General features: G+C 40.9%; 1 protein-coding gene across 1 annotated transcript; it reads left to right on the top strand.

Annotated features, from left to right (window-relative positions):
• The first annotated feature begins 202 nt into the window (after positions 1-202).
• LOC114047086 (prostaglandin G/H synthase 1-like) lies at positions 203-48839 on the top strand. Its single transcript, XM_027867797.1, has 11 exons — positions 203-328; positions 657-728; positions 31480-31596; positions 31761-31901; positions 32691-32834; positions 34006-34187; positions 36931-37014; positions 37596-37842; positions 40756-41042; positions 45037-45184; positions 47892-48839. Exons 1-11 carry the CDS (start codon positions 322-324, stop codon positions 48245-48247), a joined length of 1785 nt encoding a protein of 594 aa, XP_027723598.1. The 5' UTR covers positions 203-321; the 3' UTR covers positions 48248-48839.
• The last annotated feature ends 13021 nt before the right edge of the window (positions 48840-61860 follow it).

Consider the following 61860-nt stretch of genomic DNA (forward strand, 5'->3'; position numbering starts at 1 on the left):
GTTTGCATTTGCGGCTTCCTTTCATTTTATGTGAGTCTACTATTCTAAAAGTCCAGGAAACCGCTCCACAGATTCCCCGATGACTGCAGGACCCCATGGGGCCCCATTCATCCCTCCCTCTACCCCCCCTTGTCCTAGAGGGCGGGGCTGGCTGGAGGTTTAGAGAGCAGGAGTGCGAGGAGAAACACTGGGAGGAGCCGAGACAGGCAGCCCAGTGCTACAAGAGGCTGGAGCCCGCACTGGTCAGGGCTCCTGGCACCGAGCGGACGGAGGCCGGCTGCCTGCCAGCGTCTAGGCTTTGTTAAACTCCCTCTGCCCACCATGAGCTGTGAGTTCGGTTAGGTCAGATTATTGCTCCCAGCCGGGGCTCCTCTGTCTCCTCACTTATCTTCCCCGCCCTCCCCTTTCCCTTACTCTTCCCTTCTTCCTCTTGCCTCTCCTTCCCCTCTTCTATTTCTCTCTCCCCTTTCCTTTTATTCCCTCCCTCCTCATGTCATCTTGGCCCCCCCATTGTTGTCTCCTTTCCCTTTTTCTTTCCTTCCATTCTTGAGTTCTCTTTTGCTGCCCCATCTCCTATTTATCTCATTTTCTTTATTTCCATTCCCCACTTGTCCTCTTCTCCCCATCCTGACCTTTCTCACCTCTTTCCTTCCCAGGGCCGCATCTCTCACTCAGTCTGTTGCTATTCCTGCAAACTGTGTCTCCTGCTGCAGGGACCCCTGCTACAGGTAGGGCTCCTTCTGGGCATTCCCCTGCCACGAACCTGGGGGTGGGGAAGTCTGCCTGTTGATGCATCTGGGAATTTGGGAAAGGGTCAGGAGGGTCTCCATTTGGGGCTCTGCAAATTCTGAGGGTCTGGGAGAAAGGAAGGGTTCTAGTGGTCCATTCTGGTGTCAGGAGTCAGGAAGAGGAAGTCTGTTGTGGATTTGCCCTATTGGAACCATTTGTGCCCATCTCCAACTCCTCCCTCCTCCTTCTTCATGGCTGGGAGAGCAATCATCAGCTGGAAAGTCACTTCTCTAGATCTCAGTTTCCTCATCTGTAAAACAGGGAGTTTCAGTATTCTATGTTCTCTGTTTCAGTGTTCTAAGGAATTTTCCAGCTCTCACATTCTGTGTTCTAATTTCCATAATGTTATATTTTAAGGCTCTTCCAGATCCAATGTTCTCCGTTCTAAGGAATTTTCCAGCTCTCACATTCTGTGTTCTAATTTCAGTAATTTTATGTTTAAGACTCTTCTAGATCTAATATTCTAGTTCTAAGGTCCCTTCCAAGTTTAACACTCTATATCCTAATGTCTAGGGGGAAGGGAGGCAGTGCCTAAGGAGGATGGGCCATGTCTGAGTTGGGCTAAACTTACCCTGTTTCCCAGGGAGGCTGGTTTGAGGGGCAGTGGCTCAGTTAGAAGAAACTTCCTCTCACTTCACTTTCCCCACCTTCTCTCTCTTCCTCTCTCCCCCTTCCCCGCTTCCTCCTCCTCACCACCCCACCAAGAAGTTGCCTCTGACCCTTCCATTTGCAGGCATTGTCCACTGGTGGGGTTGTTTCCTGCTACCAAAGAAGAGGTGGGCTCCAGAGAAATGGGATGAGGGAAGAAGATACAGACAGAGAGGGGCTAGAGAGAATGTTTCCCTTCTCTATCTCTTCCCAACTCTGCGCAGAAGGAGAGAGAGAGTGGTGTCACCTTAGTATACCCTGAGGACTCCCTCCCCATCTCCCATCATGGAAATGAAGGAAAGGAAATGAGGGAGACTACTGATCTCTTAGCCTCTGACCTGCCATTCCTTAGTCTCTACCTTTTCATTCTCATATACTCCTCTCTCCTCTTCTCTCTATCCAAAATGATTTAGTGAATTGAATGCCTTTCTGGTGTGTTATTGGTACCTGGTTATATTTGGGTTTGACTTGATGTTTTCCTCTGTGAAATCAGTAGCCCAACGAAGTTTTCCAGATGCTGGTATATATACACCTGGGGTTCCTACTCACATCTGAGGGCCTATGGGACATTTTGCTTCCTCTCATGATATAATAATATTTGTATAGCACTTTAAGGTTTGCAAAGTCCTTTACAAATATTATCTTATAACATCCTCTTAACAACCCTATAAGGTAGGTACTGTTGTTATCCTCATTTTACAGATGAGGAAACTGAGGCAAACAGAGGTTAAGTGACTTGCTCAGGTTCAGAAAGCTAGGGAGTGTCTGAGGTAGGATTTGAACTTGGGTCTTCCTGACTTCAGGTATAGCCTTCAAACCATTTTACCCAGCTGCCTGAGCATTCCTGGTTCATACCTAGGGGTTCTTTTGCTTTTGAAAAGGTAGCATGTGGTCTTTCGTGGAAAGAGACATCTAAGAGTTGGTTGACCAGGGTTTGAACCCCAGCTCTGCCACTTACAAGGTCTGTGAATTTTGGACAAATCTCATCTCTCTGGGCCTCATTTTCCCTCATCGTAATGTAATTGGTTTGGATGATCTGTAAGATCCTTTCTGGCTGTAATATTTTGTGTTCATCAGATTGTAAGAGCAAACATTTAAAACTGGGAGGAATCTTAGAATTAGAGCAGAGCTCATCTAGCCCTACTCCCTCATTTTACAGATGAGGAAACTGAGGCCTGGATCAATAAGGTGCAAAATGTGGATTGGAAACCAGATCCAAAATGCGAAGATAGGAACTCTTCAATTAAAAGGAAGGGAGCCCCTTGAAACAATCCTGTGAGGTAGTTAATATAAGTATTATTGTTCCCATTGTATAGATGAGGAAACTGAGTCTCAGAGAGTCTGCGACTTGCCAGTGGTCCTACAAGTGAGTTCTAAACCCCCATTCAGATTTAAAATACTATGAGCTTTCCCATTGACTTTATCAAAACCACTGGGCCCAGAGACTCTCCCCCCTTTCACCTCATCTCACTTTCTGATGCTTTCTTGCCTTTACTAGGGATCCTAAGTTTCATCATTCTGAGGATGATGTAGGAAGAGGCAGGCTCAGAATCTCCTTCCCTTTGGTGTTAGGTGAAGCAGCTCTGGGCCCGGGAGTCTGGGCTGTGTGCCTCATAGCCAGTCTCCCCAATTTGGGTTCCAGGAAATCCCAGGATCAGAGAACTTAGAGTTGGAAGGAATTTTAGACATCAAAGAGCAACTGTTTTTATTCTCATTTTGTACATATATGGGGAATATGGGGAATTTTATACATGTATGGGGAAACTGGGGGAAGTACTTTGGTCTCTGCTCTAAGGTTCTTATGGCTCTAACATTCCATGTTCAGCGATTCAATTTGACAATTTCCAATCCACCCCCTATTGCCTTGAGGCAGAGGGATGTTGGGCACCCCTGCAGTATGTGGAGCCCTTTCACTCCATGCCTTTAAGCCTCCTAGCTTTTGGAGGTGGTCCAGGGAGGGTAGATGACTTGCCCAGGGTCCCATAACAAGTTAGAGATTAGAACTCGGGTTTCTTTGCCTCTGTGCTCTCATGCAACACGTTTTTATTCAGGCTTCAACTTTTAAGATCCTGTACTAGGTGATGAGTCATATTCAACTCTTTACTCTCTCCCCAAATCCTATCAGCCAAGTCTTGATCAGTTCAACGACCTCCCCCTACAATCCCCAAATTCTCTTTCCTCTCTCTCCTCCTTATTGCCTATACCATAACTATCTTAATTCAGGCCCTATCCCTTCTTAGGCAGACTATCAAAACAGCCTCCTAATTGTTCTCCTTGCTTCTAGTCTCTCCCCTTGATAATCCATCCACTATATTTCCCAACTCAAAAAGCCCTGGTGACTCTCCATTGCCCTGAGAATAAAATATGAACTCTTCTGCTTAGCCTCCAAAGCCTGTCATGGTCTGGCTACATCTGATCTTTCCAGGGATATTATGTATTAATCTCCATCATGCACTGTGTTCTAGCCAAACTAGTCTACTTGTTATGTGTTGGCCATAACATGCCATCTCCCGTCTCTGGGCCTTTGTATAGGCTGGCCCTTCATGCCTGGAATTCACTACCTTTTTTCTCCAGCTCTTGGAATCCCTGCTTCCTTTCAGGGCTCAATTAAAAAATCAACTTCTTCATGATTCCTTTCCTGAGCCCCCGTCCCCAGATGCTAGGCAACACCCCCCCCTTCCACCTATCCCCCATTACTTTGTATTTATTTAGGTGAATGCATATTGTTTCTCTCTGTAGAATGTAAGGTCTTTGAGGGCAGGGACTGTTATGTTTTTGTCCTTGTATCTTCAAGTACTTAGCAAAGTGCTTGGCACATAGTAAGTACTTAATAAATGCTTGGGTTTTTTTTTTTTTTTTTTTGGCTAGGCAATGGGATTAAGTGACTTGCCTAGGGTCACACAGCTAATAAATGTCAAGTGTCTGAGGCCAGATTTGAATTCAAGTCCTCTTGACTCCAGGGCTGGTGTTCTATCTACTGCGCCACCTAACTGCCCCTTAATAAATGCTTGTTGATGGATTGATATAAGGGGTCTAAGGATATCTTTCTCCTAGGAGCTTCAATTTGGAGAGTGACTTGTATGACCTATGGCCCCTCAGTAGGACTCGATTTCTTCATCCGCAAAATTGGGAGGTTAGATGACGAGATCTCTAAGGTCTCCTCAGGGGCCAGTGTTCTAGGTTTCATTATGTAACATAGACTAGCATATGTTCTCATATTGCTTCTAGCTCTAGCATTCACTATTCTGTGAATCGGTAGATGGATTTGCATAGACAGAGGGGAGGGAGAGAACATGCTGGTTAGGGGGAACAGGGTGAGCCATAGCATGGAACCAGAAAATTCAATGGTGTGTTTGTGGAGCTGCTTAGCTCAGCTTGGCTGGGACATGGAGTATGTGGAAGGGAGGGGATGATAAGTAAGGTGGAAAGAGAAGTAGAAGCCAGATTAGGGAAGGCCTTGAAGGCCACTCTAAGCAGCTGGAAGGAGGAAGAACAAATTACTCCTGCATGAAGTGAGGAGGACCTGGGCTCTGGGTGGAGGCATTGGAGTGGAAGAGGAGGAGACGGAGTTAATTTTTCATGTGTGGGAGTCTTGTTTTCCCAAAAAGCAACTTTGGGGGCTAGGATCCTGAATGCCTCCCCCCACAGTGCTTAGCATTGAATCCCTAGGGGGTCTTAGTCTACACTAGACCCCTACTCCCATCCTCCTGAGGCAGAATGTTCTCCCTCTGCTTTTCATTGCACCCCCAGCATTTATTTAGCATAGCTCCTGGCACGTAGGTGCTTCATAAATACTTCTTGACTCAGGCCCTCTAGTCTAGCTCCTTCATATTAGAGAGGAGGAAGTTGAATCCCAAAGCAGAAAGTGCTCAAGCTAGTCAGCGTCAGAGCCAGGATTCAAACCCAGGTCCTTCTGACTCTAAAGCCAGCACTGCGCCATAATTCCTGTGCCAATATGGTCCAATCTTCACTTTGTGAAGACATATACTATAGCAGGATGAATTTGTTCACTCAGAGAAAAGCAAACCCTTCGGGCTTTTTAGTACAGTGAGATAGTATTGTATTTGCTTATGGGAGGACTGGCCCTCACATTTTAAGTGAGGTATGTAGTGCCTAGAATTGCTATATCTGCCCACAGAAGAGGTACTAAAATTCTTGGGTTGGGGTTGGGAAATCTTTTTTGGAAAATCTTCTGCTCATAGGGCAGGAGAGAAGAGTGGAACACTGGGTGAGGGTGGGATCCTGGAGCCCCCCTGGGCTCTAAACCTTTCCACCCTCATCCCAGTGGAGCCAGGAACTGGGAAAAGGCCACAGTGTGCATGCTTGTGTGTGGAGGGGTGGGGATGGGGGTGAAGCCTCTTGACCATATTATTATTCTGGGTTCCCATGGACAGAAGCTATCAGGATGGGGAGAGACCCAGGCAAAGTCCAGGTGTTTCTTGGGCTGGTGCCCATGGGGAAAGAATGTGGGATGACTGCCAGCCCTGCCCATCCCAAGGACCCCCACTTACAGACTGTATGCAGGCTGTGGCTGCATTCTATCCAGCTTTCACTGCCCCCAGCCTTTTCTCATTCCAGTTTTCATATGGAGGGAAGGAGGAAGGAGGCAAGATTAGGGTTCCTTGCGGGCCCCTCCCCCTCACCTTCCCCTCACTCCCATCCAACTGGTGCTCCAGTTATTTGGAGACAGGGTATGCTGAACAGCTGTGGATTGTTTGCTGACGATTACAGGCCTTGTCTGAATAGCCTGGCCAGTTGGAGGGATTAGGTAAGTTAGACACACCCCCTTCCACCCCACCCCCCAAGAGGAATCTAGCATCTCTTGTTTATGCTATTTCAATATCTTTGGAACGGGACTTTAGCAAACTTCTCTAAATATTATTCTTAGCAGACTATGGAAAAGCAAACCCAAGCCTCTCCCCACCTTATCCAAGACTGGGTATTACTCCTTCTTTACTCCCCACAGAGGCCTCTCCTCTCCCTGCCCTGAATTACATGCACCTAACTAGAGGAGACTTGAACCCCAGCAAGTCCATGTTCAGCTATGCAGTTTGAGCTCAGAGAGAGTTTTTTGGTGCCCCAGGGATGGGGAGGGGAGTTCAGATAGGAAAGCTTGAAGGAACAACAATAGGGTGAGCTGAAAACAGAGAAGACCATAGGCTTTTTTTTCTAGAATGATATTTGTTAGAGTAAGATGAGACACTGGATTAAAGGATGGCAGAGTTGGAAGTGAAATTCAAATGTTAGAACTTGGGAAGGACCTTAGAACACAGAATGCCAGAACTTTTGAAAATCTTGGAACAAAGAGTGTTTGTTGGCATGGAGTCTATAGGTCATTTAGTCCAATTCCTAAATGTAATAGAGGAGGAGGGCTAGCCAGACATTGAGCAAATGTTTCTGAGACCCTGGTCTGGGCTCTTACTCCAGCAGGTGTTGTCAAGTCCAAATGAAGAAAGAAAGAAATAGACTTCAGAGACAGAGTGAGGGCTTTAGGTTAGATAGGAGGAAGTCCTTCCTAAGTGAGGAATGGTATGTGGAGGAGCCCTGGGCTGATGCCCACCTATCCCCTTTCTTTAATAGCCATTTACCATGAAAAGAGCATCTCTCCCTTCCAGGCTGGTGATGAAGGGTGGCCACTGCTCAATCCCTCCCCCATCCCAAGAAGAAATCCAGAACGAAAACTTGGGAAGAACTCTGTTAGAATTGAGTTCCAGGCTTAGGTCCATGGAGCCAATCTGGGGTTCTTCTGTATTCATTTGTTCAGTATAACAGGAATGTGTGGGTTGTTCCTGAAGACAGGGAAATGAACAATATGACCGTCTAAAGTCATTTCCACCAGTCAGGGTTTTCAGAGATCCTGGAATCTCCTCATCTGTTAAGCTGGGTCCTCTGGGAAAAAGTGAGAATGAGGGGAAAGTCAAAGCCAGACCATGTGGGATAAGGAGGTCTCAAGGGAGCCCCTGACAGCTGTCCTGGCTTTATCCTCATGCTAATTCCTAGCACTGCTCTACCCCAGACACAGATCACTGCTGCCTTGTAGACAGCTTTTGGAGAGAATAGGAGGTGTGTGTGGGGCAGGGTAGAGAAAGGAATTGGGGGAAATGCCGTGCCTTGAGCCCTTCCGGGGTAAATTTCACAGCTCCTCAGCTGTGTACCTTGTGACTAAGAGACCTTTAAATGTCCTGAAGCTCCTGATGTTTATTGCAAAAAATAAAAAAAAAAAGGAAAATAAGGGGAAGGGAGAATAGGGGGGAGGAGAAGAGAGAGTGAAAAAGAGGAGAGAGGAGAGCAGGAGGGGACAACAGTGAAGAGGAAAAAATGAAGAGATGGGGACTAAGAGTAAGAGGAGAGCAGAGAAGGTAGAGTGATTGGGCCAGGATGGAGTGGGGAAGAAGCTTGTCTATTCTCCCTCAGTCTCTCAGTTGCAATCTTAGACTTTCTGGGGACGCTGGGAAGCTGGGACAATGTGGGTTTGTATCAGGGACCTGAGCCCACTGATAACCCAATGACTGGATTTCATGGAGCAGACCTCAAGGGTTGTAATAGGAGATACTTAGGCTAGAATATAATGCCAGGACTTGCCCCTCTAAGGCCTGCTGTCATGGAATTCTGAAACGTTACAGCTGAGACAAGTTTTTGAAGACTGTCCAGCATGACACCGTAACATTACAGATGGGGAAATTGAGGCTCAGAGGAAGGAAGTGACTTGCCCAAGGTTGCCTATCTAATTATTGATAGAACCGTGAGTAGAACCCTAACCTCTTGATTCCCCAGCCTAGTGCTCCTTCCAGCATTTGATCAATTCATGGAGTTGCCATGGTAAAGGAGGGTACCTTGACTTATGGTCCAAGACCTGGGTTTCTGTCCCAGCTCTGCCACTCACTGTCTGGATCACCTAGTCCCTTCATCTCTTTGAACCTTAGTCTTCTCTGTAAAATGGAAATAATGGTTGCAAGAAGTGCATTGTAGAAAACATCACATAATGTTACTGAGCTTCGCTCTCCTCCATAAAATGGGGATCAATAATCCTTGTCCTGCTTCCCTCACAAGTTATGAGGAATGTGCTTGAGAAATGAGAGTTATCATTATTATTGTTCTTTCACTTTAGGACCCTAACCCTTCACAGACCTCCTCCTATGCAGTCAGCATCCTAGCTCACACCAAACAATGCCCATTGTGCAGTTGAAGGATTAAGCAAAATTATTTGCATAATTTTCTCATGCTTTGTGTGTGTCTGGGGGTAGGGTAGGGCTTGGACCATTGACCCTTCTCTTTTCTCTCCCCTACTTTCCACAAACTGTAGGATTATAGATCAGGAAAGTTGGAAGGGATCTCAGAGGCTCTCCAGTCCAATGCTTTCATTTACTGAAGAAGGAAACTGAGGCCCAGGAGGTTAGGTAACGAACCGAAGGTTGTACAGGTAATAGTCATCAGGTCCTCTGACTCTAGAACCAGAGTTCATCCCATTGTACCTGGTTGTCTGACCTTGAATGGAGGCCCTGTCTAGGGGTGGGGATGGCTATTGTATCTGCCCCTTCTCCTCATTCTGTGTACCCAGCACTCCTCTTCAGTCCCTCTCCCCCACCCCCATAGATTTGTAGGTTATTATAGCTGAAAGAGACTTTACAGTGTCAGAGCTGGAAAAGACCTTGGGATATGGAATATAAACAAGATGTTAGAACAAAAATGTCAGGACACAGAGAATAAATTTAAAAGCTGAAAGAAACTTTAGAATGTAGAGCTAGAAGGTACTTTAGAACATAACATTTTAGAAGTGGAAAACCCTTAGAAATCACATATACCCTCTAGAATGTAGATTTTACAGATGATGATGTCATCTTAGCAAGTTATTAACACTTAAAGTTCCTAGGTGGCTGATTCACTATTTTTTTCTTTTTAATCATTTTTCTTTTTTGTTATTCTGAATTTGATATACACCAACAAACATGAACATTTCCATCTTCAGAGAAGAGCAGAAGAGGTTCACATATGAACCTGAGACTCAATTACATACAGCTTATATTTTTAACTGAATAAATGAAATAATTTCAAAGTTGTCTTTTTGTTTGCCCCTTCCTCTGAACTTCCTTTTGTTAAATACATTTAAAAACTTCCCAATGACAGTTTTATTTCTTTCCTTCTTTCCAGCCTTATTAGTGTTATTCTTTCTCCCCTGGCTCTCCTCCTGAGCTCCTATTCCTTCCCCAACAATTAAAAACAAACTCTTCCTTGTAATAAAGAAGTATGGTATCTACTGTCCACTTTGAGCAAAAATGTATGTCCCATTCAGTATCCTGAGCTGATTACCTCCCTTTAGGAGGTAGGCAGCATGGTCTTGTAAAGAAGTATTGCTCATTGCATCAATCAATTTTTAAGTCTTTCCAAGTTGTTTTTCTTTACAGTATTGTAGTCATTGTGTCCTAACTCTTCCTAATTTTCTCTGAATCCATCCCTTTCATAATTCTTTTATGATGTACTATTATTCCATTATATTCATATGCCATAATTTATTCATTGTTGTTCAGTATTTTTTAGCTGTGTTCAACTCTTCATGAACCCTTTTGGAGTTTTCCTGGCAAAAATAATGGAGTGGTTTGCCATTTCCTTCTCCAGATCATTTTAGATGAGGAAAATGAGGCAAACAGGGTTAAGTTACTTGCTTAGGATCATACAGCTAGGAGGCCAGATTTGAATTCAGGAAGATGAATCTTCCTGACTCTAGGCCCAGTGATCTATTTGCTGCTGCACTTATAATTTGTTCAGTCATTCCCAGTTGATGAGCAGTACCTCCTTCTTTTCCAGTTCTTTGCTACCACAAAAAGTGCTGCTATAAATAATTTTGCACATATCTTTTCCTACTTTCTTTTCTCTATTCACTGATTAGGCTTAATAGCTGTAGGTTAATAAAGCTGTAGATTAATAATACGCTGTTCAGTGACTTTTAGTTTCAAATTGCTTTCCAAAATGACTGAATCAGTTGACTTCACAATTTCACCAACAGTGCATTAGTATATCTGTTCTTCCACAACTTCTCCAACAATTATTTTCCTTTTCATGTCAACTTTGCTAATCTAGTGGTTGTGAAGTAGAATCTCAGAGTTGTTTTAATTTGAATTGTTCCTTATCATTATTGGTTTGGAGCATTTTTTCATATGGTTTTTGATAGCATGGGTTTCTTCTCTTGAGAACTGCCTGTTTCATATTCTTTGACCATTTAATGTCTGTTGGGGAATGACTCTTGCTTTTATATATTAGAATCAGCTCCATCTGTATCTTGGATGTCAGAGAAACTTTCTGCACAGACTTTTTCCTTTATCAAAAGCTTTTAATCCATTTATGTAATTATATGATTTTTATTGTTTTTGTTATTAATATGGCATATTATATTTATAGTTTTCCTAATATTGAATTAAGCCTCTATTGCTAGTATAAATCCAATGTGGCAATAATGTATTTATCTTCTTGTATGTTGATGTAGCCTCTCTTTTAATATTTTATTCGATATGTTTGCATCTATATTGATTAGGGATATTGGTGTATGGTTTTCATTTTTTGTTTTGTCTCTCCATGATTTCGTTATCAAGGCCATAGTTGTACAATAGAAAAAATTTGGTAGGATCTTTTCTTTTCCTATTTGCAAATAATTTATATGATGCTAGAATTTATTGTTCTTTGAAAAATGTTTGTTAGAATCCACTTGTAAATGTATTAGGTCCTGGGTTTTTTCCTTTGGGAATTCATTTATGTCTTGTTCAATTTCATTTCCTCTGATTATGTTATTTAATTTCTCCATTTCTTGTCTGTTAATTTTATCCTCTGACACCTCTGCTAGCCAAATACTCCAAAGATATAAAAGAGAAAGGAGAAAGGACTTATATCTGCAAAAATATTTAGGATGGATCTTTTCATAATGATAAAGAACTGGAAACAATCGAAGAATGGCTGAACAAATTACAATATGTGAATGTAATGGTAGATGACACAAATGTAATTTATTGTGCCATAAAACTTATGAAAGATCATTTCAAAGAAATCTGGGAAGTCTTGTGTGAACTGACGCAGAAGTGAATAGAACCAAGAGAACAACTTATATAATAACAACAATATTGTAAAGTCAAACAACTTTAAAAGATTTAAGGACTCTGATCAATTCAATGACCAACCTTAATTCCAGCATGCTGATAATGAACTAGGTTACCCATCCTGATAGAGATGTGATGGATTCAAGATGGAAAATGCAACATAGACATGGACAATGTGAGAATTTGTTTGATTATGCACATTTATTATAAGAGTTTTGTTTTTCTTTTCTTTTTTTCCTTTAAATTGGGAAGAGGATAGAAAGGAGAGAAAATAAATGTCTTTTAATTGAAAGATAAAGTAAAAAAAATTGGGAGTTTTATACTTGTGTAAATATGTTTGTTTTGTTCGTTGTAACTTTTGTTAGTATATATGGCAAACAATTCCTTTCCTTTTCCTTTTTTGGTAATTCTACTTTATCATTTTTGTTACTTGCAATTAAGTTTTGTTTCTCTGTTAAAAAAAGCAAATTGGCTAATAGTTTATCCATTTTAATTATTATTTTTTAATAGCTCCTTGTTTTACCTAACAATTCTATGGCTCTTTTGTCTTTAGTTTTATTAATCTCTTCTTTGATTTTTTATAATTTTCATTTTGGTGTTTAGTTTTCTTAAGAAAATCATTCCTTTTCTATTTTTTTGTTTAGTTGCATACTTAATTCATTGATCTATTCCTTCTCTTTCATTAGTAAAAGTTTTTAGATATATAAATTTCCCCCAAAGAACTATTGTGAATGTTTCTCAAAAATTTCGATATGTAGCCTCATTTTTGTAGTGTTATTTGAAGTTCTCAATGCTTTGCATGACTTGTTTTTGACCCACCAATTCTTCAGCATTAAATTATTCTCCATTCTAATTTAAATCCTTTTTTCAAAGGTCCACTATTTATTATGCTTTTTTTATTGTATTTTGGTCAGTAAGGGATATATGTTTATTATCTTTGCTTTTCTTTGTTTGTGAAGATTTTATACCCTACCATTTGTAAAGGTGTCATAAACATCTGAGAAATGTCTATGTTCCTTTCTATTTCTTTAGAATTGCAAGAAATCTATCATATGTAAGTGCTCGAAAGTTCTGTTTGGGTCTTTATCTTTTCAATTTTTATATTTTTGTTAATTGTCTAGACCTGAAAAAGGCATGTTAAGATCCCCAACTATTATGGTTTCACTATTTCTCTCCATAATTTGATTCATTTTTCCCTTAATATGTAGATGCTGAGCTATTTCTTTTATACATATATATGTATATACATACACATATGTTAAGTTCTGATATGATTTTATTGTTTATGGTGCCTTTAAGTGTGATATGATTTCACTGTTTTTCTCTTTTAACTATGTCTATTTTTATAGTTCCCTTGTCTGAGATTATGAATGCTCCCCCTGATTTTTTTGGTCACTTGAAGCATGATGAATTCAGTCCTTTATTTTTTATCTGTGTGAATCTTTTATGTTTCAAGTGTGTTTCTTCTATAAAGCTTCTGCTTTATAATCCGTTCTTCTACCTTCTTTGCTGTGGGTGAGTTCATGCCATTCATATTCCCAGTTATGACTGTTAATTATGTATTTCCCTGCATCATATACTCTTCTAGTTTTCCCTTTCTTTATTCTCATACCTTTTATAAAGAAAAAAAGTGGTGAAAAAGGAGTGTGAGCAACAGTTATGATCTATAATTGAAGTGATTTCCTTCAGCTCTTCTGACCATTTTCTCTTCCATTTGCCCAGACACCAATAACTAGTTCTTACTCTTTATTTTCTTCATTTTAATTCTCCCTTAATGATCTATACTTTGAAATTGAGGTTTGTTGTTTGGTGATGATTCCTTCTTCAAGATAACTTTACTTTTAGGATTTCCTTTCACCCTTCCCTATCCCTTCCTGTCTCTTTGTTGAGTTTAATGTATTGTTCCACCAAACACTGTGCCTTTTCAGCCTTCATATGTACAGTTCAGATAAGAATGGTGTTCATGTGAAGCCCCTTCCCCTTAACCTCCTTTTCCATCTTTTTGTACTTTTCTTCTCAAGCACCTTGATAATGAAAAATATTAAGTTCTATCCTCTTCTTCCACCTTTCTTCCAAACATATTCCTTTCCCCTGCCTTTTCTTTCTTCTCCCAAGATCTTTGAAACCAAATAAAATTACCCCTAGGCCCTCTGTTTTTAACTCCCTTCTGTGACCCTTGGAGACATTAGGGTTCCAAAGTGACACTTGTTTCTTCTCTCCCTATTATAATGTAAGAACTCCATCATTATTTAGCTCCTTCCAATTGCTCCAATAAATTTACTTTTCAAAGTGTCTCTTGACTTATTTGTATTTCAAAGTTTCTGCTCATATCTATCTGGTCTTTTCTTCTGGGATGTTTGAAATTGACCTGTTTTTACCAAAAGTCTATTTTTCCTCTTTTATATAGACTCTTTTTCAGGGTAAGTTATTCTTGATTGTAAGCCCTTATCTTCTGCCTTATGGAACAGTTCTAGATTTTTTCTTCTTTATAGTAGTAAGTGCCATGTATTATATGACCCTGACTCCAGTTCCTTAGTACTTGAACAACTTCTTTATAGCTTCCTGCAGTATTTTTAAATTTAACCTGGGAGCTTTCAATTTTGGCTATGACATTCCTGAGTACTATCATTTTGAGGTTTACTTCAAGAGATGTCCAGTAAATTCTTTCTATTTTCACTTTGTACTCTCATTCTAGTACGTATTATTGGTTTTCATCTATGATTTCTTGAAATAAAGTATATAGCTTTTTTTTCTTAAATCATGGTCTTCAGGGAATAAGATGATTCTTCAATCATCCTTCCTTGACCTGTTTACCAGATCTGTTATTTTTGATAGTAAATACCTTACATTTTCTTCACTTTTTAAAATATTTGTATTTTGTTCTCATACAAGGTGTCCCAAAAATCTTAGTGAAGTTTTAAGCTATAATAATGATGACAGGGTCACATATTAAGCTTTTATCACTTAAAACAATTAGCTTAACAATATTAATAATAACTAAAAAATCTGAGTACAGTTTTAAACGTTAGTAGCTGTGACATGGTCACATGTTAAACTTTAATAGCATAAAACTGCACTAAAATTTTGGGACATCCTTTATTTTATGGAGTCAGTAATTTCAGTTTGATCTACTGTAATATAAATATATATATATTTTTTTGGTGAGGCAATTGGGGTTAAGTGACTTGCCCAGAGTCACACAACAGCTAGTAAGTGTTGTGTCTAAGATCGGATTTGAACTCAGGTCCTCCTGACTCCAGGGCTGGTGCTCTATTCGCTGTGCCACCAAGCTTCCCCTGGTATACTGTAATATTTAAGGACTTTCTTATTTTGGTTTTCTACCTTCTCTTCTAAGCTTTTTATATTCTTACCCCTAGGGCTCTTATATTACTTGTATTTCATTTTCTCTCTTAATTCTTTAATTCTTCCATATATTTTTCTAGTCCTTAGGGCTAAGACATTTTTTCTCCCTCTGACTCTCTGCTTGTAATTGTTGTGGAAGTACTCTCTCCTCGTGGGTTTGTTTTTGGACCATTTTGGGATCTATACTATCTCCTCATAGCATTCAATATCTTTTTCTATTTACACATGTCTGCAGTTTCACTTCCTAATTTGAGACTGTATCAGGTTCAGGCTCTGCCCCAATCTCCACTGTTAGATGGAGTAGTGGGGTCCTGCTTGGTCCTGACCTCAGTTTCCTATACATTCAGAGCCCTCCTAGATCAACTTAGTTCAGAGCACTGAAGTCTTCAGGGCTTGACTGTGAACTTCCAGCATCGTTGGGGTGCCCTGATCTGAGAGCCGTTCACCATCAGAATGCTGAGGGCTTCCTACCACCCTGGGGCTTTCTCATCTGAACACTCTAGTCATCCTGAACCAAAGTACAGAATGCTGCAGTCTTCAGGTGCCCCCTGGAGAATCTTCAGTCTATGCTGAAGGCATTTGACTTATCTTCACTTTCACTGGCTTTTTTTTTTTTTTTTTGGTCAGGACCTCTTTCCCAATGCCCACAGGCTTCTGGCTGGATTAAAGCATTTACTATAGTTTTTCTTTGGATTTCTTGAGCATTATTTGGTCTTATACTCTTTTTACATCTTTGCTAGAGTAGGGAAGTGAGAGCTAGTCTCCTCTGCCATCATTAACCAGAAGTTAGTGGATTCACACATAACCCCCCAGTATTCCCTCCCCCAAACCACACTCCAGGCTATCTCTTCTGTCCCCTATGGGTTAGATATGATCACCTCAATGTAATATCTGCCTAACCCTGGCAAAATAGGAAGGAAGCCTGAGTCTGCTGATAATTCAAGTCCCAGGGTCTACGCCAGATCTGCTACTAAGTTGCTTTATGACCTTGGACAAATCATTTCATAGTTCTTTGGGTCTCAGTTCCCTTAAATGTAAAATGAGGAGTTTGGCTGAAATGTCCAATAAGGTTCTTTACAGCGCTACAGCAGTGATCTTAGGCTGAAATGTCCAATAAGGTTCTTTACAGCGCTACAGCAGTGATCTTAGGTAATGATCTATGATCTTAGGCAAATGTAGTCCAATCCTTTAATTTTTACAGATGAGGAAACTGAGGCCCAGAGGTGAAGTGATTTGTTCAAGATCGCTGTTTTAAGTGACAATACTGAGTAGGCTTCTAACCCAGCTTCTCTGACTACAAAGCTAGTGAATTTCCCACTTTATCACATAGGCATATATGTTGTTTGTTCCTGAATTTCTTGGGGCTCTGGGAATGGGAACCAGGGGGATGGTTAGAATGACTTTTTAAGTTCTTTCTTGGTCTGAGAGCCTATGATTTACTGCACACTTGAAAATTTCCAAGTGTTTTTGTTCTGTTTTCTTGGCCTCTTTCTTCCCTCCCCTCCTGCACCTTCCTCTCTGACCCCTCCCTTCCCCCCCATCCAGTGAGAATGTGGCGCCAGCCAGAACTGGGTGTGCCCAGCTAGGGTTTTAGGAGGTGGGAGGGGGTCAAAATAGAGTGACTTCCCAGAAGCCAGAACCCTGTCATGCATGCCTTCTCTTTCTTTTTCACTGTATTCTGGCCATATGACTGTTCTTTCTGCTTGGGGGTTGGAGGGGGACTGTCATTTCCCCAACTGCTTTCAATGAAAGAAAACTTTAATTCCAGATGTGGCAGGCTAGGGTCACAGCTGGCAGGAGGGAAGGTCTGAGAGTGGCAGTGGAGAAGGGAGGAGAAAGGGTGAGAAGTGGGTGTTATTTTGAGTGAGGTAACACTCATTTAGGAATGGGCGGGAGGAAGAAAGAGTCAGGACTGTGACTGGGGGAAGAGACAGATTAAGTTAGAGACAGGGACAGAGGAGAAGAGGAAGGACAATCTGGCCTCAGTGTTGACAGAATATGCCTTTGCACATAACTCTTTTTCCTGAGACTTGGGGGTGCTGAGGTGGGAGAGTGAGATGGTGTCAACAAAGGACACTATAAATGGCAGCTAGGTAATGCAGTGGAGAGAACACTGGACAGAAAGGCAGGAAGACCTGAGATCAAACCTAGGGCCAGTCACTTAACTTCTCTAAATCTTAGTTTCCTTATCTGTAAAATGGGGATAACAATAACACCTGCCTTCCAAGGTTGTTGTAAGGATAAAATGACATAATATTTGTAAAGGTCTATATGAATAACTTATTATAGGCATCTAGGTAGTACAGTGGTTAGAGAACTGGGCCTGAAGTCAGGAAGATCTGATTTCAAATGGGTCCTCAGACACTTACTAGCTGTGTGATCCTAGGCAAGTCACTTATCTTCTGACTCAATTTCCTCTGCTGTAAAGTAGGAATGATAATAACAAGCACCTTCCTCCCAGAGTTGTAAGGATCAAATGAGATATTTGCAAAGCCCTTAGCACAATGCCTAGCACATAGTAGTTGCTTAGTGCTTATTCCCCAATTCTTTTCCCAGTATATGGGAGGTTAGGAGACCCAGGGTTCTTTCATTGATTCACTCTGAATTTTAATTGAGCTCTTCAACTTTTTGGCACTCAGTTTCAGCATCTGTCAAATGGGATGATGACACCTTTACTTGTTTACTTAGCAGAGGTATTGTGAAGATCAGATAGATAATGGGTTTGAAATACTTTGAAAAATTAGTCTTAGAAAATGAAAGTAGGGGCAGTTAAGTGGCACAGTGGATAGAGCACCGGCCCTGAAGTTAGGAGGACCTGAGTTCAAATCCGATCTCAGATCAGATTTGACTTGACACTTACTAGTTGTATGACCCTGGGCAAGTCACTTAACTCTAATTGCCTAAAAAACAAAAACAAAAAAAAATGAAAGTAATAGAATGTGAGAGTCACAAAGGATCTCAAGACATAAAGTGTGAGAAGGCTTGAGAAAACACCTAGTTTAGATCTCTCATTTTACAGATGAATGAGACCCTGAGAAATAAGGTTATTTCCCAGCATCATTCAGTAAGTAACAGCAGAGATAGGGCTAATTTGCTGCCCAGTTCAGGATTATTTCCACTGTGTTGCTCCCAGGGCATCATAAAAATGAGGCCAGAGCCAGAGTAAATTAGGCAATGGCTTTGTAAACTCTTCAGCTGACTTGACTACAGTTTCCTGTTTCCTTGAGGCTAGATAGAGAGCCTGAACTGGCGAGATGGAGTGGGAGATGGCTTGGGGTAGCTTCCTTTCCAGGTCCTCTCAGCCTCAGGCTGCTGCCTCTGTTCCATCAGCTCTGCCCCATATCTCTTCTCTGCTGCCCCATCTCCCCAATCATTGCCTTCTCCTGCCCAGTGGGCCTGGGTCTGACTCAGCAGGAAGTGACTGCCCCCAAAGGCTGCAGGGTAGCCTCTTATCAGTTGTTTCCTGGCATTTGGTGCCATGAGCCAGCTTTGAGAGGCACTGGAGGAAGTAGTTTTCCTTGGGAGACTAGGGAGTGGGACCTGAAGGAAACCTTGGGCAGGGACCTGCAGAGGTAGACACCAGAATGCAGTGGGTTCGGAGAATGGCAGAATTGGAAAGAAACCGTCAAAACCACTATGATCAACCTGTTCCTGAAGAATAATGCCCAAATAGTTACTGGCCCCTCCCCTCTTTTCTGTCCACACCTGTGGCTACACTCCCCTGTACTACCTCAGTTCCTGGGGAAAGTGGGCTAAGGCATGACTCAGTTTCTACATAGTGTTTCCTCTGTTCATCCCCTAAGTTCACTTCCAAATGCAGCATGGCTAATGAGTAGATGAGTCTGCATTTCTACTGCTGGAGTAGCCCTTATGATTTGGGCCTTCACCATCTGACTACAGGCAAATATCTTTTTGGAGTCTAGCTCCTGACTTAGTTGAAGCTCACAATATCAACAGTCATCACTTTTCCCCTAAAATAGGAAAGAACAAACACCAAAAGGCAAAGAATGGAGGCCAGTGTTCATGGACCACAGGTCAGTCTCACGTGGGGAGGGTCTAAGCTTCTCCTCTGTCTCACTCAAACAGTAGCTAGACAGGAAAAGTCCTATCTACCTTTCTCTTGAAAACTTGGGGAGACCCAATTCATTACCTCCCAAGGCAACCCATTCTATTTTGGGCTAGCTCTCATTGTTAGGAAGCATTTCCTTATATCAAGCCCAACAGCTTCCACCTGCTGCTCTTTGGGGCCAAGAACCACATGACAGTCCTCCAAAAACTTGAAAGTAACTATGATGTGCCCCTTAAGTCTTCTTATCTTGGAGCTGAATACCCCAAATTCCTTAAATCAATTCTTATATGGTATGATCTTGAGACCCTTCATTATCACTGCGTAATTGTCTTTGGATTTCACTTTCTTGCCTTTTTTTGGGAGGGTGAGGTGGGGCATTTTGCCCTTTGGTGTTGCAATGTTTCTCCTGTTCTTCCCAGAACAAGTTTCATCTCTCCTCCTTATAACAACCCTCAAAACCTTTAAAAACTGCTATTACATTCCCTCTGAGTCTTCTTTTCCACAGGTTAAATGTCACCAGTTCCTTCACCCAATGTGCATATAACATGGACTCAAGGTCTTTCACTGTCCTGGATGCCCTCCTCTGGACACTTTCTGGCTTATCAATGGCCTTCTGAGACTGTGGTGCCCAGAACCACAATACTAAAGATGAGGTCTGATGAAGGCAGAGTACAGTGGGACTGTCGCCTCACTACTTCTGGAAGACATGCCCCCTTAGTCTAGTCCAACACCCAATTAGCATTTTAGGCTGTCCTGTCATAATGCTGATTTGTATTGAACCTGCACTAATCCTTCAGATCATTTTCAGAATAATCATTATTGTTCTGATGCCTCCCCACATCTTATAATTGTGAAGTTGATTTTTTGTACCCAGGTTCAGGACTTTATATTTATCACTGCTGAATTTTGTCTTATTGTGTGCATGCATCATCCCAATGTACTAGCCTGTTAATGTCCTTTTTGGGTCCTGATTCTGTTATTCATTGTGTTAGCTCTCCCTCCCAGTTTTGTGTCATCTGCAGACCTGATGAGCATAACATCCATGCCTTTATCAAATCATTGATAAAAATGTTAAGCATCATAGGGCCAAGCACAGATCCCTGGGACTCTCCATTGGAGACTTCCTTCCACGTTGACATTGAAATATTAGCAATTAACGTTTTGATCCTGGTCATCCAACCAGTTCTGAATCCATCTGGAAGTATCATTTTTAGTTCATGTCTCTTCATCCTGAGGCAGCTAGGTGGCACAGTGTGCTGGGTCTGGAGTCAGGAAGACCTGAGTCCAAATTTAGCCTCAGTCACTTACTAGTTGTGTGACACTGGACATATCACTTAACCTCTACATACTTCAGTTTCCTTATCTGTAAAATAGGGATCATCATACCACCTACTTCCCAGGGTTGTGGTCAGGATCAAATTAGATATTTGCAAAGCACTTAGTGCAGTAGCACTAATTAAGCACTTAATAAATGCTGATTCTTTTCCCTCCCCACCATTCCATCTTTTCTGCAAGAATAGTATGAGAACTTAATCAAAAGCTTTGCCAAAATCTTGCTAAACTATATCCAGAGTGTCTCCTTTATCTACTAGTTTTGTAATATTGTCAAAGAAGGAAAGCAATTCATGTGGCCAGCCATGCTGGCTCCCCTTTCTAGGTGTTTGCCAACCATCATTTGAATGGTCTATTCTAGAGTTTTTCCAGGAATTGAGGTCAAGCTTCCTGGGCTATAGTTTGCAGACTCTATTCTCTTTCCTAATAAAAGCTTGACTTTTTTTTTTAAATTGGGACATTTGCCATTTTCCAGTCTTATGGTACCTCTTCCATATCCCAAGACCTTTCTTTTATCATGGACAGTGTCTCTACAGTCGCATCTGCCAGCCCTTTTAGGCCCAGAGGATATTGTTCATCAGTAGTAGAATGTGAGCTCCTTGAAAGTAGACAGTGTGTCAATTGTCAGCATTTTACTTTTGGTGCCTTAGCTGGATGGGACCTTAGATACTGCCGAGGCCATTCCCCTCATTTTGCAGAGGAAGGCCTTGAGGCCCAAAGAGATTAAGTGACTGGCCTGAGCTTCCACAGGCTTCAAACCCAGGGCCTCAGACCTTAAATCCAGCTGCAGCAATTCTCTGCTCTGAGCCGATCCCACAGTGAACACAATGCTGATGGCGTCGGCTGAGCTGGGCAAGAGTTCAGGTAAAGATTTCCTCAGGGAGAGAGACCATATTTCTTTCAGCAGTAGCTGCCTTCTAATTAATGATAACTAGATTCCATTACTATTGGTGCTTTATACTTTTCTATGTACTTTTGTATCCCTTTTTTCATTAGAGCCTCACAATACTCCTATAAAGTAGATAGAAAGGTATTATAATACTCATTACAATTATAATTATTATAATAAATATATTATAGCAAATATAATTTATATAAGAAAATATAATAATATAATCAATATAGCATAATTGATTTTGTTATGATTATAATACTTATTATGTTACTCAAGAAACCAGCAAAATGACTTAACCCAAGTCTCATAGCTAGCATGTGGCAGACTTGAACCCACACTTCCTCAGAGCAGTGTAGTGGTCTTGTAGTCAGAAGATTCAAGTTCAAATTCAGTCTCCTACCTTTCCCATCTTCTTATGACATCCCGTCACCATATACCCTGTGATCCATGACATCAGCTTCCTCGCTATTACTTACACAAGACACACCATCTCCCGACTCTGGGCATTTTTATTGGCCCTTGTTCCTCATGTCTGGAATGCTCTTCCTCTTCGTGTCTGCCTCTTGATTTCCCTGTCATCCTTCAAGTCTCAGCTAATGTCCCAGCTAGGGCTCACCTTTCTGCAAGAAGCCTTTCTCAGTCCTCCTTAATCCGAGTGCCTTCCTTCTGAAGTTATCTCCAATTTATCCTGTGTCTGACTTGTTTGTACGTAGCTGTTTGCCCGTTGTCTCCTCCATTAGACTTTGGGCTCCTTGGGGGCAGGGACTGTTTTTCTCTTTGTATCTCCAGTGCTTAGCACAATGCCTGGTTATAGGATAGGCACTTAATAAATGCTTATTGACCTCACTTGACTTTCTTCACTTACTGGCTGTGTAACTGTGGACTTTATGAGCTTCATTTTCCCCATCTATAAAACAGGATTAATATTATTCCCCCAGGTTCCTTTCAGGAATGTTTTGTGAAATGCAGTTTGTAAACCTTAGAGCACCCTAAGCTCTGACAATAATGTTGATGTATGAATAGGCATTTATTAAGGACCTGTTATGTTCCACGCACTGTACTAGGCACTGGGTATATCAATTCAAAAGCAAGACAATCCCTTTGTCCCCAAGAGCACTGTCATTCTACTGGGACAGGGGTTTTTCACCTGCTGTTTGTGAACTTCTTTTTAAAATATTTTGATAACTATTTCTTTTTAAAATTTTATCTCACAAAACCTTATTTAATTTCAAGTAAGAGTGTTATACATACATTTGTGGTGGCCAAAAAAAGACATAGAGATGAGAATTTATTTTCCTATAACTTGACAGTGATTTGATAACTGTATTTCAATGTAATTGGTTTCCTTTGTAATAATTAAATATATTTTATTTTATGCATTTAAAAACATTTTGAGAAGGGGTCGATAGGTTTCACAAGACCCAAAAAGGGTCAAAGACTCCTGTATTAAGGGAATATAGCATGTTCACATATAAGAAATACAAAATATAAAGACATACACACACGCATACACAATAAGGATGATTGGGGTGGGTGGAGGAGACTAATGACCAGGAAAATTGAGAAAGGACTCTTGAGGAAAGTAGCATTGGAATTAGTCCTTGAAGGGAGCTAGGGTTCTGAAAGGTTTAGGACCTAATTCTAGTCATGGAGGTCAGTCTCATCTCACAGAGATGAGAGATGGCATATTATTACTAGGAACAACACGAAAGCTAATTTGGTTAGAATACAGAGTTTGTGAAAGAGATTACTATGTAATAACCCTGGAGCTGAATTATGAAAGGCAGCAACTGTCAGTCTAAGAAATTTGTATTTTATCTTAAAGCCGCCAGAACTTCTTGAGCTATGGAGTGATGTGGTCAGACCTGGGCTTTTGCAATATCAATTTGGCAGTTGGGAAGAAGATGGATTGGAGAGGGGCAGAGGCTAGACTTAGGGAGACCTATTAGGAGAAAGCTATTGTAATCCACATGAGTGCTGAAGAGGGCTTGAAACTAAGGTGATTGTGGTATGAGTCAAGAGAAGGGCATGTTTTGTAAGATGATCTGGAGGTAGAATAGACAGGTCTTTGTAACTGATTAGATAGGGAGGGTGAGTGAGAGTGAGGAGTGGAGGATGCCTTTTAGACTTTGACTCTGGGTGACTGGAAGGATGATATTGCCTTCAACAGAAAGTGGAAATTTAGGAGAAAGGGTGGCTTTAGGGAAAATATAATGACATTGTTGTCTTATTTTTATTTTTTTTTTAACAAAAAAAAGGACATGAGCATCTGCATATATAAAGCAGAACACAAAGAGAAGATTGTGTATGAAATTGTGAATTTCTATTTTATACTTGCTTTTTAAAAATATATAATAAATTCAACCCTTTACTTTCAAAACAGTCCTGTTTGTCCGTGCTTCCTTTGGAACTTCCTTCTGCATTCCTCTGAGTGCTTTTAAAATGTTTCAATGGATCTCCTCTTTTTCCTTTTCTTTTCCTTTTTTTTTTTGACATCACCATTGCTACCCTAATTAAAAAAGAAAAAAAAAACTTGTTACAAGTAAGTGTAATCAAGCAAAAACAAATTCATACAGGGGCATGTCCAAAAATATATGTCTTCTATTGCACCTTGAACTCATTGCTGCTCTCTTTTAGGAGGTGAGTAACATCCTTCATCATAGATCCTTTGATGATGTGGTTGGTTGTTGTTTTAATCAGAATCTTTAGGTCTTTTGACCTTTCTGGCTGCTTACAATATTTTTGTTTTTCTTTACAATGTTGTTGCTATTGTAAACATTGTAAACATTTTTCTTCAGGTTCTGCTCACTTCGCTCTGTACCAGCTCCTACTTCCTGGGATTCCCTTTTGCTATTTCTTATGACATAGTAATAGTACATTTCATTAACATACCAAAATTTGTTTTGCAATTCCTTGAATGATAGGCCCTCAGTTTCCAATTTTTTGCTTTTTTTTTTCCTTTTAATCTTTCCTTCAGGACCAGGAAGTTTGATTTGCTTATGACTATTCCCTTCTTGTTATTATCCTCCCTCTTAATTCCTCCCTTCCTTTTCTTGCCTGTCTTTCTGTTGAGTTTGTTGTATTTCTACACCTCTGTGTGTGTGTGTGTGTGTGTGTTCAACTCCTGTTTGTCTAGTTCATATAAGAGTGAAATTTATCTGACATCTATTCTCCTTACCCTCTACTCTACAGACTTTGTACATACCCTTAAGAAATGGTAAGTTCCACCCCATTCTTCCTCTTTTATATAGTCATGTGTTCCTTTTATCTTCTTTTTTGTTTCCCATCTGAAACCCTCAGAACAGGATTCTTCTTCAAAATGCTTTGAATATATTAATGTTCCAAAGAGACACTTGCTTTTTCTCTTCCTTTTAGAATGTTAACCCTCCATCATCATATAGCCCCTTCTAATTCCTCAAATATGTTTATTTTTCAAGGTTCCCCTTGAGTTTCAGTTTCCATTTCAAAGTTCCTACTCAGTTATGGACTCTTCATTGGGGATGCTTGAAAGTCCTCTTATCTTTTAAAGATCCTTTTTTTTTTTGGTGGGGCGGGTGAGAAGAAGGGTTATGTTTAGCTTCGCAGGATAAATTAATCTGGCCTGCAAGCCCTTATTTTTGCCTTTTGGAATATTGCATCCCAAGATCTCTTCTCATTTGTAGTGTAAGTTGTCAGGTCTTATATTATTCTGATTATGATTCTTTGTATTGGAACTCTATTTGGCTGCTTACAATATTTTTTCTTTGACATGGAGGCTCTGGATTTTGGCCATAATATTCCTGGGTGTTTCAATTTTGGAGATTCTTTTTAAGAGGTGATTGGTAGAGTCTTTCTTTTTTTAAAAAATTTTTATTTTTATTTTTAAAATTTTTTTATTAATAAATCTATTTGTTTTTAGTTTTCAACATTTACTTCCACAAGATTTTGAGTTCCAAATTTTCACCCCATCTTGCCCCTCCCCCCACCCCAAGATGTCATGCATTCTGAATACCCCTTCTCCTAGTCTGCCTTCCCTTCTATCTCTCCTCCCCTTCTCTTATCCCCTTCCCCTTCTATTTTCCTGTAGGGCAGGATACATTTCTGTACCCCATTTCCTGCATTTCTTATTTCCCAGTTGCATGTGAAAACATTTTTTTTAAACATGTGTTTTTAAAACTTTGGGTTCCAAATTTTCTCCCTTCCTCCCTGCCCACCCACCCTCATTGAAAAGGCAAGCAACGCAATATAGGTTTTACATGTGCAGTTATGCAAAACATTTCCATAGTAGACATGCTGTGAAAAACTAACTCTATTTCCCTTAATCCTATCCTGCCCTCCCCCGTTTATTCTATTTTTTCTTTTGACACTGTCCCTTCTCAGAAGCATTTGCTTCTGATTACCCCCTTTCCCAATCTGTCCTCCTCTTTATCATCCCCCTCCTCTCTTGTCCCCTTTCCCACCCCCTACTTTTCCTGTAGGTAAGACAGATTTCCATACCCAATTGAGTGTGCATGTTATTCCCTCCTTAAGTCAAATCCTATGAGAATAAGATTCACTCATTCCCTCTCACCTTCCCACATTTCCCCTCTGGTGGATTCCTTCTGCTTTTATTTTGCTCTCTGGTTCTAAGAGATCTGGCAATTTTTTCATTTATAATTTCCTGAAATATATTGCTCAAGGTTTGTTTGTTTGTTTTTAAATCAGGATTTTGGGGGAGTCCAGTGGTTCTTAGGTTGTCTCTGCTTGATCTTTTTCTATTTCACTTGTTTTTGATACCAAATATTTTACATTTTCTTTTATTTTTTCAATCTGTTGATTTTGATCTGACATTTCATATAACTGAATGGATTCACTGATTTCTGTTTGGTTAATTCTAATTTTTAGGGAGTACATTACTTAGTGAAAAACTAAAGTTTACCACTTTCTGTTCTAAGTTATTTAGAACTAAGCTATTTATTTATTCTAATCTATACTCTTTCAATTCTTTGCTCCAAATAGAAGCCTTTTGTTTAATTTTTTATCTCTTGCTTTATTTCTTCTAGGTATTCATGTTACCTTTGTGGAAAATCCATTTTTTTCCTTTTAGTCTCTTCTTGCAATGGCTTTGGAGCTACTTCCTCCTTCAGCTAGCTGGTACATTGGAAAAAGGGCTAGGTGTAGAGTCAGGAAGACCTGAATTCAAATACAGCTTCTGACACTTAGTATGTGTGATACCCTGGGCAAGTCACTTAACCACTGTCTGACTCAGTTTCTTCAACTGTAAAATGAGGATAATAATAGCACCTACCTCACAGGGCTATTGTGAGGATCAAATAAGATTTTATATGTAAAACATTTAGCATGGTGTCTGGCACATATTAGGTTCTTAATAAATGCTTATTGACATTCTTGCCTTTCCCTTGGTTGGATTTTTGGATATTTCTGGATCTATCATAATTCTTTATAGTAGTCTATATCTTCTTGTTTTTACTTATGTCTCTAAGCTCAATTTCTGAACTGGGGCTTTGTGCCAGGTCCAGAATCCATTTCCTGCTATTCTTTTTTTTTAAAGTTAATTAATTTATTTTTAGTTTTGAACATTCATTTCCACAAGATTTTGAGTTCCAAACCTTCTCCCCATCCCATCTTTCCTCTCCCCCTGCTCCAAGACAATGTCCATTCTGAATACCCCTTCCCTTAATCTGCCCTCCCTTCTATCATCCCTTGCCACCTTCTCTTATCCCCTTCCCTTTCTATTTTCCTGTAGGGCAGGATAGATTTCTATACCCCATTGCCTGTATATCTTATTTCCCAGTTGCATGTAAAAACAATTTTTAACATTTGTTTTTAAAACTTTGAGTTCCAAATTCTCTCCCTTCCTCCCTCCTCATCCATCCTTATTGAAAAGGCAAGCAATTCAATACAGGTTACATGTGTGTAGTCATGCAAAACACTTCCATAATAGTCATGCTGTGAAAAACTAGCTATATTTCCCTCCATCCCGTCCCGTCCCTCGTTTATTCTATTCTCTCCTTTGACCCTGTCCCTTCTCAAAAGTGTTTGCTTCTGATTACCCCCTCCCCCAATCTGCCCTTCTTTCTATCTTCCTCCCCTCTCTTATTCCCTTCCCCCCTATTTTCCTGTAGGGTAAGATAGATTTCCAAACCCAATTGAGTGTGTATGCTATTCCCTCCTTAAGCCAAATCTGATGAGAGTAAGACTCACTTATTCCCTCTCACCTCCCCCCTCTTCCCTTCCATAGTAAAACCTTTTTTTTGCCTCTTTTATGTGAGATAATTTACCCTTTCTCCTTCTCACAGCACAATCCTCTCTCACCCTTTAATTTAATTTTTTAGATATCATTCCTTCACATTCAATTAACCCTGTGCCCTCTCTCTCTCTCTGTATATATACATATATATGCATACACACACACACACACACACACACACACACACACGCACACACACACACACATACACATTCCCTCCAACTCCCCTAATACTGAGAAAATCTCATGAGTTATAAGTGTCATCTTTCCGTGTAGGAATGTAAATAATTCAACTTTAATAAGTCCTTTATGATTTCTCTTTCCTATTTACCTTTTCATGCTTCTCTTGAGTCTTGTATTTGAAAGTAAAATTTTATATTCAGTTCTTGTCTTTTCATCAAGAATTCTTAAAAGTCCTTTATTTCATTGAATGCCCATTTTCCCCTGAAGGATTATACTCAGTTTTGCTGGGTAGGTTTTAATCCTAGCTCCTTTGACCTTCAGAATATCATATTTCAAGCCCTCTGATCCCTTAATGTAGAAGCTGCTAAATCTTGTGTTATGCTGATTGTGTTTCTGCAATACTTGAATTGTTTCTTTCTGGCTGCTTGCAACCACACCTTGACCTGGGAACTCTGGAATTTGGCTATAATATTCCTAGGAGTTTTCCTTTTGAGAGCTCTTTCAGGAGGTGATTGGTGGATTCTTTTAATTTCTATTTTACCCTCTGGTTCAAGAATATCAGGATAGTTTTCTTTGATAATTTCTTGAAAGATGATGTCTAAGCACTTTTTTTTTGATCATGGCTTTCTGGTAGTCCAATAATTTTTAAATTATCTCTCCTGGATTTATTTTTCAGGTCAGTTGTGTTTCCAATGAGATATTTCACATTGTCTTCTATTTTTTCATTATTTTGATTTTGTTTTATAACTTCTTGATTTCTCATAAAGTCATTAGCTTCTAATTGCTCAATTCTAATTTTTAAGGAATTGTTTTCTTCATTGAGCTTTTAGACCTTCTTTTCCATTTAGCCAATTCTGCTTTTTAAGGCATTCTTCTCCTCATTGGATTTTTGGACCTCTTTTGCCATTTGGGTTAGGCTATTTTTTAAGGTGTATTTTCTTCAGTATTTTTTTGGGTCTCCTTTAGCAAGCTGTTGACTTGTTTTTCATGATTTTCTTGCATCACTCTCATTTGTCTTCCCAATTTTTCCTCTACTTCTCTTACTTGCTTTTCAAAATCCTTTTTGAGCTATTCCATGGCTTGGAACTGATTCATATTTTTCTTGAAGGCTTTGGATGTAGGAGCTTTGACTTTGTTTTCTTCTTCTGGTTGTGTGTTTTGATCTTCTTTGTCATCAAAGTAAGATTCTATAGTCTTAGTATTTTTCCACTATTTGCTAATGTTCCCAGCTGATTACTTGACTTTTAAACTCTTTGTTAAGGTAAGGGTCTGCTTCCAGTGTGGGGAATGTACTGTCTCAAGCTGCAGGGGTTTTGTGCAAATGTTTTCAGAGATATTTCTAGGGACCTGCAAATTTTCAGTTCTTCCATAGTGGTACCATCAAGGGCGAAGTGTTTAGTCCTTTTCTGGCCTGTGCTCTCATCTGTGAGTGACCACAAGCACTGTTTTCTGCCTTGGAACTGTGAGGAGGATTCCCTCCCACTGCTGCCATATGTTCAGCCACACCAGTGCTCCTCCTCACCCCACAACTGCCATCCAGAACTATGACCCAGAATCCAAGCACAGGCAAAGAGAATGTTGCCTCAGTGCCAGCAAAGAGATTCCTGCAATCCCCCTCTAATCAGCTGCCTGATTGCCGCACCATCTGTGGGCTGAGAGCAGCACTGCTGCCACTGCCCCAGGGCTGCACCAGGGCTGGGGCCAGGACCACAGATCCTCTCTCATCCAGGTCTGACAGACCTTTCCTACTGACCTTCTGAGTTATCTTTGGTGTTTGTGGGTTGAGAAGTCTGAAAACTGCCACATCTGCTTGTGATTCAGTCCCCTGAGGCCTGCTCCAGATTCGCTGTGACCTGTGCACCCACGCTGAACTGTGTTCCTCTCCCGGCCCAGTGTGATATACCTTTCTGACCATCCATCCAGGTTGTCTTGGGCTGGAAATTTGTTTCACTCTGTCTTTTTGTGGGTTCTGCTGCTCTAGAATTTGTTTACAGTCATTTTTTACAGGTATTTGGAGGGGGTTGAAGGAGAGCTCAACAAGTCACTGCTTTTACTCTGCCATCTTGGCTTTGCTTCTGGCTATTCTTTTGAGTACTCTTTTGAGTAGGGTGGTCAACCCTGCTTGATTTTCATCTTGACTTGAATCAACTCTGATAATAATAATAGTAATAATAATAACAATAATAGCAGCAAATGTTTATATAGCACATACCATGTACTAGGCACTGTGTTAAATGCTTTATAAATACTATCACATTTGATCCTTATAACAACCCTAGAAGGTTGGTGTTATTATTAATCTCCATTTGACAGTTAAAGAAACTGAGGCAAATAGTCACTTACCCAAGGTCACATAAGCTAGTAAGTGTTCGAGGCCAGATTTGAACTCAAGTCTTCATGACTCCTGGCCCAGCACTCTATCTACTGTGTCATCTAGTTGCCTGACCTCTGCCTCTTGGGTTTAGGTCCCCCTGGACCTTTGAGATTCAGATGACTGGATTTTCAGGGCCCTTTATGGTATCTCAGGTCAGAGTTCTGGGGACGTTGGAACTTCTGGTCTTGGGGCATTCTGGTCTGAGCCCTATTGCCATGGCTGGACTGATCACTGCCACTCCTGGTTGTCTCCAGCTACTTGTTGGTGGTTTTCCATCCCTCCACTCCACATAGGGAGTCCTTGTGGGAGTCTCTGTTTTTGTTGCCTCTGAATACAGAACCTTGCAGGGTATATACCTCTGTGGTCTGTCTGTGGCCACACTGGTGAGTCACTGTCTTGTTTGTCTGCACTGATGCTGGCTTTTCTTGCAGTCCCCTTTCTTATCACCAGTAGGCTATTTGGTTGATTCTTTATGTAGTTCTGGGGAGAAAGATGTCATTCACTGTAGTTTCTTATTGGATTTCTTCCATTTTTGTGGGAATGTTTATAAGAGAACCAGGCTGCCTCCATTCAAGTGGTCATCTTGATTGGGTCTAACACTGATCTTCAACACATTGAGTTTGAGATGCTTATGGGACATCCAGCTGGAACTATCCAACAGGAAGTGGGATATGTAAAGCTGCAACCAGATTGTCTCCCTCAAGAGAAAAAGGAGGTTTGGATGTATAGATATGAGAGTCATTTGAATAAAAATGAGTTTTTGCCATGGAAGCTGATAAGATCACCAAGAGAAGATGGCTAGAGAAAGAATAGGAGGGTCTATGACATAGTCCTTGGATAGGGGTATGGCATAGGTTAAGATCCGTAAGGGAAAATAAAGATTATTCAGGCAGATAAGAAGAGACCCACAAAATGCCAATGTCACAAAAACTCAGATGAAAGCATTAGTGGTTTTACTCAGGATTGGTTCCACCAGGTTCCTTATCAGATAGTTTGGATGCCTGAATATATGGTGGTGGGGGAGAGGTAGGTGAGAAGCAGGTGATGTCAGGATGGTTAATGAGGTGGGAAGAAGGAAGGCTGGGGCCCTGGCAGATTCCTCTCAGAGAGGACCAGCATTGAGTGGGGGGAGGGCAGGGGAAAATCTGGCATAATGGATTTGGAGTCAGAGGACTTGGGTTTGAAGCCTGACCCTGCTACTTATTATTTTTGTGATGCTAGGAAAATCATGTAACTTCTCTGGGCCTCAGTTTTCTTATTTATAAAAAGAGGCAGGTGAACTAGGTGCCATTTATATCCCCTCTCAGCTCTAATTGATGTGATCCTATGTACATGTGTAAAGGAGGGGTGAGTGCTGCTGTGGCACTTGTCAGGGGAGAGAACATGGGGGACATACTCCCTGGGCACTGAGTCTTCTGGGGGTTGGTTACTGGTAAGAGATTGGGGACTATTTTATGGAGTCCTCAGAGATGCTTTTTTTTTTTTTTAACAATTATGTATCCTATCTCCCCACAGTGAATCCCTGCTGCTATTTCCCATGTCAACATAAAGGTGTCTGTGTGCGCTTTGGCCTAAACCGCTACCAATGTGATTGCACACGAACTGGCTACCATGGCCCCAACTGCACCACCCGTGAGTACTGCTCCCTGTGCCCCCATCCTTTATCATCTTTGCCTCACCTCCCCTTCCTTCCTTGACTCCCTATCCTTCCTGCCCTCTTGCATCTCCACATCCCTCTGAGCCTGGGGAGAAGGGTGTCTGATGAGCTTTCTGCCTCCTATCCCCTCCCACGCCAGCGGAGCTATGGACTAGAATCCGGGAAGCCCTACGCCCCAGTCCTTCCTTCTACCACTTCATCCTGACCCATGGTCGGTGGATCTGGAACATTATCAACTCTACCTTCTTACGAGATTTTCTCATGAGGCTTGTGCTTACAGGTATGTCTCTGCTCCAACCCCTGTCATACCTTGGAGAGATCTCCATCCATGAGTATCTGTTGTTCATACCTAAAAGGAGCTGGAAGGGAACTTTGAAAATAAAGTGTTAAGATATAGATCATAGTTTTTAATCTGAAAGGTATCTCAGAGCAAACCATGTTAGAAATTAGAAAGTTAAAATTGGAGAAATTAGAATGATAAAACTGGAAGGGACTTTAAGACATAGACTACCAGAAAATAGAGCCAGAATGCCCCAATTGACTGTCCTCACTCCTTCTAACCCAAGGAGGTCAGTGGGTAAGTACTGGGTCTGGAGTGACTATATTGGTGCAGAGGACAGCAGCTTTAAAGGAAATTATGAATTTGGGGTGGGTCTGGGCCTTGAGTTCCAGTTAATCTGTGGAACATCAAACCAAGATGTCCTGCCTCATTAAGTTAGAGGAATTCAGAGCGTCTGATAAGGCTCAGCAGACATGAGTACTGGAGGCAGTTTGATGTCAGATAAAGCTTTTGCCAGTTAGGCTGGAACCTTGGGGTTCTCTTGACCTTATGTTCCCTATCTTCCCCTTCAGACTGGGCAGTGTTCTTCCTGGAGGGGAGGGCCTGTCTTCCTTATCAGCCTGGGCAGCTTCCTGAGGTCAAGGGTTGTCTGTCTGTCCCCCTTCCCCTTTCCACTGGGTGTGCTCTGCCCACAAGGGTCCTGTCTCCCTCTTCTATGGAGAATCCCTGAGGGCAGTGGCCTGAATGCCTGTGTGTCCAAGTGATTGTTCTGTCCCTCTCCTCCCAAAGTTCGAGCAAACCTGATTCCCAGCCCACCTACCTACACCTCGGAACATGGCTACATCAGCTGGGAGTCCTACTCCAATTTGAGCTTCTATACTCGGGTACTAGCTCCTGTACCTGAAGATTGTCCCACTCCCATGGGGGTCAAAGGTAACTCTTTGGCTTGGGTGGGGGTTTAATGATAACAACCCAGGGACCAGTGGTGAGTGATAAGGGTCTCCTCAATCTTAGGCTATATTATGGTCATAGGATTTAGAGCTGTACAGGCCCTCAGAAGTCATCTAGTTCAATTCCTATATTTGTAGATGAAGAAACTGAGCTTAAGTGACTTTCTCAAGGTCACATGGCCAAGAAGTAGCTGAGCCTGAGTTCAGACTCAGGTGCTTTGACCCCAGATCCAGAGTTCTTTCCACCAAACCACAATTTATAGAGATGTGGTGTCTGAAGGGAGGTAGATAGTTGTTTTGCTATCTTCTTCCCTGGTCAAACTCCATCTTTGTTGAGTTCTGTGTCCTGTATATTAGGGGGACATTGACAGTCTGGCAGAGTTTCCAAAGAGGACCAACAGAATGGTGACACCATGACATCTGAAGACGAGTTGAAGAAACTTGGAATATTTAGCCTGGAAAAGAGCAGATTTAGAAAGGACAGGACATAGTTCTTCAAGAATTTGAAGGGTTATCATATGAAAGGGAGATTAGATTTTTACTTGGTCACAAGGACAAAACTAATTGGAAAGAGTGAGGTGGAGGGGGGGAGGAGTAAGGTTGCCATAGCAGAAGTATATTTCAATTCAGTATAATGAAAAACTCCCTAACACTCAGAATTGGTCAAAAGTGAAATGGGTCATGCCTTGACAAGTAGTGAGTTTCCCCTTCATTATCAATCTATAAGTATAACCTGGGTCATCCCCTGGTGAGGATGCTATTGAGCATATTTAGGAGCCATTTGGACCAGAGGACATCTGAGGGGCTGTCTAACTCTCAGATTTTGTGATTTCCTCAATCGCGTCTCGGAACAGCCCTATGGAGTAGGCAAGGTAGAAATTGTTATCCTATCACAGATGAAACTGAAACTCCAAGATATTCAGTAACTTCCCCAAGCTAACATAGTTGAGACAGTGTACAGAACAGATTATAACCCACCTTTCCAGACTTTTGATCATTTGCTTTTTTTGGTACATTAACCCAATCTGACCTAATTGAGTTGGGTAGCGGGGGGAGGGCCCTAGAGGTATTGAGGGGAGAGAAACAATGTCCCTTTGGTTGGCTAGATTATATGTACCTCCTCACCTGTCCCACCCTGACTCCTTTCTTCACAGGGAAGAAGCAGCTGCCAGACCCAGAGTTGCTGGCCCGACACTTCCTAATGCGGAATGAGTTTGTGCCGGACCCTCTTGGGACCAATCTTATGTTTGCCTTCTTTGCCCAGCACTTCACCCATCAATTCTTCAAGACATCTGGCAAGATGGGCCCTGGCTTCACTAAAGCCCTGGGCCATGGGGTAAGTCCTTCCTAGGTCCTCTCCTCGTTTACCCCCATTCCAGGGCTGTCCCTAGTGGGATACTCTCCCTGCAACTTTTTTTATATTTATTAAATATAACATGAATTCATGTAAAGACCTTGACATTTGTAGTCAAAGGATCTGACTTTGTCACCTTGAGCAAGTTATTTCTCTTCTTGAGGCCTCAGTTTCCTCATCTGAAAAACAAGAAGAATGGACTTGATCATCAAAGTCCCTTTTGGAGTGGGAGAGATCTTTGGAGTTAGAAGACAGGGAGATACTGTGGTGTGGTGGGAAGTGTGGAATATGGAGGCAAAAAACCCAGGGCCGAATCCTGACTTTGCTCCTTCCTACTTATGTGACTTAAGCTCCCCTCTCAAGGCCTCAATTTCCCTGTCTACAAAATAAGGGAGTTAAGGCTAGGTGAGCTTTGAGATTCCTTTCCAGTCTAAATCTGTGACCCTGCAACCTGTATTTGAGTTGTGGCTCTAACCCATCATCATAATATTTAGGGCTGAAATAGCTCTTAGGTTTTTTTATTTTACAGATGAAGAAATTGAGTATTATACAGGGCAAGTCATTTGTCCAAGGTGACACAGGTGAGAAGTAACAGCCTCTGACTCCAGATTCAGTGATCTAAGCTATATGACCCTAGGGAAGTCACTTTATCTGTCTGAGAAGTTGCTTCATCTGCAAAATGGGCCACTAATCCTTACAAAGTGCCTATTTACCTCAGGTGGTCATAGACAGGGTTCTTTGTAGACTAAAGTTTTATAGAAATGTGACTTGGTAATGATAATGAGACTGAAGGTTCTAAATACAAAGTGACTTTACTCTCCCCAAGAGTACTTTTCTGTATGTGTGTGTGCATGTGTGTCTGTTTATATGTGTGCATGCATGTATCCATGAGTATCTATGTGCATGTGTGTAAATGTGTACAGTGTATGTAGGCATGTGTATATGTCTGTGTTCATGTGTTTATGTATGTGCCTGTGTGTGTCTGTATGTGTGTACATGCACTCTTGTGCATCCAAGAATTCCAGTCAGTCAATAAGCATTTAGCAATCATCTATCCTGTGCCAGGCACTGGAGATATAAGACCAAAGACCCAAACCAAATTATCCAGTCCCTGCTCTCAGGCAGCTTACTTTCTATCAGACTTCTCTGGTTATCATCCCATCACAGTGAACTTATATCTGTACCCTCTGTCTATGTATAAGCCTTCTAACTGCCCTAAGAGAGATATAATTCTTAAGAGTTACAAACATGATCTTCCCATATAGAGATGTAAACAGTTTAACCTTATTGCATAATTTTTTTTCCTTTCTGTTTACTTTTTTATGCTTCTCTTGAGTCTTGTATGGTCTTTTCATTTGGATACTTTGAAAGTCTCCTATTTCATTGAAAGTCCATTTTTTCCCCTGAAAGATTATGCTCAATTTGCTGAATATTTGATTCTTGGTTGTAATCCTAGATCCTTTGCCTTCTGGAATATCATATTTCAAGCCCTCCACTCCTTTAATGTGGAAGCTGCTAAGTCCTGTGTAATCCTGACTGCAACTCCTTGATATTTGAACTGTTTCTTTCTGGCTACTAGCAGTGTTTTCTCCTTGACCTGAGAGGTCTGGAATTTGGCTATAATATTCCTGGGACTTTTCATTTTGGGATCTCTTTCAATGTCATTTTACCCTCTGGTTCTAGGATATTGGAGCAGTTTTCCTTGGTAATTTCTTGAAAGATGCTGTCCAGGCTCTTTTTTTGATCATGGCTTTCAGGTAGCTCAGTATTCTTAAATTATCTCCCCTGGGTCCATTTTCCAAGTCAGTTCTTTATCCAATGAGATATTTTACATTTTCTTCTTTTTTTTTCATTCTTTTGCTTTTGTTTGATTGATTCTTGATGTCTCATAGAGTCATTAGCTTCCACTTGCCCAGTTCTAATTTTTAAGGAATTATTTTCTTCACATAGCTTTTGTACTTCCTTGTCCATTTTGCCAATTCTACTTTTAAGGAGTTCTTTTCTTCAGTGTATTTTTGTACTTGTATTTCCATTTGACCAATTCTACTCTTTAAGGAGTTGTTTTCTTTTTCCAAGTTGTTGACTCTTTTTTCACGATTTTCTTGCATCACTCTCATTTCTTTTCCCAATTTTTCTTCTACATCTCTTATTTGATTTCAAAAATCCTTTTTGAGCTCTTCTAGGTAGACTTTTTGAGCTTGAGATCAGTTCATATTCTCTTTGAGGCTTTGCATGTAGGCATTTTGACATTTTTGTTCCTCTTCTGATTTTGTGTTTTGATCTTCCTTGATGCCATAGTAGCTTTCTATGGTTAGGGCTTTTTGTTTTTGTTTTTGTTTTTTATTCTCGTCTTCCAGCCTATTTCATGACTTTTAAAGTTGAACTCTGTTCCTGGCATACAGGGGGCACTGTCCAAAGCTTCTTGTGCTGGGGCCAAGAACCTGGTCACTGGCTTTGTGCACAGGGGCCTCTGGGACTGGTGGCTGGCCTGTCATGCCATGGGTCCTGGGGATGGTGGTTTGCCCATTGAGCTGGGGTTGCCTGGCCTACTTGTACTTGTCACACCTGGAGTTCTGCTGACCTGTCTGGTTGGAAGTATCTTCATACTCTATCCCTTGCCTTGGCATTAGTGTCTATATTTTATCTTAACCTCCCTTCAAAGTCCTAATTTACTGGCAGGAAAAACTTGACCAAATTAATTGAGTCCTCTCTCTGGTTTCTTCAGGTGGACCTTAGCCACATTTATGGAAACAGCCTGGCGCGCCAGCACCAACTCCGCCTCTTTGAGGATGGGAAGCTGAAGTTTCAGGTAGTTCTGGGGTTCTCAGAAATAAAGTCTGAGCACTTGCCTGCCCTGGAGTGGCCAGAAGGAGGTGCAGAAGGTTTGGTATGGGATGGGGGTGGGATCAGTCTTCTAAGGCGCAAAGGGCTTCCTTTCCTTTGGGTGTGCCTTGGGTGAGAAGCGTTCAGCTGGGAGGTGGAGATGCCCAATGATCCTATGGTCCCCTACCCCTCTCCACACTACCCCTGAGAGTCCAGTATACAAAATGAGGAGATGGAGTGGGTTCAGGGGCAGGAACAGGGGCAGGGTTGCCTGATGGATGAAGAGGTTACATTGCAACTGACTTCAAATCTCTTCAAGGCTATCATGACAGAAATTTAAATAGTTAACAGAGACAGATTTGAGCACAGCATAAGATTTCTTAATCATCAGAACTGTCCAGCAATAGGACTGGCTGCCTTAGGAGAAACTGAATTCCCTGCCAGTGGAGAAGGTTGGAAGGCCACTTGTCAGCATTGCTCCTGAGACTCCTGTTCTAGGTAGGATGCTAGAGGAGATGAGCTCTGACCTTCCATGGGTGATCAAGTCCATGGATGATTCTGTTGTAGATGGTGGATGGGGAGATGTATCCGCCATCAGTGGCTGAGACTCACGCATACATGAAGTACCCTGCAAATGTGCCTGAAACCCAACAGATGGCTGTGGGCCAGGAGGTGTTTGGGCTGCTCCCAGGCCTCATGATGTATGCTACAATCTGGCTTCGGGAACACAACCGTGTCTGTGACCTCTTGCAAGCTGAGCACCCCACCTGGAATGATGAGCAGCTCTTTCAGACGACCCGACTCATCCTCATAGGTGAGTGGAAGATCTGTCCCTGAGTCCAGATTCCTCAAGAGAGTGCCATAGGCTCCTCTCCCCAAAGCCTGCATTTGGGAGCAGATTGGGGAGTATTGGGAAACATGATAAAACAAAAGGCACTGGACTTGAGGTTGAGTTTTGGCTATATACCAAGCACTAGCTATGTGATCTTTGGCAAACAGCTAGATGTCACTTGCCTAGATCTCTTGTGCTGACATTCTAGGTTGTTTTCTAACTTTTTATGTGTGGAGCTCCCTTCTAGGTAGATGGTGCGGTGGATATATCACTAGACCTGGGGTCAGGAAGACCAGAGCTCATAACTGATCTCAGATACTTACTGGTTGTGTGACTGTGGACAAGTCACTTAACCTCTGTCTGCCTCACTTTCCTCATCTGCAAAATGGGGATCATAATCGCATTTACCTCCCAGGGTTATTGTTATGAGAATAAAATGAGAAAATATTTGTAAAGTGCTTTGAAAAACCTTAAAATGCGGCATATATGATAACTATTATATAAAGCTCATTCCTTTCCCCCACTATCCTGTGTTAGCCAGGTCTGCTTCTAGGAGGCTAGGCCAGGGGATGTAGTGTGGAAGGGCTTAGGATCCTAGTTGTTCCTATTCCTCTAGGGAAATTCAAAGTTCTTGTTAACAAGGTTCTCTCTTGTCTACCATTGCATTCTTTCCACAGGGGAGTCCAGCTCACTATAGATAAGGAAGTGAATTAAATCCATTACTCTAGCTTTCCTTCTTCTAACTAATTAGTACATTTATTGAACTAATAATCTTCTTTAGTGATTACATTAGCTGAATACATGTAGATTCTCATAACTTTTAATTACAAGTTAGCTGGTCATAAAGATTTATCAAATGTCAACTATATGCTCAGCATTGTACCAAAGGGAGCAGAAAGACAAAAACATGTCCCTCAAGGAGCTCCTAATCTAATGGGAGAGATAACATGAAAATAACTAGATACATAGAAAATATGCACAGAGTAGTTAGAAAGTGGGCACAATCATAAATCAGAGGACAAAGGCATGAATAGGACAAGTACTTTATACATTCAGAAGCTTCCCAGTGCTGGTACTCACACTTAGTAGTTTGAATTTTATATTAATTTATTTTATGATTGAAGGATATAATCACAAGTTCACTAAAATTTGTGAAACATCAATTGCCATTGATATATAAAGGAGCATGTTGGACGTTTGAAATAAATTGTTGTAGATGAAAATGAAAAAAAAATCCTATCAGGTACAAATTAACCTTAAGCTATCTATCATAGCTGGTGAGTGTGAGGTTTTTATACTCAAATTTAATAAGCTCTTCCAAGTTCACATCACTTCTCAATCCACCACTCTGGCTGGGAGAGGCTTCTGTGTCCCCACAAACCACCCCTGCCAGGAGAGGGGAAGGCCCTGGTGAGGAATTCCTTCCTTTCTCCCAGGCTGTGTAGCAGATTGTGTGAGGCCCTCCAACGAAGAGCGCCTTACCTGAGTTTTTTTTGAATGTTTCCCACCTGCCTGCTTCTTTGTTGGTTAGAGCAGGGATGATTCAGGGACTGGGTATTCCTGGGGTTGGGGCCACTGTAGCCTGAATGTCAGACCATTTCCTGCTTAGCCAGCCTGAAGGGTCCCTCCCTGCCATTACTCTGGTGACCCTCTCTTTCCCTCCTTTCCCTCTGACTCATCAGTTCCTGTCCTCTTGAACAGATAGGCTTCTCTAGGGGGAAGTTATAGGATGGGGACTTGTCTCAACTAGAATTAGTATAATTCACCAGGGATTTGGAGGAGAGACAGGAAAAATCCAGGAGAGTAAAAGATGCAAGATAAATGGACAAGCAAGAGTTGAGTGATCTCTAGCAGTCATATGCCCATCTACCTCACCCCCTTCTCATCTTTTTCTCCTCCAGCTAAGGTCTCTGTGTGTCAGGATAGTCAGTTGTATTTCATTGGTAATAGTACTTAGGGATCAGAGACGTCAAATAACTGGCTAAAGGTCATTCAGCAAATTGGATAGAGAGAAACCTGTGATTAAGATTCTCAGCACTCATTCTGGGGCACTAAGAGTTTCTTCTGTGTTTGGCTGAAAGAGTGAATAGATATTAAGTAGATAGTATAATGTCATGGAAAGAATGCTGGACTTTACAGGGGACCTGGATTTGAATCTTATGATACTTATTTCTATATTGTACTTTATATTTCAATTAACAAATGTTTCCTTTTTCTCCATTGACCTTTCTACCCCATTACTGAAAAATTAAAAATAAGAAAAACAAAATCAATGTAAAAATCTGCATCTATTCTACTTATTTCTTGTATCACCTTTGGCAAATCCCATAACCTCTATGGATCTCAATGACCTGTCATTTTCAAAATTTGAACATTAGATTAGGTGCAATGCAGCTGTAACATTCTTTAATTCTACCTACATGCTTGAGGCCATCATTTCATCTCAACTTCCTTATCAGCTAAAAAAGTGCTTTGCCTTTTCTGAGACTAGCGGGTTGGTTTTCCCTTGTGTAATGGCACCTGAGACCCTTGAAGAATCTGCCTTTTGAGCCTTTAGGGAATTTGAGGGGTCAGGAGGGTCTGGAGTCCCCAGATAGGATCCCAGATTTGAGATTTCAGAGATTATCTAGTCCAACCCTCTCATTTTACAGATAAGAACATTGAGGCCTGACTGTCAAGGAATTTACCCAAAGTCCCAGAGGTAGTAAGTAGCAGACCAAGGATATGAGCTCAGGTTGTCTGACCCCCCAAATCTGGTAGTCTTTGTATGACATTACTTTGCCTCTCTGGACACTGCCTCATTCGTGACCTAGCTCAGGTCAAGAAAGGGAGGCATGAGCCATGGCCTGTTGCCTCTCTGTCCTCTGACCCTTCTGTCCTGATCAATCCCTCTAGGGGAGACTATCAAGATCGTCATTGAGGATTACGTGCAGCACCTCAGTGGCTACTTCTTGAAGTTGAAGTTTGACCCAGAAATGCTTTTTGGAGTCCAGTTTCAGTATCAAAACCGCATCTCTGTGGAGTTTAACCATCTCTACCACTGGCACCCTCTCATGCCTGACTCCTTTGTGGTGGGACAACAGGAATACAGCTATGAGCAGTTTGTGTTCAACACCTCCATGCTTTTGGACTATGGTGTGGAAGCCCTGGTGGAAGCCTTCTCCCGACAGAGGGCAGGCCAGGTAGGTCCCAGGACAGGGCTGACCCCCCCCCCCATTCCCACTCTCCCATCCCACCTCTGCCATTACCAAAATGAGGCAGCGATGGAAAAAGCAATGGCAGTGGGTTCAGAAGGCTTGGCTTTGGATCCTGGCTCTGTCACAAGAAGGTACAGTGCAGGATACAAGTGTTTGTTGTTGCAATGAGGAAACTTTTTTTTTACTTCTTTTGAAAACAGAGTTGACTGGGAAAGCAATCATTTATTCTGTTAGCTCCTCAGGAATACAGATTCTTTCATTCTTTGTACTTGTATTCCAGTACACAGTGCCAGGCATGTTGTAACATATCATTATTATTATTATCGTTATTATTACCATCTCTCAATTATATAATACTTTAAGGTCTACAGAACACTTGACCCATGCTGTCTCACTTGATCCTCACAACAGCTCTGTTAGGTGGGTGCTGTTTATCACTCAGGGCCGCTCGGTAGCACAGTGGATAAAATGCCAGGACTGGAGTCAGGAAGACTCATCTTCCTGAGTTCAAATCTGGCCTCAGACACTTAGTAGTTATGTGACCCTGGGAAAATTACTTAACCCTGTTTGCCTCAGTTTCCTCATCTCTAAAATGAGCTGGAGAAGGAAATGGCAATCCACTCCAATATCTTTGCTAAGGAAATCCCAAATGGGATCATGAAGAATTGGACGCGATTGAACAACAAATTTATGGCCCCCATGTTACAGATGAGAAAACTGAGGCTGAGAGAGAGTTTAAGTGACTTGCTGAAGCAAGTATCTGAGGCATGAATCAAATTCAGGTCCTTCTCATTCCAAGTCCATCAATCTATTCACTATACTACCAAAGCTTGTTAGTGACAGCTGGGTTGTGCAGTGGATAAAGCGTTGGATTTAGAGTCAGGAAGATATGAGTTCAAATTCTGCCTCAGAGTCTTGCTACCTATGTCATGCTGGGCAAGTCACAACCTAGATCAGCCTCAGTTTCCTCTCTAAAGTGGGGGTAATACATTTCACTTACCTCACAGAATTGTTGTGCAGCTAAAATGAGTTAACATATGTAAAGCACTTTGCACACCATAAAGCACTATATAGATGATAACTATAATCATTGTTGGTTGGTTGATTGATTGATTTACTAAGTGTGGGAAGATTAGCTAGCTGTTGGTTATGTAAAACCCTAAACCAGGTGCTGCCAGGCTTAACCACCAGGTGGCAGCAGATCCCAACTGTAGATGAAATCCCTAGAAGCCAGTAAATTCAGAACACATTTATGGTTCCCATAGGACAGGCAGCTGTGGTGTAGTGACTTGACAGGTGACTTTTAGAGTCCGGTAGACCTGGGTTCAAGTCCCTTACCTAACACCCACTGGCTGTATGACCCTGGGCAAGGCACTGAACCTCTCAGTGCTCCCGGGCAATAGTAAGTTGTAGAGTAGGGTCTGATCTATGTTGGTAGAGGGAATTTTCTCATTGGGAGTTCTTTATACCAATACAATCACAGGCCTAGTGTAAAAAAAAAAGGTACATGTAGAGGCATTTAGGTGGTGCACTGGCCCTGGAGTCAGGAGGACCTGAGTTCAAATCTAGCCTCAGATACTTGACACTTAGTAGCTGTGTGACCCTGGGCAAGTCTCTTAACCCCATTGCCTAGCAAAAAACAAAGCAACACAAAAAAGGTACATGTAGAGGAACATAGAGAGGATTGCTCTGTAGTGATTACAATGCCATCAGCAGCAATATTTATTAGTTTGTAGTGCAGTGGTATCATGATATTGCTCCAAATAAACAAAATACTCTTAAAATGAAATCCTGCAACAGGAAACAAAAATATGCAGACATACCCTGAAAAATGGTAGTGTAGAAAAGGTATTGAATTTGGAGTGAGAGGATGTGGGTTCAAATCCCAGCTTACTACTTAAGTGTCCTTGGGCAGGTCACTCTCAGGGGCCCAGAGCCTTGTCTGTCAAAGGAAGGTCTTTGGGTGAGGTGTTTTTTTTTTTCTTTTTTGGTGAGGCAGTTGGGGGTAAGTGACTTGCCTAAGGTCATACAGCTAATAAGTGTTGTATCTGAGGCTGGATTTGAACTCAGGTCCTCCTGACTCCAGGGCCAGTGCTCTATCCACTGCAACACCTAGTTGCCCCTGAAGCAACCTCTTAAATGCTCTCTAGCTCTTAAATACTATCATCCTATGAAATCTGGGTTGGAGTCCTTAGGTTTTCCCTCTCTGAACCTCAGTTTCATTATTTGTGTAAAAGGAAAGAACAAACATAACAAAAATGAAGGTTAAGTGAAGTAATAATAGCCCCCATTTTATATGACTTTAGGGTTTATCTGTTGCTTTCTTTGTAGCAATCCTGTGAGAGAGATAGAGATAACATACGTGAAAGTGATTTGTATGCTACAGGTCACAAAGCAGTATATTGGTCCAAATATAAATTCTATTATTTCTCCCCCAGAAATTGCCCAAATTATAATATTAACAAATTATTGTAACACTAGAGTGGAGTGTATGGTAGATTTGGTGATGCAGTGAATAGATTGCTGGATGTGGAGTCAGGAAGATTTGAGTTCAAATGTGGATACTAGGTGTGTGATCCTGAGAGCAAGTCACTTAACTTCTGTCTACCTCAGTTTCCCCAGGTGTAAAATAGTGATCATAATAGCACCTACCTCCCAGAGTTGTTGTGATGATCAAATCAGATAATATTTGTGAGGTGTTTTTGCAAACCTTAAGATACTATATAAATGCTAGCTATTATTATTATTATTACCTAGATTCAAATCCCAGCCTTATCACTTATTACTTGTGTGATTCTGGGCAAGCTACCTCCCTCTGAGCCTCAGTTTACTTCTCTGTAAGAATGAAAAGGCTGAATTAGATGACCTCTTAAGTCCCCCAGATCTAAGCACATGATCTTCAGTCCTATGGCATTTATTGTTGTTGTTCAGTCCTGTCTGACTCTACATGACCACATTTGGGGTTTTCTTGGCAAAGATACTGGAATGGTTTGCCATTTCCTTCTCCAGCTCATTTTACAGATGAGGAAACTGAGACAAACAGTATTAAGTTATTTGCCCAGGGTTACCCAGCTAAGTTTCTGAGCCAGATTTAAACTCAGGTCTTCCTGACTCCTGGCCACTGTGCCACCCAGCTGCCTTTATGGGATCCTGGCTATTTCTCCTGTGGTTAAAAAGCTGCCACCAGGTGGATGTAGCTGGTGGTTTCTGCCTTCTGGCTTTACAGTCCCAATAGCTAGGCTCCCTGCAGGTACAGGTAACTGGAAAAAGGGGATGCTCTCCCATTCACCTGTGCTTTTAAAAAACAGGGAAAGACAGTTTTCTGTAGGAAAACCTCTGACACTTTTCACCTGATGAATTTATTCCTTATAGACAGTGTGAAGTGGGAAAATAGTCTAAAGAGGAGTCAGAAAACTCAGGTTTTTAAGTCCTGTCTCTACCGTTTTCAGCTGATATTGGGCAAGTCCCTTAACTGTTCTGGATCTGTTTTCCATGTGTAGAAAGGGGAGAAGGAGGTCAGGCTGTCGTTGTTGAGTCATTTCAACCATATTTGACTCTTTGTGACCCCATTTGGGGTTTTCTTGGCAAAGATACTACAGTGGTTTGCTATTTCCTTCTCCAGCTCATTTTACAGATGAGGAACTGAAGTAGACAGGGTGAAGTGACTTGCCCAGGGTCACACAGCTAGTAAGTATCTGAGGCCGGATTTGAACTCAGGTCTTCCTGATTCCAGGCCTGGCACACTATTGACTGTGCCACCTAGCTATCAAAATCAGATTAGATGATCCCTAAGGTTCCTTCTAGTTCTAGATCTTATGAGTACTCCTATATATAGGAATAAATAGGTATCATTGTACCTTATTCACTAACCCATAGTTTTAATGAACCAAAATCATAAATCAGAGATCTTTTTTTTTTAAATGCTTGGACATGGCTCCTACTCTCTGGCTGTGACATGGTTGTGCCTCTTCTTCCCTAGATTGGTGGGGTCAGGAACATCAACGATCATGTGTTATATGTGGCTGTGAGCACCATTAAGGAGTCACGGGAGCTGAGGCTGCAGTCCTTCAATGAATACCGCAAACGGTTTGGCATGAAGCCCTATACCTCCTTCCAGGAGCTCACAGGTCAGTGGCACCGTGCTTCCCCCAGCCTCTGACCCCAGAGAAGAAAGGGAGTTTATGACATGGGCTGAGCATTGGAATAGATGAAGGGAAAAGGAGGCTGTGGGAATAAGGCTGAAATTTAACAGTAATAGTACTGAGAATCGTAATACTTAGAGGATCCTTTCTTGTTAGGGAGAGGTGCTAGCCTCTTTACTTTTAATATGTGTGGTCTTCCTAAGCATCTGTGGCAAAATTTTGGTCACCTGTACTTGGTGCTGGTCCTTGGACAATAGATGGATGGTCTATTACTGGGAACATAATTCAAGCCTTTTCAACTTGGTGTAGGACCTACAAACACTTGTGTCTTAGGGGCTTGGCCTTTGCATCCCCAGGGTCACCTTCAAACACAACAAAGCCTCCCAAGGAAGACTTGAGGGGAGGCATACTACTACTATTACTACCACCACCACCACCACCACCACCACTACTACTAGCATTAATAATCTGTTCCATTTGTCTGGCGTGGAGGCTACAGGCAACCACTACTAGGACTCACAGAATCTCAGGGTACCTGGCTTTCCCTGTTCTGTAATCTAACCATCTGCTTGTATGCCTGATTCATTGCTAGGGAAGCCTGGCTGTTCCTCAGAATATTGGGTTCCACCCCACTCATGTTCAGTTTCTCATTACCTTCACCCTGGCTACTTCTCAGACATGTCTGTTTTGGGCTGTCGCCTACGATTCCTTCCCCCAAAAGGGGACAGAAGTAAAAGAGGTACTGAAAGTACAAACATGAATTGGGAATAGAATAGGCAATTTCTTCCTATTTGAACAAAGTCATGATGAACACAAGAGAATCATAAGTGAACACTGTAGAATGACCAGAACAGAGTTCAGAAGCTCATGTGGGAGTCTAATATTATTCAAGCCCCACTGAGACCTAGGACAGTTTTTGCCAGATTGCTAATTAGCCATGTTACATTTCACTTACGTTAACCTATTCACATCAATCCACTGAGCTTGGTATTTGTGATCTCTCTGATACTGATTCCTGCCTTGGTGCCACCCTAGCTTTGGCTCTTTCTCCTGGTGACAGTTGACTTGCTCCAAGCAGGTACTTTTTCCTATTGTCAGAAACTGCCTTTCTAGGGTATACCACCTCTGCTGCTGTGACTGTAGGTCTCCAGTCCTTTGGAGTTTTCACAAGGCTCTGTACCTAAGGAAATAAGATACATAAGGAGGAGGCTGTATTCCAGGTACCCCCTACCTGATCCTCTAGACAGCTCCAAGTTGTCCTTCCTTCAAATGGGCAGTATATCCATTTTTTTTGTATATCCATGGAATTCTGTATCAGCATTCAATAACAGGGCCTTAACCCAGTGATGTTGTTAGATATGACTTACTCTAAATTTCTACATGGTCACCAGGAATGACACTTGAGCTCCAAACGGGGGAGGCTCTACACTTATATGATGCCTTATACTTTCCCAAGAACTTTCATATCCATTTACCTCCTATGACCGTCTTCTCTTGGCTTCTCCTTGAGTCAAGTCAAGGCCCTGGAGACTCAGAGTAGCTTGGATGTTTGATGATTTAAGCATTTTATACAATCTTATGTAGCCATTTAATGAATGACCTGATATTGGAGTGGGCCAATGAATTGGGCTATGAGCCCAATTCAACTTTGTTGGTCCTTGATGGACTGGGCTAGCACGAAACATAGATAATTACCGTCCTTGTCATCCTTTTCTCTGTACTTTCTCTTTTGTCTCTCTTAGCACCTGGCTAGCTCCAATTCTCTATGTAGTAGACTTAGATTCAAATTCATTTATAGAGATTAAATTTCTAACTATTGATACATTTGTTAGATAATAGATCTGAAGGACTTCCTGTGTATTTTAAATTTTAATCTTTCCTGAAAATATGCATTTCTTAGTTCATGTTATCTGTTGCCCATAGTGAGTTTTCCCACCAAAAATCACATTTGGGCCTAGCCTAATACTCTTGTGTTAAAGGGAGGGTTGATGTTGTCCTTATTTTTCAGAAGAAGAAACTAAGGCTCATATACAGATCACAGGCTCATAGAGTCACAGATTTAGAGCTGGAAGGGTCCTTAGATGCCACTGAATCCAACTCCCTTATTTTATAGATGAGGAAATTAAGGCACATAGAGGTTAGATGACTTGCCCAGAGTTACAGTTAGTGAATGTCTGAAGTAGGATTTGAACCCAGGTCTTCCTGACTCTAAGCCACTATGGCATGCTACCTCTATATTGAGTGTCCTGCCCAATATTACATGGCCCAGAAGTGAAAAATCTAAGATGATGGTGACAATGATGATAATATTTTAGACTTATAAAGCACTTCAAGGTTTACAAAGTACTCAATACTTATCATCTCACTTGACCCCTGAAACTCTGTGAAGCAGGTGCTGTGATTATTTTCATTATACAGATGAGGAAATAGACTGAGAGTGGTTAAATGATCAGATTCCTACAGCTACTACATATCTGAGGTAGAATTCAGGACTTTGACTCTAGGTCTGACACTACTCACTACTCCACCAAATTGTCTGATCCCAAGTCTATTGTTCTTTCTCATAGACCACACTGCCTCTAAGGGTGTATAGGGAAGGTTACTTCCCAATGTTGCCCTGGGCATATGCCTTTTTATTTCTAAGATATGGGGAGGAACTGATCTGATCTGTTTCCTCCTTCCCTCTTTGTAGGAGAGAAGCAGAATTCAGCAGAGCTGGAGGAGCTATATGGAGACATCGATGCCTTGGAGTTCTACCCAGGCTTGCTTCTAGAGAAATCTCTGCCTAATTCTATCTTTGGGGAGAGCATGGTGGAGATTGGGGCCCCCTTCTCCCTCAAAGGGCTCTTGGGGAACCCCATATGCTCTCCTGAGTATTGGAAGCCAAGCACATTTGGTGGTGAGACAGGCTTCAATATTGTCAAGACAGCCACGTTGCAGAAACTAGTTTGTCTCAACGTCAAAACATGTCCTTATGTCTCATTCCATGTGCCTGACCCAGACCAAGTGGACAAGCAGAAGGTAAAGAGGCCATCTACTGAACTGTGAGAGAAGCATTGGTATTCCAGAAGGCTGTCTGTGGTTCCTGTTCTGCGATCTGGAATTTGGGTTCTTGGTTTCATGTTCCAGAGTGTTGGATCCTTAGTTGGCTTTCCCAGATGTTCTGGAGCACTGCACTCCTAGCTAGTGTTCCAGAGTGTTGGATTTCTTGAATAGTCCTCTAGAACTTTGGTTTCTGATAGACATTCCTGAATATTGACTGGCTTTCTGGAACCCCCAGAACCTAATGTGGTTTTCTAAAGCACTGATTTCCTCTGTCCTCTCCAAATGAGTCACTCAGAGAACTTTGCTCATCTAGGGAAGGACTCTTCCATGAGCTCAGGGCCCAGGGAAATGCCATTGACCTCAGATATGAGGTGGGGTTGCTGGAGAAAGGGGGCAAAGTGGGATCTTTTCATGGCCCTCATGTCCAGTCTAGTGTGTTTGCATTGTGGATTTCTGGGGGATTGTTGGTGATAGTTACCATGGACAGGAAGAGGGAGCAGCTGACCCTGACAGTATGTACTCATCTCTGGCCCTGGATTTCCCAAGAGGTCCTGGGTCTTCAGCTGAGGCTAATAAAATTATCTTTTCAAAGTTGCTTCCTGCTTGTCTCCTGCTCACTTGGAACTGCAGCTCCTCCACTGCCTTCTTGACCCTAGAAACAGGTGTGTACATACCACCATGTGCCTGGCCCTATTTGTACTATTTTCCTTCTGTCACTTTTCTATGCAATGTGAGGTGAATGGTATTTTTCCTCTAAACCTCTCTGATTTACCCATGTTGATCTGGTGATCATAGTGCTTTAAATACCATTATGGCTCAAATCCTTTTCCTAGCTATTTTTTTTTTTTGATGAACAAAAGTCTAGTTTTCTCTCTCTCATTTCTCCTGCCATTAAAAAAAAAGAAAAGAAAAAAGAAAAAAAACTATTGTAACAAATACAGTCAAACAAAACAAATCTGTACATTGTGTATATCTGAAAAAATGTGTTTTATTCTGTACCCTGAATTCATCCATCACCTCTCCATCAGGGGGTGGATAGGATTGATTCATTATCAGTCCTCTGGAATTGTGATTGGTCATTGCATTGATCAGAGTTTTTAAGCCTTTCAAAATTGTTTGTTATTTTATAATTATTCTCTTTCCACTCACTTTACTCTGTATCAGTTCATACAAGTCTTCCCAGGTTTCTCTGAAACTTTTTCATTATTTCTTACAACACAATAGCATTTCATTGCTTTCATATATCATAATTGGTTCAGTTATTTCCTAATTGATGAATGAATATCCACTTTGTTTCCAGTTCCTTGCTACAAAATAAGTGCAGCTATAAATATTCTCATACATGTGATCCTTTCCTTTTTTCTTTGATCTTTTTGCAGTTTATGCCTGGTAGGGGTAGTTCAAAGAGTATATATTGTTTAGTGATTTTTTGGGTATAATTCCAAACTGCTTTCTAGAATTATTGTACCAATTGCATAGTTCCACTAATAGTGCATTAATGAGCCTGTTTTTCACATAGCCTCTTCAACGTTTATCATTTTCCTTTTTTTGGGTCAACTTTACCAGTCTGATGACTGGGGTAGGACCTCAGACTTTCTTTGATTTACATTTAGTTAATTATTTTTGATATGGATTATTTTTTTTTCAATATGACTATTCATAGCTTGGATTTCTTCTTTAGATAGCTGCCTTTTCAATGTCCTTTGGCCACTTGTTATTTGGAGAGTGATTCTTATTCTTATAAACTTGAATCAATTTCTTTATATGTCTTAGAAAGGAGACCTTTATTACAGAAAATCGCTACAAAGATTCCCCCCCATTCCAGTTACCTATTTTGTTTTTATTTTTAGCTGCATTGATTTTTGTCTTTGAACTTTTTCACTAAGCTCTTTCCTTTCTGGGTTTTCATAAGGGGTCTTAATGAGAACAACAATAACAATATTTTTATAGCACTTTCCATTTTACAAAGCAATTTCCTCACAAAAACCTTATAAGATAGGTAGTACAAGTATTATTAGTATCTCTTATGGATAAGAAAACTGAATCCAAGAGAGTTAGGTGATTTTTTTCAAGATCACTTACCTTGGTGAGAAGGTATTTATTAGATGTTTTCCTCCTGGAAAGGAAAGATGAAATATGTATGTGTTTGTGTGTGTGTGTGTGTATATGTGTGTGTGTGTGTGTGTGTGTGTATAGAAGACTGAAAATACCTTGAATAATGCATGAGTTTTCAAGACAATTTCACATATGTTATCTCATCTGATCCTTACAATAACCCTATAGATTAGCTGCACAGAGCAGAGAATTGTCATACCCATTTTCTAGATTGGGAAGTTGAAGTCCATAAAGGTATCATGGCTAGGAAGATGCGAAACAGGGATTAATAATAAATAATATCTCAAAAGCACTTTTCTCACAACAACTTGTGAGGTAGGGAGTACAATTATTATCTGATTTTACAGGTGAATTAATTGAGGTGAGGCTTCGAGAAGTTAAATGGCTTGCCCAGAGCCACCCAGGCAGTATTTGAGTCTCTGACCCCTTGACCATCATTCTTCCCGCCACACAGTTGCTGCCCAGAAAGGAGATAGCTCAGGACTCTTAAGCCTGGCTCATCTCTGGGGGGAAGGATGATGGACAATAGGCCTAATTCTGGCATGATAGGGTCATGAAAAAAATGGTAAGAATTTACCAAGCACCTTGATCGGCTTGGTAGGAATGAATAACCATGGATGGAAGTTGCAGAGAGAGACTTGGGTTTAAGTGAATGAAGAATTTCCTAGCACTTGAAGTTGGCCCAAAGTGGAACCAGTTACCATCTCTGAAGCCTGCAGAGGAGAGGCGAGATGCTCCTATTCAGGGTAGAAGGGTGTTCTGGTTTAGGTAAAGTTGATCTAGATGACCTCTGAAGTTTCTTTCACCTCAGAGATTCTTGACTTCTAAGCTTAGCCTTAGACTAGGCTTTAGAGATACAATAAGTTGTGGAATTATATAATTTCAGAGCTGAAAAGAACCTTGCACATAAGATATTAGAAATGGAAAAGATCTTGGAATTTAGAATGTTAGATTTGCATGGGACCTTAGAGATTATTTAACTAATCTTTCTGTTTTCTAGTTGAGGAAACCGAAGTCCAGTGGATGGGAGGGACCCACCTAAGTCAGTACTTGAAGTCAGATCTCTGACTCTGAATTTATGGCCCTTGCCAAGACATTATGAGCTCAGTCTTGTACACTTCTTCTTCTTCTTCTTTTGGGCAATTGGGGTTAAGTGACTTGCCCAGGGTCACACAGCTAGTAAGTATCAAGTGTTTGGTCTGAGGCCGGATTTGAACTCAGGTCCTCCTGACTTCAAGGCTGGTGCTCTATCCACTGCGCCACCTAGCTGCCCCTATGATCTCAGTCTTTTTGTTGGCAGGAGTGAGGGGAGGGAACCTGGTCTTTATACTGAAGATCAGAGCAGGTGGGCTAAAGCATAAGCCACTAGATGGGAGGAGGGGAAGTGAGGTCTCCATAAGGGATGTGAATGACTGGTCTCTTCCCTCTGGTCTCTCAGAGGTAACTTTTCTGACTCCAAGCCCAGAGAGGGAGTCAGGATTAAAGGAGATGGCCCACTGGAGAAATTGGATAGCTCCCATAAAGAAAGTTTTCTCTTCGTGGTGAGTTCTCCAGTGTGGCCTAGCTAACAAGGCCATGGGAAGGTCACTCTGGAAATGCCTGTTTCTCTGATTTTGATACTAATCCCCCAACCTAGGAGTGGGAAATCTCTATCACTCAACTAATTGAATTCATTGAAAGTTTCACTTCTCCTGAACAAGTGGCTAATTGGAAACCCACTGAACCAGTCTCTTTACTTATCCATTTCCCTGAAGCTACCACAAAATCTCCAGTGCTAGAGAGAGAGAGACTCTTCTCAATAACACACATTATTTTGCATCATACAGACCCATCTCATGCTGAGAAACAGAACTGCCACCCTAGGCTTTTATTGGTGTATATAGCCATCTGGGTTCCAGCCCTTGACTCTATTCCTAATCTGTGTACATTAGCCAAGTTACTTCCCTTGGTTTCTCCCTTGTAAAATAATGCTTAATCTACTCACCTCACAGGGTTGTTGTGAGGATCAAATGAGACAATGTTTGTAAATTATTTTTTGGTAAATTAAAACACTATGTAAATGCAAGGAGTTATCACACTGTTTCATCTTGTCCACTTGGGTTCTAGTACCAGGCTCTGCCCCTAATTTGCTGGGTGATTTGAAGGCATTTCTCTGGCATCCTTTTTAGTGTCAGTTTCATCATTATAAAATTAAAAGGCTAGACTGGGTGATTTATCTAAGGTCCCTTTTACTTCTGACAGCCTATGTTTATCACGGGATTTTAGATCTAAATCTTGACGAGACCACTGACACCATCTAGTCCAACCCCTTCATTTTATAGCTGAGGAAACTGAGGCCCAGGGAAGTTAAATGACTTGCCCCAAGGCCACACAGGCAGTAGCAGAGGCGGCATCTGAAAGCAGGTCATCCTGAATCGATGTACCCTATCCACTGTACTAGTCTGTCTAATGTTGTGTTCTTAAAGTAACTTCCAGGTCTAACATTTTTATGAGAGTATTACTATCCCTTGGTTCAGATGCCTGAAGTAAAAGCTGGCCTTTTGAATATATGGAAAAATTTTCATTGCGCACATCTTGTCTTGACTAGAACTATGTCAACTTGATTTGGAGTGGTATTTAAGGGGTACCAGAGTGCCCCTATCCCTGAAATCCCACCATTAGTGCTTCATTTCTTTGAGATAAGGCATTGCTTCCTACTCCCATGTAAATTCTATGGTGTGTGGTTATAATGATCATTGATACCTCTGTGTGAATAAGCAGCTTTCGAGACTTGAAAGAGGGTGATGGAGAACAAGACAAAGTGTAAGACTGTGAGTAGGTAGGCTTGAGAGTCTGGAGAAGGCGAAAGAGGAGGCTTAGCTCTTGGGGAAGGGGTTTGGTACCAAGGAGAGGGAGGGGCTGGCAAACAAAAAGGATGTTCCCAAGGATTAACCCAGCATAGTCTTCATTCTTGCCTTCTCTCTTTAGATTCTAATTGAAAAAAAAGAAAGACACCACTTAGGTAGCTAGCATGATGAAGGACAGCATTAGGGCCAGAACAACAGATGTGTGGGAGGCTAAGGGCAGCCCAGTCCGGCACTGGGGGCTAATGCTGGGACCAGGCCTGGGGTATACAGGATTCATCTTTTTTGCCCAAACATTTGCTCTTGACTTGTTCCCTGAATCAGCAGGGACTTCAGAGGCCATCTATTCTAACTCATGCCTGAATAGGAATCTTTTTCTCTAGCAGACCTTACAAGTAGTCATCTGGTTTCTGTCTGAACACTTACAATGAGGGGGAAACCCACTGCCACTGCAAAAGTGCATTTCACTTTTGGACAGCTCTGATTGTCATGGAGCTTTTCTCTATATCAAGCCCAAACTTGCTCTTGGCCACTTCCCTCCCTTCTGTTCCTAGTTTAATCTTTTGAACCAAGTAGAACAAGTCTAATCCGTTTTTCATGCACAGCCCTTCAAATATTTAATGGTAGCTTTCCATGCTTTTCCAAGCTAAACTTTCCCACATCCTCAATTCTAGACCCTCACGTGGTTTGGCCTTAAGACCCTTCCCATTCTCATTGCTCTCCTCTAGCAGCTCTCCAGCTTATTAATATCGTTTCTAAGATATAATGTCCAAATGTGGCTTCATTCTATCCACGTATGTATTCACACATCCATTCAGTATTTGGTCTTTGGGTAAATTTTAAGTCCCCACAGATTGCCTTCAGGATTTCCCCTTTCCTCTACACCAGTGAGGAGGCTCAAGAGGGATTAGGAATGGGCTGGGTTTAGGGGAAAAATCTGAGGGATAGATGCAATTATTCAGACAATAAACATTTAGTAAGCACCTACTATGTGCCAGGCATTGAGCTTGGTATTGAGAACACAAAATAAAAAAAAAATGAAAACGTTCTTGCCCTCAAAGAACTTACATTGTATCAGAGAAGTGCATATAATATGTTCGTAGATAATTATATACAAAGTAAATATAAAATAAATACAGAATACACAGTTGAGAAGGAACAGAAAAAGCTTCATGGTAGGAGAGAGTTCAGGCTCTGTACTGAAAAGGCCTTCAAATGGGCAGATGTAGGAGCTGACTGGCAACATGTATTAAGCAACTGTTATTTACAGTATGTGGTTCAATGGTCCAGACAGAAAATACAGAGGAAGAGAGTTACTGGTCTTTGCACACAGGCTGCTTATCAATTTGATGCAGAGCACCCTGGATCGTAGAGTGCAACTCTCTGTTAAAAAAAAAAAAGCGGTGACTGAATCTCAGAAAAATTAAGATCACACAGGGAGTTAAGTAGCATATCTGAGGCTGAAACACAGCAAGGGCCTCAGTTTAAATATCTGTAAAATAAGATTGTTGGATTGGATGACCTCTAAGGTCCCTTTAATTAAAAACCCTATGATCCTATGGTCTTTGGATTCTCAGTTAGTCTTATGGGGGAGATACAGTCCCTGTCCAAGGGAAACTTTCCGTTTGATGAAAGGAATGGTATTTTTTTTTTAAGTTTAGAAGGAATGGAGAGGATATGATTTGGTAGAAAGAAGGGGTAAGGGAGAATGAGACAAAGATTGGGCTAATAGGAACCAAGCTATAGACAAAAAGTGGTTCAATCAGGGTCAACAATTAAAGACCATATGACATGGAATTACAAACACCCTAGTCTGTCTGCTGCATGTGTGACTTAGGACGTTCAATGAACGTGTTTAGCCACAACATTCATGCACTGAGACTATTGATCTTTGGCATTTAACTTTGAACAGTAAGATTCAGAAAACCTCAGGTTTGAGAGGAAACGAAGGATTCTCTAGGAATGGAGGGATATTCTAATGAGATCTAGGACTTCATCTTGCCTAGAAGCCTTCATAGATCCTGCTTCATGTCATTATTTCTCAGACTGTACATAAAAGATGAAGTATAGAGATAGGCTCAGTACAGATGACCATCTCTGCCTTGTCCTTGATTGTTTATCTAGGCAGAGACTGGAAATAGATACAGATAATGCTCCCATAAAACAGGGTCATCATAGTGAGATAGGAGCCATGGATTGGAAAGGTTCTGTGTTTTTCTGTGACTGAGGGGATTTTTAGGATGATGATGATGCTTCGTAGGTGAAGACAATGCATAGCAAAGGGGCCATCAAATAACCTACACCTTCATTATCTCTAAGATTTCACTGATGTAAATCAGACCTGCACAACTTGGTAGTAGGTAGGAGCCAAAATTAAAATAGACTAAACTTCTTCAGGCCACAGATAGGTTAGACAGACTGACAATGGTTGGTTTCTGTGGGTCAGGGAACAGCCACCTGAAATCCTTTGTTGGGTTGCAGGCTGCCCAAGAGCCATATGTTGTATAGGCCTGATGTAAGTGGAGGAACAACATAACAGGTTTGATATAGGAGTGTTGAACAATTCACTATGGAAAGGAGACATTAAAAAGGAGTAAAAACGAGTCTGGGGTCCTGAAATCAGTCTAAAGTGGAAAAGTTGTTTGGGTACTGGTAACAATAGTGATTGTGAGGAACTGTCTGCTAGAGGATTTTCTTGGCATTTTTATCCCATATTTAAGATAAATATTTTCAGTAAAGAGTGTATATAGTAAGTCCCATTCCATATTTTGGAAGTTTATATACATGTCTATCAATTGAGAAGTATTTAAGTATACCATGTGTTATAGCTTATGCTGATCCCTGGGAATACTAAGACAAAAAAAGTCCCTTCCATTAGGGAACTAATCTATTGGGGAGACAACATGTACATATATAAATATATACAAAATAATTACATAAATATAACATAATTTTCTGCTGTTGGAAAAGGTGCTAGCAGCTCTGGGAAATCTGGAAACGCTTCATGTAGAAAGTGATGTTGGGGCTGAACTTTGAAGGGAACTAGGAGTTCTTAGAGGCAGAAATGAAGAGAGAACTAATTCCAGGTATGGAAAACAACCTATTCAAAGACAGGAAGATGGGGAATGGAATGTCTTGTGTGAAGACTGGTAAGAAAGCCAGTTTAGATGGGACTATAGAGTGTTGAAGGGGATTAATGTTTAGTAAGTTTGGATAGATATATTGGAACCAGGTTGTGAGGGTTTTAAAGATCAAACAGAGAAGTCTATTTTTGATGCTAGAGGTAATAGGGAGTCACTGGAGTTTATTAAATAATGGAGTGACTTCTTGACCATATGTCCTGGTGGCACATATATAAGTTGCTTCAATAGATAAAATTTAGAATACCATGTAATGCTACACAGCAACTCAATCCCTATCCTCCTACAGACAATCTCTGGTCAGCTCACAGCTCAGCCCATTGGAAGGACTTGTCACAACCCCATCCCTTAAGTTATTCCCAGCTACTGGGTTAATTGCTGCCAAAGTCCAGTTGCATACATTTTCTCATAATGGATAAAGCTATCATTAAACAAAAGAAAAATATTTTTCAAGAGCTGGGACCACATATATAGGGGACTATTGGATTAGTGAAGGAGGCAAAGTATTGGGGTTGGGACTAGAAGTCTCAGCCTCTGTCAATGTTACAACCTATTCATGAAGGACACTCATGCTATAGAGAGGCCTGAACAATTACAGTCTTAGAGTACCATTTCCATTTAGTAATAGAAGCCTCTTGTACCTTACCTATCTTGTTAGAGGGCCCATCTTGCATTATCCAATTTATAATGGGCAAATCTGGTGATGATATGGTTCAGTAGCAAGTAGGACTCAATGACATGAAAGAATTTTTTTTTCTTCTTAAAATAGTATAACAAGCAGCTGCCTCAGGGAATTTATAGTTCCAGAAGTCCATTTGTTATTTAATCTGGCCACCCTTTGGTGCCTACAAAAACTTCTACTTGTCTTGGTCATTATGACCACAGACCTCTAGGAATATAATGTTCATAGAATCACAAGGGCTCAAGAAAAGAGACTGCTGGAAAGCTGGCTTTAATTCTCTCAGGGCTATAACCTGACCTCCATTTAAAAGAGACAGACTTACTAGTAATTCAATAAATGAAAGGCATTAAAATACCCAAATGTGGAATATAAGTTCTCCAGAGCTCAAGGAAAACCTCCTCCTTATTCTTTGAAAGAGCAAGTGTTAATAGTTTATTATAGACTACATGTGGAACCATCTGCATTTTTTCCCATCCAATATATCCCTAAAAATTTGACTGAAGAGGCTGGATTCTAAATTTTCTTTGAGTTAATCTCCACCCCACCTCCCCTTGCCTCTTATATGAGCCACCATCTGATCTAAGGGTTTTGCTGGTATGGCCTCATCTGGTTCAGTTACCAGTACACCTCAATATAATGGTAGACTTCAATGCCCCCTGGAAGTGGGGCCTCTTTCAGATCTCTGCCTATGAAACCATTGTAATATGAAAGAGAATTTAATTGATCCTAAAGAAGGATGATGAAAATACATTGAAATCCTTCCTAGGAAAAACAAATTGAACCAAATACTGACTGGGCCCTACCCTCCCTCTGATTGGATAGGGTTGAGATGGGCCAGATGCCTGCCCAGTGACTTGATCAGCTTATCCACAGAGAGGTGTCAATAACTGATCATTGTAGCTCCACCCAACAGTATTTACATTTGAGTAGGAGACAGTGCTTTATCTCAAAGGAATGAAGTTCTAATGGTAGGATTTCAGGCAATGTGGTATGCTGGTATCTCTTAAATCACCAGAAGACATGGTGCCAGTGGAGACAAGATAGACACAATGAAATTTTCTCCATGTACTCAGTGTGGTCTAATAGGGGTGATTTAGGGCATGTTAATTGCAGGATTTCTTCAACTTGGCAGAGCTTAGGAATGATCACCTTTTTAACAAATCAGTTGAATCAATTGGAGGCCTCATATGGAGATTGTCTTTTAGCCCTTTTTAGGTGGACAAAATGGGAAATTCTGCACACTTGACCCCATAAAGATGAATTCCATCTATAGCCATTTTCATAATGAAGCACAGTGAGGGAGGGGGTGAAATTTGGAGCAGTTTAGATGGACATGGTCACACATGCCTGTAACTACCGCTACTGGAAGAGGCTGAGTGCGTGGATCTCTTGGATTCAGCAGTTCTGAGCTTCAGTAGAGTTAAAACCAATTGGATAGCTGCACCAAGTCTGGCGCTAATATACTGAATCCCCGGGAGTGGGAGGTCATCAGGTTCGCTAAGGAGGGGTGAACCAATCAGGTCAGAAAAAAAGAACCGATTAAAGTTTCCATACCAATCAGTCTTAATAAACAGTTTAAACACCTACTATGTGACAGACCCTGTGCTAAGACCGGGAATGCAAAGAAAGGAACTCATAATCTAATGGGAGATGATAATACATAAAAAGAAGCTGAAAATCAGAGGCATGGGAAGGGGGAGAAAGAAGGTGTCTGGCATGGGGAGTATGATGAAGTCCTGTAGCCAGATGGGAAGTGACAAGGTGGCTCCCCTGGGCCCTCTCATTAAATAGAGGATTTTGGAGGAGTTCTTCATGGTTACTCTCCACCCTCTCCAATCTAAAGGAAAGGAGGAGTCCAAAGGGCAGGAAATACTGAGAAGGTATGAATTTCAGAGTTGATGTGATCTTACAGGAAGGTAAGTTTCTAGAGACTATGTCATGAAGTCCCTGTGTATAGCCACATGGGAAATGATGAGGAAAATGAAGAGGAAAATGATGAGGAAGCTAGCTATCTTGTGCCCTTCCTTAAATAGATCTGGAAAGAGCTGTTTGATATTCATTATATTGTATTTATCTTTAAATAAGAAAACAATTGATGATAAATAAAACCCAGAGCTGTTTTTGTCAAGGCCAATAAAATTGATTCCTCAAACTCCAAAATTGCAATGATAAACTTACGACTTTGAAATAAATCAAGGATATGGTTAGAGATTACTACATGTAACTATATACTATACTCATATGTAGATAAGCTGAACTTTGATTACTAGAACAGATCATTAAAGAGATGGTTAGTGAGCACCTAAAAAAGGAAATGGTGATTTCAAAGAGCCAGCCTGATTTTATCAATAACAGGTTGGTTATGCCAGACTGACCTTATTCCTCTTTGTGCCAAGTTACTAAAATTGTAGATCAAGGGAGTGCTGTAGATACAGTTTGGCTAGACCATAGCAAAACAATGAATGAAGTATTTCATACTATTCTAGTAGATATGGACTAGATAATGAGACAATTAAATGGATTCAGAACTGTCTGAATGGCTGGATTCTATGTTAATCTGGCAGGAGATCTCCAGGAAGAATTTGGGGAATCTGTGCTTGGCCTTATGCTGCTTCACATTTTTATCTATGACTTGGATGAAAACATAGATAAGGTGTTCATCATATTTGCAGATGACACAAAGCTATAAAGATTAGTTAACATATTGGATGAGAGAATTAAAATAATCTGGAGAGGTTAGAGCCTTGAGCTTAATCTAGTAAAATGCAATTTAGTAGGATCAAATAAAAAATGTTATGTTTGCCTTAAAAAAAATCAACTTTGTAAGCACAAGATGCAGAAGACATGAGTAGACAATAGTATGAAAAAGATTTTGGGCTTTTGTGGACTGAGAGCTCAGTGTGAGTCCATAAAATCATGTGGCAGCTCCTCAAAACTAATGTTATTTGGGGCTGCATTCAGATAGGTTCTTAGGAATTCTAGTCTAGAATTCTAGGATTCCTAATGTCTAGATTTCTAGTTTCTAGGAATAAGGAAGTGATGGTCCTCTGTACTTCGTTCTAATCAGACCACACAGAGGAACGTGTTTAGTTTTAAAAACTATAGTCTGAGGGCACCGATAAGTTCAAAGCATCCAGAGAAAGGCAATCAGGATGTTGAATCCATTTGAATCTATGGGATGAGTGGGTGAAGGAATTAGGACTGTTTAGTTTCAAGAAGAGAAGACTCAGAAAGGACATTATAGTTGTCTTCAGTTATTTGATGGCAGCTGTTAGGTGGAAGAGATATTAGACTTGTTCTGTTTGATTCTAAAAGACAAAACTAGTAGCAATAAGTGGAAATTGCAAAGAGCAAAATTCAGGATTGATGTAAGGAAAAAAATTCCTAATAATTGAGATAACCAGAAGTGGAATGGGTTTCATTGGTAATCTTCAGGTTGAGCTTAGAATAGCACTTGTTGGGTATTTTGTGGTGGGGATTCCTTTAGGGAGAGGGCTTGGAGTATAGACACTTCCAGATAAAGAATTCTGTAGTATTGCTTGCAAACTTGGAAATGTTTGTTGCATCATTCTAAAGGAAACGGAGCATTATTTTTTGAGATACAAAATACTCAAATTAACAAAACAAGTAGACCTCTGTTCTCATCTTTTAAAAATATTTTTCCCAATTATCTATAAAAACAAATTTTAACATTCATTTAAAAATTTTTTATTTCAAAATTCTCTTTCCCCACCCCTTGAGAAGGCAGGCAATTTGTTATCGATTATACATGTGAAATAATGCAAAACATCTCTCCATATTAGCCATGTTGCAAAAGAAAACACAAACAAAATAAAACAATAAAAATAAAGAAAATAAAAACAGTATTCTTCAATCCGCATTCAGAGTTCATTATTTCTCTCTCTAGAGGTGCACAGCAGTTTTCTTCATGGGTCCTTTGGAATTATCTTGGATTACTGTTTTGATTAGAGTGGCTAAGCTAAGTCATTCATAGTTGATCATCTTCACAATATTGCTGTTGTTGTGTACAATGATCTCCTGGATCTTCTTACTTCCCCCAGGTTTCTCTTCAACGATCCTGCTTGTCATTCCTTACAGCACAATAGTACTCCATTAAAACTATATACCACAACTTGTTTTGCCATTCTCCAATTGTTGGATATCCCCTCAATTTCCAATTATTTACCACCAGAAAAAGAGCTTTTATAAATATTTTTGTACAAATAGATCCTTTTTCCTTTTTTATAAAACACTTTTTTTGGGGGATAGAAACCTAGAAGTGGTATTACTGGATCAAAGGGGGTGCAGCTTTATAGCCCTTTGGGCATAGTTTCAGATTGCTCTCCAGAATGGCTTGATCAGTTCAGAACTCTAACAGTACATTAGAGTCCCAATTTTCCATATCCCCTCCAGCATTTGTCATTTCCCTTTTCTTTCATATTAGCCAAACCTATAGGTATGAGGTGGTATTTATTTTAATTTGTATCTCCCTAATCAGTAGTTACTAGGAAAATTTTTTCATGTGACTATTGATAGCTTTGATTTCTTCTTCTGAAAACTGCTTGTTTATATCCTTTGGCCACTATTCAACTGGGAAATGGCTCTTATTTTATAAATTTGACTCTGTTATCTATTTATTTGAGAAATGAAAGCTTTATCAGAGAAACTTGTTATAAATTTTTTTTCATAGTTTCCTTTTTTCCTTCTAATTTTGGTTGCATTGATTTTAAATTTACTATAATCAAATTCTCCATTTTACATTTTATAATGCTCTCTATCTCTTGCTTGGTCATAAATTCTTCCCCTCTCCATAGATCTGACAGGTAAACTATTCCT

This window comes from Vombatus ursinus, unplaced genomic scaffold (assembly GCF_900497805.2).
Source record: "Vombatus ursinus unplaced genomic scaffold, bare-nosed wombat genome assembly UNPS02014786.1, whole genome shotgun sequence".
NCBI lineage: Eukaryota > Metazoa > Chordata > Mammalia > Diprotodontia > Vombatidae > Vombatus > Vombatus ursinus.

Bases quoted from the DNA above. Each gene is read 5' to 3' on its own strand.
- LOC114047086 (XM_027867797.1), top strand. The intron at 37,015-37,595 runs GTAGTTCTGGGG...ATTCTGTTGTAG, and splicing joins ATGGGAAGCTGAAGTTTCAG to ATGGTGGATGGGGAGATGTA. The intron at 37,843-40,755 runs GTGAGTGGAAGA...CAATCCCTCTAG, and splicing joins GACCCGACTCATCCTCATAG to GGGAGACTATCAAGATCGTC.